General features: G+C 34.1%; 1 protein-coding gene across 2 annotated transcripts; it reads left to right on the top strand.

The window, feature by feature from the left end:
- Positions 1-18,910: 18,910 nt before the first annotated feature.
- Positions 18,911-65,352, top strand: LOC150104811 (uncharacterized). 2 transcript variants are annotated; one of them, XM_090396203.1, is made up of 3 exons: positions 18,911-19,334; positions 50,628-50,715; positions 65,054-65,352. In XM_090396203.1, the coding sequence occupies exons 2-3, from the start codon at positions 50,641-50,643 to the stop codon at positions 65,318-65,320; spliced, it is 342 nt and encodes a 113-aa protein (XP_090252329.1). In that variant the 5' UTR covers positions 18,911-19,334; positions 50,628-50,640; the 3' UTR covers positions 65,321-65,352. The 2 variants fall into 2 exon arrangements, 1 of the variants encoding a protein (XP_090252329.1); XR_016548596.1 differs by lacking the exon at positions 50,628-50,715.
- Positions 65,353-72,089: the final 6,737 nt, after the last annotated feature.

Here is a 72,089-nt window from a genome sequence, read left to right as displayed (position 1 = left end):
TGGTGAAGACGGAGAGAGTTGTAGAGTAGGTGCCCTTCCTCGATATGTCTTTGGACTACCTGGAGATGTTATGTAATAATAATATCGACAAGCTTTATATGTTCATTGTGCATCACATAGTTTGAGTTTGGCACTTGGATGTATCTGTGACAAATAAGAAATTGCATTGGCATGATTGTAAAGGTACACAATTTCTTCTATACCCCAAAAAGACAGGACGTCTTTGTTGTTTATAATATTAATATCTTTTAAGATTTATAATATCTTTATTTAGCTTGCAAAAAATATTTGCGTGCACCTTATAATTGTCTAAAATAAAGCAAAAATCTGACAATAACCTCTTAATTGCCCTAAATTTTGTTGATGATGATGTGGTTCAATTAAATACCGTTCGTGAAACACCAGATTCTTCATTTAAAGATATTTACGATGAAGCATGTATAAAAGCCAATAATTTTAATATTGACATTAACAAGCCAAGGACTTCATCAAAACAAACATTAAGGTCTAATGTTCTAGCCGATTCCGTAGAATATTTCAGGAGAACTATTTCATTCCATGTATTGACCAAATATTGACTCAACTTCATGAATGTTTCACTCGGCACCGCAACATTTTGAAATTTTTTTTTTTTCCTTTTCTACCAAATGGAAAAGATGCTCCAACAGCAAGTGCAATGGAAGATTTTCGTCAGTTGTGGGAATTTTATGCCGGTGATTTGCCTTATACAAATCCAGCAATTTTGAAGGCCGAATTCAGGTTGTGGTATAAGAAATTTGAAAAACCGTTTGCAATAGCTCCATGCAAAAATGCCGTTGATGCAGTTTCAAAGTGTGACAAAATGATATATTCTAACATCTATAACTTATTAAAAATATTTGCAACGCTTCCGGTAACAACATGCGTCAGTGAAAGGTCATTTTCTAATTTATGCCTTTTAAAAACCTATTTAAGATCTACCATGACACAATCACGATTGAACGGACTGGCTTTGCTGTATATATACACAGAGAGAGAGAGAGAGAGAGAGAGAGAGAGAGAGATTAATGTAACCACGACTGAAATAATTCAAGAGCTTTGTAAAAAGAAAAGAAAACTGGATTTTATTCTTTAAATACATTTTTATAATTACCTAATGAATTTTATTGAATGAATGAAATTTAACGAATTTTAGTTGAACGGATAAAAATATTTTTAATGCAAATTCATTGTATTAAAAATATTTTTATCCGTTCAACTCCCCCCCCCCCCCCAGAGATTAAATCCCGGTATTGCCTTTCAGCGCCACTGAAAGGCAATACCACGTGGTCCTCGCAAGTGTATCACGGAGCAGGCACGTCCTACAGAATTGAAAAAGTCCAGTTTAGATACGTGTTTATGACTAAAAAAGAAATTCCAAAAATGTGATTTGAAAAATTAAAAAAAAAAAAAAACATAGTCGGCTGACATTCATAAAAAAAAAAATTTTTTTTTTTTCAGTCGTTAGCACACGGAAAGGTCCTCCTCTTACAAAAATTCAGATTTTTGTCCTAGGGCAAGTAAATAAATATTTTCTCTGTAGGTACGCTCATGTATACGATTTCTTGCAATGTTATCTATATCAACTATCTTCTCATACCATTACTTCCATCATTTAGCATCTTTTCAAGTGTAATTATATCTATATCTTTGGTATTTATACTTGATTTATCTCTCTCTCTCCGTGATACGCTACCATTTATTTGCAGTTTTTTCGTAGTCGGTAAAATTTTTGCCACCTTCACAATATTTATCTTTTAGATTCTTTCTAAACTTTCTGCTTTTACGCAAAGCTTAACTTTCTCGTATGTTTCTCTGTATCCTCTGAGGACAAGCGCCGATTTGCTTGGAACTGTTTATACGATTTCTTCTTTATCGGACTACTTCTCTAGTTTCTTGAATCCGCCAAGGAGTTTCTTATTTTTTAGTTTCTTTGCCATTTTTACCTCACATTCTTCATTCGGAATCTATTAACAATTAACATTTTCTTTACACTGCTATTCTATCTTCACGGTTTACTCTACCCCCTCCCTCTTTAATTGAATGTTTGAGTCGGCAATTCCCACCTCAGAAGCATTTGAGTTGGTGTTTTTTTAATCAACATTTTCTTATTTCCTTTCTTTTCTATTTTTTCTTTTTTTCTTTTTTTTTTTTTTTTGGCATACTATTCCTCACTATTTTAAATCCATCGTAGTTTTATTCATCTGGATTAGTTTAAGAATATTATTAGAAACAATTGATGTCAATAGATTTCTGCACCTCACACACACAGCATTGATGCGCTATAATTCTTGTACCAAAATAGCACCTACTTCAGTATCACCAAAACTGTATTTGGTGATACTGAAGTTCTTGTACCTCTCGTGTATAGGATATAAATCAATAAAATAATTTCCCGTTCCAGAATTAATCACGTGACATGTGAGGCATTTCAGACAGTTCGCACCTCTTATTGTTTCTGATAGTGACGTTTACAAAATGCAGTAATAACATGTCATGATTAATAAAAAGCTTCTTGGCAATACCTATATACATATTTCTTGTTAGCCGTTAACAGTGTATATATATTTTCTAAATAATCGTTCTACGATGAAATTAAATTAGTCGAAAAGATGTAATAATTGTAATAATTTATAAATCATGCGGAGGTGCTTTTTAATTGTGACGTCTATCAAGGCAATCTGAGTCTGATACCTCCAAAGCTAGGCGTTTCAGACGATTGCTTGATCCTACAACAACAACAACAATGGTAAAAAGATGTCTGGTTGATTGTGTCGTTTCTCCACTAGTTTCCATCATAGGCGCACAAACGTGGCATTGCTTTATGTTCACATTGAAATTCCCGCTTATTTATTAAGATTACTTTCCTTTCATAGTTCCTCAATGACTGAGAAAATCATCTTATTGTTTCGAACGATCTCATCTGTTGTTTTCTTGACACCAGCCATGTCGCAGTTCCCTTGATGGCGGATTTAATGCATCGTTCGCACAGATGATGTTTCACTTTCAGTTCTAGTTGATATCGTTCCAGTACCTGATTTGTTGCATTCTTAGACGAAAGCAGAATTGGAGTTCGCCTTAAGGAAACTGAGCGAAGTCTCATCGAACCGAGTTTGGACTGTATTGTATTATTATTCGGTTTAACCCCAAATGAACATTCAGCTGCTGAGTTACTGGCCAAATCAGAAAGACTATCAGAAATAGAATCCGAAATACACCACTTGCAAACCCCATAGCCTACGACCACTTAATTTCGATATCATGTATAGTGAATTTGTGATGCAGCAATAAGCGTTTTTTTTTTATTATTTATTTTTATTCTTTTTACACGTAACACCAGTGTGCTTGAAATGCTTCGTTTGTGAAATAGTTTTTCATTTTATTAAAGTTATTATTTTTTAAAATTTTAATTAAATATAATAATTGGAAGAGTCATACAAATAATTTCCTTTTCAACAGGTACGGCCCATTGTAAAACAATACGTTATGGCAGAGCATACATTTCTCTTTTTTTAATTCTCTTTAAATTGTCATAATGAATTATTGTGTATGTGATAAATTCTTAACTGTGGCAAATTTAGATACATTGCTTATGAATTTTGTCTTTAAGGAATGTACAATTAAGTTTCTTCCTACGCTGTGTATTTATACACGGAACTTGTTTACAAAGCATCCACTTTTCCGTTCTCCGTAATGTCAAAATTTCTTTGAGTACATCCCTCTTGTCGTCCAAGTGCTGTGCGTCTTCTGTGCTCACAATTAGTACATCCGCGTATTAAAGAATAACGAATCATGGGAAAATGGAGCAGTGCAAACCAAAAGGATTTGCAACGTGTATGCAGAGAACTCTAATTTTGTGTTGATCTAGATCTATTTTTCATCTTTCGTGATGCTGGAATTTTATTGTACCAGTTTTCAATATCTGCAGAATTTGTAGTTTGAACTGTGACTGTTAGCACGGTTGTAACAAGCCTAGTTTCATTTTATTAATGACAAAAGTGTGCATATATTATTTGGATATATATTGTCAATTTGAGAACAGGCACATAATTTATATTTTTTTTTCTATTTTCACCAATAGTTAATATATATATTTATATATTCAAAACTGATTTAAATTGGCAATTTAATTCATTCCGTTATTTATCTATTATTATTTTTTTTTAAACATGCATCTTCAGATAGTTGATATCGACTTCCTCCTCCCTTTTTTTACTTTGAAGATGCAGCTTGCTGTAATTTTGCACCAGCGGTCGAATCTATCGCTGAAGCGACAATACACATTTCTAGAGCCGACGCTCTGTCTGCAGCCGGGTAACATTTTCTGAATACGCCCACACCGCAAAAAGGTTAAAACCCTGCAGTAAAGGCGTTATGAAATGGAAGCAAAGAATTGAAATCTTGTGAGCACTTAAATAAAATTCCTCCAAAGCATTCATTAATATATATATACCTATTTAGGCAAATTAATATTATTTCTGAGGCTTCCATGAAATCAGAAGACTCATTGCGAGAAATCTTTTTTTTTCTTTTTCTATTTTTTTTTTTTTTTGCGCAAATACAGCGGGAAAAAAATTAACATGCGCTGAGAGGCTCATATTAAGTACAGGGATTATTTACATAAACTCAGGATCAGCCTCCTTATATGCGGAAGTTCCTCATACAGTTTGAAATATACTGTTTTTATAAAACATTGATTCATAACTTTTGGAGGTTCAGTACATCCCCTAGAAGGCGGGGATGTACTGCGTCTGATACTATAAACCAGTAAAGTAGAGGCGAGGTAATTTTTGCGAAAATTTTCCGTTTTAAGGATGTGCACATAAATCATGTGTTAATTTTGTTATTGTCAGGCTTAACAGCGCAACATTTCAAACTTTAATCTTTTAATTTTGGTATTATGTAATCTGAATATTGAAACTACTAATGATGACATCGGGTCTTGACCTATCGCAGAAAATTGCACAGCAAGGAATTCTGAGATATATCATTAAATAGTGATTTATACAGACGATGCGATGGCATTAAAATATACTTGACAGGAAGATGGAGACAAGCCGTTAATTAAAATCAGTAAATGTAGTTAGTTAAAGACTAAAATATTCAGTACTATTCACCAAACTATCATACGAGCAGGTTGAGTCACGCCAGAAACATTGTTAGCTTGGCTTTAACCTTGTCTGTTGCACGTCAGTCTGGCTGTCTTGGTTCCGGGTTAGCTCATTTGCATCACACAACACATTCTTTAGTCATGGCCCGTAGCCAGAATTCGATGCACTTCTCCTTACAGCTTTAGCTATTAGAAACGGTTAGTGTTGTTTATCTATCAACACATGGTTCCAGTCTGCACTGAGGTACAAATATGCGGTCTGTGTTATAAAGTTGATTAACCCTAATGTTTGGACTATTAGGGTTAATCAACTACTGGCAACAAGGAACATTTCCACTTTTTTTTTAATCAGCCAAAGTCTGCTTATCCTGCTCATGGAATGAAATTGAGAACCCTACAAAAGTCAGAATTACAGATAGTTCTTAGATTTCATATTTAATGGGGGTGTGGAATGCATTCAAAATTAATGAAAGTATATGGAACCCAAAACAAATTCAGCACTACAATGTTCTTAACAATATACTGGATATTTTTGTCATCACTAAGTACTAACTTCATTTGAAGCTCATTTTTGAATTAAATACATGTGTAAAAAAAATCATTTATTTATAGTAAATTACATCTTTCAACACGTCAAGGTCTATTTATAGTGTGTATATAGGATTTGCTGCAACTGCGTCAAGCAGCCGTAGAGGTTACAAAAAAGTAAAATTAAAAAAAAAAAAAAAACATGGGAAGCTTAAGTCTGGCAACAGCTATCGCGCTGTCCGCAAATCCCCCTTATGTCTAAGTTCCCGTCCTTGTACTTTAATCTTTTCTGCCCTTTTTAATTTTGTTTTCTTGCTATCTTTCTTACTTTCTAACAGGTATTATCTTTACTGTAGCTCATTCACTTTAGAGACCATGGTATTATGGGTGATTTTTATCTCTATTGTTGTTACTACTATGGCAACCGAACGATGTTTTGTCTGCTGTCTAGCCAAGGGCTTCGTTCCAGTGCAGTACATATTGTTGCCTGTTATCAAACAAAGGAAGACGAAGACAATCACTCCCATATAACTGACACCGTTCATTTTAATTTCCCAGCGACGACTACAGAGAGCGTTTCCTCTAACAGTTTAATGATTACACAAGTGTTACGCGAATGCATCGTTAATAAGATTATCCCTGAAAGCAAACAATCACCTAGACTTTTTTTTCTTCTTCACCGATACAAACACGGGGATTAGAACAGTACTATATGGAGAATGCTTCATGGTCTAGTCAGCTACTTCCCTGTGTAGGTTAGAGTGCTATCTGTATTATGCAATAAATCTCATTTTAAAAAAGAAGTATGCACATGACGTCATACCAAAACATTACGCTTACCAATCGTATTAAGAAAAAAAATTAAAAAAAAGAAGAAAAAGTCAAATAATAATAATAATAAAACACAAGAAATAACGATAACATTACAAGTGACTTCATCTGTAATGTACATCATTGTCCAAAATCGGAGTCTCCCTGTTTTTAAGTTGGTGTCCTACTCCAGAGAACGTTTTCTTGCTTCTGATATGCTATGTCCCTTATTATGGCCTCATTACACAGAAGTTTACTCGGCCTTGACACAGAAATGTTTCCTGGTCGAGTGTGGGAGGAAGGGAAAGGACCCGATAGCTATAATGAAATTTGTATTGTTGTACTAGTCTCTGTAATGTACATACGTAATCAAAGCAAGATGGAAAAGACAGGTTTAAAGCTCTAAGAAATGTTCCCACGAGAAGGAGAGAGACACCAGACTAGACTTCTAATAAAACAAAATTATAACAAAGAGAAAACCAGTGCATAACTGGACACCTTGTCCTTTACCTAGATTATCACGAAGACTCGGTAAAGGTAATATTTTTTTTTATTTTTTATATCATATTCTGCAAATCCTTCAGCAAAAAAGTACACAGGCTGTTACGAAAATATTGTTTACTGCTTATTTCGTTCTCGACAACATAATAAAAAAAAAAAAAAAACTTCTTATATAAATAAAAATAAACGAAGCTATTGCATGTGGTGCTCCAGGAGAGATCAGTTAAATTCAAGGAGGGGAGGGGGTGGATAATTCATCGAGAGACTTTAAGCAAAAATCAGAAAGTATATCTAGATGCGTATAAAGATGGTAGTTGTAAAAAAAAAAAAAAGGAAGCATAAAATGCTTATTTTAGAAGTTACAAAATGTTTTCATATCAAAACTTACTCTTTTAAGTTGAAAAACCAATTATTTTCAAAAATAATTGTGTAGAGCAGGGTCCGGAAACCCTGCTCTACAGACTAAACATGACATTTTTCAAGCTACTTCAGGCATCCGATAAGTGAGGAGGTAGCTCACCCCCCAGACGATGAATTTAATCTCTCACCTAAAGACAATCACTAACATCCATGGTAGAGAACGAATACCCTAACCACTCCCATCCAGACCGGTATAATATCGTTGACTGTCATTTCAAATGTAACAGACGATATCTAAACTTCGATGACGTGCATGTGTATCATTAACTATCTGCTGGTAAAGTAACGTTTTCATATGACTCCACATGAAATAACAGGGTAAGGTCTATAGAGAAATCTTCCTTCCTTTCCCCTCCCCCGAAAAAAAAAAAACAAAAAAAAACGAGGTAACTCATTCTGGGGGAAAAAATGGTCTCTTTACCCACAATTACACATTAGTTGGTTTCCAAGTTTACACCACACAGTTACAAAAAAACTTTGGAAATTCGTTTCAAATATTGCATGGGGATTTTTCACCAGTCAATACTGTCAAGAAATACTGCCGCTCCTCGTTTAAAAACAACTGGCACCTTGTCAGTAAAAGCGCACAGTTTAACACAACTCAACAATACACAATGAAAAACTCTATAAATGCTGAGAATGTTCCCGGAAACTAAAGAATTAATTGTAGAATGGCTGAAAAAAACGTGTATAGTTGGGCAACGCTGAATCTACTAACGATTTTTATCTAAAATCAAATCATTCTCCCGTGCGAAATCGGGAAAGCGATCTGGTATCAACGTAATAATATAAATATGGATATGAAGTTTATTTTATTTTATTATTTTCATTATTTGCATAAATCGCTCAAATAATAAACCTCTGAAGCTTGGCAGATTCCACCTGGGACACTCCTACAAAATAAAAATAAAAAAAATATTTTTTTCCTAATCACTAACCAATTTATTAATAAATAAATCTACAGATTTATTTATTAATAAATAAATAAATATCCATACGTATGAGGTAGGTACTAATGTGTTGTGTTTATGTATCATTTGCAAACAAGGTCAGAGTAAATACGCCAGCCAGGCATAGACGGTTCTAAAATGAGATCCTTTCCTATGTGTCAAATTACTTTGCAAGATCAGCAACTGCAATCTGTTTTTTATTTTATTTTTTTTAATAGTCTAAGTATGAAACAGAGTGGCATGTTTGTTTACTTAACTATTGTTATCATTTTATTTTTAAATTTCGCTGTAGTCACCGTTTATAATCTTTGAACAACTATGTATCCATGTGGAGAAAAACTTAGATACTAATCTGCTAAAGTTCTACGGTGGTATATAGCCTCTGCGCTAATTTCTGTAAGCCATATCAAACTCGATATGTCCTACTGGTATTTTTATTATTGCTAATATATAATATTCATCGGTGAAATATCACCGCTTCAAGAATCATAGCAACGGACATGCCACATTGGAAATTGCTCTGTCATAAATATTGCAACCGAAAGAGACTTCCGTATTTCTTGGATCTCTAAGATATGATGTTGCGTTCTTCTTGTTTCTATCCATTTATTTATACTCCTTTTTATATTTGTTTGTTTCCATTCCTAATTTTAATATTAATATAGGTGAATGGCCAAGTAAATAATCGGCTTGTCATATGATCAATTCTTCATAAATTTCTTCAACAAACATAGCGAAAGCAGGCACTGCTATGTGATAATTTTCCCCTTCTTAAAAAATGAGGGATAAAAAAGATAGCAACTATATTCTATAAGACTTCGCCGAAGAATCATGTGACTCATCTTCTTATCCTTGTTGCCCGATTTGCGTCTGTCAGTGGACTTCAGGTTTCTAAAAATAGTGGGTTGGTTCCTCTTAGGTTCTCAAGGCGATCTTATGTCAGTTATCTATGGTCCTTATGAGATTTTATAGAGACAAAAATAAACTCATTTTGTAGTTCGGTGTAGGCAGCAGGGGTAAAAATGTTATAACTGGGCTTGCACTCTACCACCCCTGTTTTACCTCGCCTTTTCTTTTCCAGCCTTGACATAGAAATGTGTGTCCTCGTTCTTAATGGCGAGGTTAAGTTGGTAATAAATTTCTACACTACTTTCGCTGTCTTCATATCTCTCTCGGGAAAGCGCCGAACAACAACAAAAAATAGAGATGTCAACGATGACGTCACTGAATAGGAGGTACAGTAAAGGGAGATGGATATCTGGATAACGAAAGAAACAAAATAAAAGATGAAAGAAAGTAGCGGGCAGCGGAGACCAGAGGTTAAAAATACTGTAAGAAATGTCAATATTTATTTGCGATGTGATAAAAATGAATTTTAGGACAGTAATTAATTTTGATCGACTTTGTCAATAGCAAAGTCTGCAGTTTTTTCCTAGATAATTTTGTGTGCATGTATGAGTGAGCGCGTGTGCAGACACGCACGCTAGACAGAGAGGGAGAGTTTGGACGGCACACAGAGAAAGGCTAATCAAATGCAACCGATTAACTATATCTGTATTTCGTTATGACTGTTCATAGATACAGTACACAAGTTATCAATTGTGATCCTTTGCAGTCAATAATATCTGCAGGGACCACACTAATTTTCCTGGCGCCGGAGACTAGAATCAATGAAATGAAATAGTGGTTAATCAGTGTCATTTTTTTTAAAAATAATTTTCCTAGATAGTATCATTGTTATATTGGTAACTCAATGAAGTTTTAGTACATACTATGGAAAACTCCAGAAGCATCCATCAGACCCATTTTTGTCTGTTAATTGTGTATTTATTTTCAGAATTGCTTTTCATGCATTGTAGGTGGGGAAAATTCGAGCGTTTGAGAAGAAATTCCCTGTATGATACTGGCTAATTCCTCTTCAGGAAGGAAAAGCTCTTATAATATTAGTCACATCATGACGAGATTCAAATCAAGGTCTTTCCAACTACAAGATGCATGGCACACGTCCTTTACCATGAAAGTGGTAAAAGACATCGTCCTTTATCACCAATGCCGTTGTAAAAATAAATAAACTAGCACAGCACATTTAAAATAATTAGTTAATAAGTAAATTATGAGTCTAGTTAATGACGTAACCACGACTACAGTTTAGGGATTCTGCATAGCAAGCATTCCATGAGTACCTTGAGTTAATTTTGGACCTCTAAAAGCCTTCGTTTTCTCACCGAAAATTACTACTCCACACATTGTGAAGTTTCGCAATATGATTAACGTCTGTGAGAAAATTCATTCACCATCTTAAAAATTTAAAAATCAAAATTTGACGCCTCAGTAACAGAATTCAAAAAATACATGCCTTTTGAACATAAATTATGTTGGAGTTGAATAGTAGTTTATACTTGGCGAGAAAATATATTTTTATTTTCATCCATATGCTGCATTAGCATAAGCAAACAATAAAAACTTGTACGTGAAACATGATTTACATTATATTACATGGTACTTAGTTCTACTTGTGTTGGAGTTTACTCTTCAGGGTATACAAGAAAAGCAAGAGGTGAAGTACTTCACGTGCAAGTGTTATCCTAAAATATGGATGAAAACAAGAATATTTCTTGTCAAGTATAATTTTAAGAGGTTACGACTGAGGCTAGATAAATAACTGGGATGAGTACGACTGGAGAACAATCAACTGGAGCTTTTGAATTAATATTCAGTTTTCCCACATTAATGTGGTATAAGTAAGTAGTATAAGTAGATATCTCCTTACATGCTTAAGGAGATATCTACTTATACTAACTTATATCTACTTAAGGAACAAGAATTGTTTGACAATTTTGAAATTAATTGCCCATATTTGATCTTGTGGATTCTTACAATTTGCGTAGTTAATCCGAGATTTTTACTTTAAAACAAATAGAGAAAAATGATGACAATATAAAAAGGAACGCAATTTAAAGTTTTGTAAATCATTGATATATATATCATAAGGTGCCATCGATTTCCCCCTTGTGATTTATACTCTAAGTGCTGTTAACGGAATCTCGCACAGAGAAATACAAGTTGCAAATCATAACTTAGTTTGAAAGATGCGCAAGAGGATGGTTTGGTGAAAAATCAAATTTAAGGCATTAACGTATATGATTTTCATCACCTGGTGTGAGACTACCGCCCTGCTAAGTCGAATCTGAAGTGGCTTAAAAAAAGATTGTATCCAGATTAGGTTTCCAGCCTTTCGTGAGTGGAATTGACATAAAGTCACGATTGGGAAGCTTTCTTCTGTGTTTATTTATATTCATATATGCACAACGTTATTAGAGAAAGTAATATTAAACTTGATATCCCAATTGGAGATATTAATATCAGTTCTTTAGCTTTGCAGATGATTTTATCCTCTCATATGAATCTTTAATTAGTTTATAACTTCTTAACTAGAATATCTGCTGTAAGGAATCTGATATAAAATCAGCAATAAAAAAGAAAATCACGAAAGAATAAATAGGAAAACAAAATTGAAAAAAAAAAAAATTCAATGATTCTCGGTGATGAACCTAAGATTTATTTTATTTTTTTTTTTTGCGATCCTTCCAGTTTTGCAGTTCTTTCTCTTTCCTCCAAACGATTAATATTCGCAGTTATATATTTTGATATCTCTCTCGCTTAATAAATTATTTTCCATTTTATTTGTTTTTTGTTCCCTTATATACTTCTCTTTAATAGAAGTTTTATGACTTTTTAGACTGTTTTATGGAAAGTGAAATGGATTTTATTTTTTCTTCTGAATGCTTTCAATGATTCTGAAGATTAGATTTCGATATCAATAGTGGAACAATTTCCTCAAAGAAATAGAAATATCGAACTATGTCAAAGGCAAATATGAGTAACATTTCAATTATTCAATTTGAAATATGCTCTGCTGAGAAACTTATTTCATACAGAGAGTGTGAGAGGTGCGTTGGCTAGAATCATAGGCCCTGTCATAAAATGAATTTAAGACAAATCTGAGTAGCATGAACCACTGACACGGGGAAATACGTTAAACCCCCCCCCCCCAAAAAAAAAAACATTAACAAGTTTCTTCTCTTTTTCTAATTTGTCCCGCCCCCCATCCCCATGGCACTAATATGTTATTATGGTCTACAACCTTTTGCAGAAGGATTTATTTTTGATTCAACTTTATAGCCACAAGCTGTACATACCATCACTTTCTTCGAAGTACCCAGAGAGGTACGCACTTTTTTTTAAGTGACTAAATGCACAGGGAATATCAGTTGACTACCTCCCAGCTGTTTGTTCACACCATACTTTCAACGCTTTCACTTTAGATATCTGAAAAAAAGAAACAACTCTTTTTTTTCCTACATTCCAGAGCTTGTTATTTAACATTCCTGCCGAGCGTTAGGCGAAGGAAATAGCCTAATGGCTTCGTTCGAAAACAATAATAGCAACTATCCCGTGAATGTCCTTTTACCAACATCAGAGAGGTTTTTATATCGGCTGACTCATGCAACTGTCAACCACTTCAAATGGCTGTGTTATTTTATGGACAATAAAATTAATAACAACAGAAACTATTACGTACTGTAAGAGAATGGATTCTCACATTTCTTTAGGAAAAATTTCTATAAATGGATATCAGATGCCTAGTAGGATCCTAAGGTTAGGTTTGAAATAAGTATAAGAAACTAAAATTGGAATAATGCGTACGAGGGGGTGGTGGAAAGTTCTGATTAACACTTAGAACAAAAATGATATTGTTCTTATCATTTTTGTTCTAGGTGTTTATCAGAACTTTCCAACCCCCTCCCTCGTATAATGTTTCCATACGGAGATAGATCCATGACATTTCCGAGATCTGACGACCTTGATGCGCTTTATTATTATTATCTTTATATTTATAATTTTAACATTTACCATTATATTTATAAATATTATAATTATGATTATGACGTGCCCATAATACAAAATTTGTATAATCCAAATATAATATAATATTCTTCATAAGTTTACTATGAGGAACTAACCTGACATAGTTGATAAAAAAATGTCAATATTTACACTGAAAATGAACGCGAGAATAAAGTCATAATCTGATGCTTTAACTTCATCCTTTTAAAAATACAAGATTTTCGAAATCAAACTGTCAATACCGAAGGATCACGAAGTTGCGAACTGATTAGTGCAATTTTAAAACATTCAATTTACTCCTTTGTGACGTTGTCTGGGATTATAGGTAACAAGCGGTAAAATTGTTTCCGATGCACTGTACAGATTTCAAACTTTAAATGAGCTGCTCAGATCGAGAATGTTATATTTTGATTTAGTGGATTTTATATAAATAAAAATACTTCTCTAACGCCTTTTTATTCCCAAAGGATTGCCCTGTGAAAGCGGAAATCTTTCCTCTGGCAGCCATCACTGATGGCAAGTTCGAAGTTATCTATCGGTTCCACAGGGCTACAAAGACATTTATTTTCTATAAGACTATTAATTTGTAATACTCGAAATAACCATATTACTTCATATTTCATTAATATGGTTATGAAATTCTGAACAACTTTTTTTCAGTACACTTACTGTTTTAATCTTCATAATCCAGGATGCAGCAAAATAAGTTAGTGACCGCCGTAGGATGGTCGCCTTTTATTTTCACAAAACTGTCGAAAGTTTATCAACACAACTATCCCAGGTTAGTTCCTCATAGTAAACTTATACAAATTTTGTATTAGTACATATCTGTCATACGATAAAACCGAAAAATATTCTTTTTCGGTTTTATTTCAATGTAATGTAACTCCGATTTTGCATTTTGTTTTTAAGTGCGGCATTTAACTCTGTTTTCCATAAATTGAAAGTGAGTTTGGTAATCATTTTGGACAGATATTAATAATGAAGTTTCTGACCTTCATACGGATTAACACTTCCACTTTCTGGATTAATTTATACATGTTTACAATAGGGATTTCCTGTTAAACTACAGTCATTAAATGACACAACTAAGTAATATAATTTAAAATAAAATACTATAATTTACTGTCACGCGATTGGACAAATACATCTCGGAAAATTGATGCCATCAAATTATGTTTTTAACATAAACATCGTTTGGGTTGAGAAACAATGAATACGAAAAACACACAAAGTAACATATGGAAGATAAAAATCAGCTAGTCCTCATTGGGAGGGGGAAAAATATTGGACATGATTCAAACTTCTAGTATAATATACGTTTTAATCTCTCTCTCTCTCTCTCTCTCTGAACTACAAAAATAAAATTCACTAGTAGAATATCTTCAGAACCATCTATTGGTCACGTACAGAACTAACTGAATTATGTACGTTACTTTGAAAACTAAATTTACCGAATATATATCGATAGTGAATTTAAAAGCAAGCAGTAAATACTTTCACATACATACATACAGTCAACTGATACTCTCAATAGTGATTAATTCTTGTCAGCCTAATGATATTTTTCGTCTGCTTGCTGAGGAAGATCCAAATAATCCTAAATGGCAATCTAAGTAGCGAAAAATCCTAGAATATTTAATAGGAGACATCTTGCGGTGTGTTGCCTATGTAACAATGTCTTCTATTATAGTAATTTTATACTGCATCCTTCTGAACCATATGTTGCTGTAATCACTTGATCGAAACTTGAGGTTTTCCGCCCTTTACGCACAAGCTTGGAAATAAACTAATGACGGATATATATCAGCTAAAAATGCGTTCTTATATGGATAAGAAAATTATATGAGCAATGACAGAGAGGCTAGCGCTAGCATTAGCAAGGTTGTAACACTTCCTAATGAAAATAAAATTTTATATTTCCCGTCCCCGCCATGGCCAAGTAACTCGCATACATCTACTTTTGGTATAGCTACATTAATCTGAAAAGCAAACTCCGGAATGCAAAATCCTACTACCAAAGCATGAAACCGGTAGTTTACATTCAGCTGAAAAGGCTTCATAAATGCTTCTTGTTCTAGATGCGACTCAAATCCAGGTCTTTCCAGTCAAAAGGAATATTTGTTCCTCTAAATGAATTGGTACTAGTATACTATAGGCTAAAATCAGTTCATATTTTGGACCTGTTGACTGCGACTGATCGCAAATCAATGAGAGAAAACTGTTCTGGATTCGACGCTTCTTGGTGGTTCCATGTTCGGATATTATTATTACATACGTGGCACCTGCAAAGAGCCCAAGGGCTCATCGAAAGAGGGCATTCTACTCTACAACTCCATCTCCACTACTTAAACCACCATTACACAGAACTGCCGGCCTGGTTGGCTGAGTGGTTAGCGTATAATCCGTTCTCCAGCCGAGAGGCTGTGGATTCGAATCCCACCAAAGGCACGGATGTTTGGGATTGTCTTTCCAACTCTCTGTGGAAAGGGCATCTGCGACCCCCAACACATCCTCTAGCAGCTGCAGTTGGTCCCCTACCGAGAGGCCGTAAAACTAGGCAAGAAACCAATGGACAAGTAGTCCAGTGACACGCACAGCAGTGTACTGGTTAAGAGGGAGACAGCTCCATTCAGACACCAGCTAAAGGATTAAAAAAAAAAAAAAATTACACAGACCGCTAGCTACTACCATCTACTGCCCACCACACTACCACTAATCCATCCATCCGTGGCTCTAACAAGCACTTAAGCACCACGGTCTTCTATAGATTTCCTAACCGTAATACGAGGATAAGGAGTTACCCCTATGCCTCTAAGTATTCTTGTCTGTAAATTACGTGTGTTCTACTGGCCGGTTTGCCTGTTTTGAGGGAGGAAAAACCTGAGTTTCCAGAGGAAAAAACCCTCTACCTCAGTATGAGACCGCTAACTCACTTTTAATAGAAAGAGATCAGATAAAGGTTCCTCGCGTCATGGACGGGAATCGATTCCAGGTCTTTCCGACCAAAGGGATTCGTCTATACCGACTGAGCTGGGAGGCTCATACCACTAATGATTTTTGTCTGTAAATTGCTTGTCTTCTCACGGCTGATTTGCCTGTACGAGGAATGAAAAACCAATGTCCGGGAGAAAAAACCCTGTTACCCCCGTATGGGATCGGTAATTCACCTTCAATTGAAACAACCCATATAAAGATTCCTCTCGACGAGAATCGAATTTAGGCCTTTTTTCAATCGAAGAGCGCAACGAATTGTCGTTCTTCCAACTGTGCAACAAAGGTCGTTAAATATGATAACAAAATTGTTTTTAAGAACCTTGCGACTGCTTAATTTCTCTGATACGTGGTCGCTTTATTCTCTGTCCCGATTGAATTTAAGGGACATTCAACATTCATTTTCATATCTCAACTTTCCCTTATCCATAATTAGGGAACTTCTTTATGTAAGTTAATCATAGTTGATTAATTTCTCTGTTCCCGCTTTGATGACTTTTCAATATTCTCCAAGCCAACCTCTGTCCATAACAGAATTTCCTAATGTTGCTCTCTGCAAATGCTAGTTGTCCTGGTTTCCTATTTCTTTTCCAGATTCAATTATCAGTGCTCCTTAATGTCAATGTCTTTGACAAGATCGACAGAAGAAAGAACGTTAAATCATCAGTTCTAGTCGCAGACTAGAAGAACTTTTTAGGCCGTCCTTCATCAGGCGGTTGTCTTTCTCTTGGAAACTGGTAATGGAATTTTAACTGCGCAACTCAGAAAAATTTACAGCAAAACTCATGCTCTTTCAGACAATAATAGAAGGTATGCTTAGGCACATGAAGTGGCAGAGAAATCTACCATATTCTCATCACTCGTGATCTCCAAATCATCGGAAGATATAAACTCACTTACCCGATGACTAAAGGGCGTTCGACTGCCTACCGGTTTCCAAAAGTTAGGGCTAAAAGAGTTTTCCACATTTTCCATTTGGGAAATGAAAAGGATGTAGTTATTTTTATTCGCTATTTTGTGTTTCTCTTCACAAAACATTCTCGTCACTTCCAAATAGTTTAATTTTCTAATGTAGGCAATTCTGTAACATGTAATTGCTCTGTTTCCTCAGCAATTCCTAAGTAGTCGACATATTCAATCAGTGGCAAACCGAAGTTCTAATCTGTAATAGCATCTTTTATGACACGCAACTATTTAATTTCTTCCACAATAACAACTGAGGACATCCGAAAACGAGGATCGTCAATTCTGTTATTTACAGACGCTTTTTTTTTTTTTTTTTTTTTTAAATATCAGATTTCATGTCGCTGTTATAATCAAGTGCGTCAAATTTTAATTAATTTCTTCGTATATTTTATCATTTTGATTTTCAATTTTTATTTTATTTTAATTCTGTTAACTTCGATTCAATTTTTGGGCTAAATTTGGAACTTGAGCTAAGATATAATACTAAGAACACCAACAGCTAAAATTAAACTCACGAAACATGACAGCGCCAGGCACGTGGAGCGAACCTTAAATGGAGTTTTCTGTTTGAGGTATTCCTGCTGCAGTTCTGATTTTTATGCAAACCCATGAACATGTACATTTATTAATTGGAAGTTGAGGAAACAAAATTAAAAGAATCAAAATATGAAGGAAACTATTAAAGAAATTTTATTGATGATAACTATAAGGAAGCATTTATTTGCGAAGCCATCATAAGGAGGAAAAAATAAGAACAAATTCGTCTGTAGAAGGATTAAATACGTACGAAGAAGGAAGATAAGAGTGACCTTGTTGTGTTTGCAAAAATACAATTGCCAGAATAGTAACTTCCTGTCAGAGCATAAGACTGAGGCCAGCTACCCAAACAACTGCATAAAAACTATAAAATCAGAATGGTTTCTTCTTGTGATACTTATATAGGCTTGTTTTCTCATTTCCTGTACAATTTTACCCAACGTCGCCATCAAAAAGTTTACTCTTCGTTGAATTTCACGCTTCAATAACTTCTGGTTAAAAGTAATCCGATTAGTGTTAAGTAACTGAGACGTTCTTGATCTCAGTCGTGAAACAAAAATAAAAATAAAAATAAAAAAAAAAACTATCGCCCTGAAATCTGCCTGCTGGACAGTCTTCAGTATCTGACGAAGGCACCAGCTTCACATCACTGCTGAGTCAGCCAAAGGTAATCGTGCTTCCTACTGATATACAGCAGCGAAAGTTAATAACAAAAAAGAAGAAAACCTGCATCGCGCTATAGTGAAGAGGTGATAAGAAACGATTAAAGAGAGAGAGAGAGAGAGAAAGCGATTGAAATGAATAATGGAAATGGTTAAATGAATTGGCTGAATCTCCCGAAAGAATTGTACTCAGCCGTATGCTCATGTTAAAACATATTTATTTTATGCAAGCATATCGAGTTACAGACAAACGTTTTATATCCGGAAATGAAGTATGCTTGGGTTATCCTTAAGTCGATACCACTACGGAAGATACAGATCGAATAACACAACTGGGTTTATCACTCCGCGTCAGATACTCTCAACCTCAGCGATTTCAAAGTTTAATAAAATTTGAGACGGGCTGGAATTTAAACAAGTAAAACTGAATGATCGTAGAGTCGTAGACCATCGTAAAAAGGTGTGTTTGAGAGACCATTCCTTATTAGAACAAATGAACATAGATCCCTCTTTTTTTAAAATTTTATTTTATTGCAATATGTACTGCAAATAAAACAATTTTGTCACTTATTAATAATAGTCCGATTTAAAGTCAGTTGACCCGATAAATTTTAATAGAGATCCAAATACCAAATTTCAAGACAGTCTGTCTATGCGTGTGGACGAACAAAATTAATCCAACAGATGATTATTTTGAGAAATGCGCCTACATGTGAGTGTTATTTAGCAGTCTATCGATAGCCCGTTCAAATTAGCAGTCTACCGAAAACCCGTTCAAATATCTTAAAAATAACAAGAGCAACCATTTGAGATTCTGCAAACTTTTCCAACGAATTTATCCCAAAGTGGGTGACATAAGCTAGAATATCCCGTTAATCGGCGGTGGGAAATCTCATTTCTTAGATGAGAGACTTCGAGGTAGCGTAGAAGGTGAGTATTGATCTTCTTCATTATTTTAGAAAGAACCGAAGTGAAATTAGATGTGTAATTAGATAGCAAAGATTTGTTGTTCTTCTTCTTCTTAGGAATGTATTGAATATTGGCTAATTGTCAGGATGTAGAATAGATACCAGTGGAAAAGAAGAGAATAAAACTGCGACATAGAACAGGAGTTCAATTCTGAAACACAAACCTTGAAAACAGGTGGAGAAAATGCATCAGGATCAGGAGCCCCTCCCCTCCTTTTTTTTTTCTTTGGTATTCAGTTGAGACATGATTCTTCTAATCTTTTTCTGGCAAAAAATTAAAGGGGGAGTCACTGCATGTTGTGTGTTAGGAATGGTAGAAGGACATTTACCAGTATCGTCTGTGCAAGAATTAGAGTAAACTACGAGTAAGAAGCTGGAAGATTAGCTTTTTCAATGGGAGTGGGAAACGATTTAATAGAACAACCCAAATAAAACAGGTGGAAGCACAGTTGCGCCAAATACTTTCACAAGAGAACAGAAAACATAATCCATTTGGACACGATGCAAGCATCCTGTATTTAGTAATTTCACAATCAATTTTCGATGTAGTGATAGCTTGCTTTCAGCTATTTTGGGCTTTGTTATAAACGAAAGATGCAGATTTCAATGAAGCCATTGCGATATGCCTAATTCTTCTCTTGTACAATTTTTGTACACTTCTTGGAAAACCAAGCAATAATGGACGCTAATTTAAAGAGGAATGAAGAATAAATATTTCCATACCAATAAGAATTCCTTCAGGGATACGTTCAGTACAGATGTTTGGATCAGAAGACTGAACCCAATAATCCAACCAACCAAGTGAATGGGGCACAGAATTCATGAAGATCATCCATTCCACTTGGCATATTATACTATCAGGCAACATGTGGATGAGAATGGTTGCTCACATTGGTAAGAAGAAATCAACACTAGATTGTACTCTGAAGAGTCTATGGGACAATCAACATTGTATAATTAGAAGGTCACTCTGGAGGAAGATATCTAGGGTTTTGGAGAAGCAGTTAAGTTTACCTGGTGTTCTGGTAGGCATGTGAACAATTTGTGCAAGATATCATTAGTTATAGCAAATCTCAGTATTTCCACCTGCTTAATCTGTGCACTTGTACCTGCCTGCCGAAAGACCGACAATTAAACTTGTAATTAAACTTGTAAAACCGAAAGACAATAAAAATAACAATTTGAAATAATCACTTGATTACTGAGATTGTAAATATTACGAATGTCTTTGGAAGTTTTTCCACTTAGTTATACTATAAATTAAAGATACCAAGAAATTATATACTTGGTTTAATCCTTTATCCAAGTGTAAGCAAACAAGTTTGCGCCTGATCTATTTTCAGGAGTGGGGCAACTCGTATAAAGAAGTTAATGACTTCACATCACTTGCCTTAGTATCCCATAATGCAAAACACATCTCATTGCGGACATGCATTATGGGAAGGGTCACTACCCAGACCGGTTCCGACCTTTATTGAGGTCTCATTAGTGCGAGCCAGACTCAGAGGTGATACTAACGTTGAAGTAATGCATTTTTATCTTTAATTTACGAATGTCTTCTTAGTCAATTATGTCTGAATATATATAGACTACATATAATGTATAAAAGTCGGATTTAAATTAAACAAATATTTTTAATGAAACAAATAAAACAAAGAAACTAACCGCTTTGTAGAACATCAGTCTTTTATTTTATTTTATTTTTAAATGAATGCTCCTCAGACTATTATTACTCATACCTATGCTAAAAATGTCTTAATAATTCCCCCAGCATTATCTAAATATGCCAGGAATACGACATATAAATAAAACTCCAAATGATAGGAGTTTTTGTGAGCAGATGGATTGGGAAATCCCCCATCAGCTGTTCAGCAGAAGCACTTCTCGTCACCTTTGCCCCTTATCTATTGGCTGAACGTCTCTGAAGCAGCAATATTTGGAAGCCACAGCTGGTCTTTGAAAGGTAATTACAGCGACAGGTGATGTTGGCAGAAGGCTACATATACACTGTCAGGATAACATGGATACCTATTTGACGACCATATGTTTTATTATGCCACATTGGATTCTTAAATGGTTCCGGTTCTAAACCAAATGCTTTGGTAGTTGCTAGCAGTACCATACGAATATTTTGAAGAAAAATTATTTGTAGAACATTAGGCAACAATATAATAATGGAAGCCAAAGAGTTTCCATTATTATTTCCCCATTTTTCACATGCATATTCACTCAGCAGTCCATGAGAACACAAAATCAGCAGTAACCGTCAAAACGTATTGGTAAGTAAAAGTTTTACGAAATTGTCAAAAGCATTAAAAAGAAAAATATTAAAACACTTGCTTATTTACAAGTTTAATTAGTAATTATCTATGTCGTATTTCTTTTTTCGTTTTTGCCTTAATCACACATTCAATTTTAAATCATATTACATCATGCTTTAATCAATTTAGGTCTATTATGATCTGATCTTGTCTCATAAGCTTTAATAGTCGTTCTTTAAGGATAGTCTGGCCTTTTTTCTCTCTTCCTGACTGGTTTATGTTGAAGGACGCAATCTTTATGTTTGCATTCTTTTAATATATTTCATCTGAATATGTTTATATTTCTTTATTTTTTTTTCATTACTGGTTCTTGGTTTAATTCATTCACTATTTTTCCTTAATGATCAAATTAGGGTAGATTTGTTTGGTTGTTTTTCTCCTGTAGTTTTTTTTTTTTTTTTGTCCGGAAATAAGTAAAGGAAATAAGAAATGTATTGCAAACTATCTGGTCAGTCTTTGCACTAGGTTAGGTTTAAAGCACAGAATTTATCACTGCTATTGTTTTTTTTTTTTTTTTTTTGATTATTTAATAATTTCTTATTCATATCCTTCTCATCTTCATTTGAGTTTTCGTCTTTAAAAGCCACTGTTTTCTATTTTCCTGTTGAAATTATCATTCCCAATCTTCGGCTGTTTATCTCTTGATCTATATATGTATAAATGACATCAGGCATACTGATGTCATTTTCATTCTTTACCAATAAATGATTTCATTCTCTGAGAAATAATAATGTAACTCATATTTTACTTATAAACTATAATTCAATACTGTATTTTCAATGTTTTCTCTCCCTTTATTTTATGTGGATCTCATTCACGAAACGTGTAAACCCTACATGGTACATTATTAATAACACCGTGGATAAGATACGAGATTATATAATCAAATGCGGAACACTTTTTGTTGTTACTTCAGCCTTTCGATTAGTAGGGCAGTGGTGTTTTACATACTGAGAGATAAAATTCATCTCCTACCTAAAGACATTCACAGGTATCCATTCCTACGGTGTTCGAATCCATGACCTGTTGGAGAAAGATGCTATCCACTCGGCCAATCAGGCTGGCAAGATACTTACTAAAATTTTAAAAACATAGCATATACACCCTTAAATGTTCTATATCATAATAAATTCAAATAAATTACGACAAAGTGCTACCGATAAGCTTTTAAATCTAACCAAAATTTGAATTTTAGAATATCCAAAACATGATAGAAACAGAACTGGTAGTAGCAGCAAACCTACAAAAAAAAACTTTCTCGCAAGTGCATGTAGCCCAATTTAAAATCGTATCGTTGTACATTTATATGCGCTGTTGACATTTTTATCAAATGAAATGATTCGTGAAACCCATTTCAGAGGCAACTTCTGATATGTGTTCGCTGTTAACTTTTAATACCGTATAATAATGATAAACAATAATATATTATTATTATTATTATTATTATTATTATTATTATTATTATTATTGAGACCTGTGAGAAAAGACCCTTTGGGCTCATAGCCCGGTACCCCCTATGTGCCATGTTCCACTGAATCAGTAACAAAAACTGAACGTTGTACTGTCATATTAAAAATGAAAGGTTCATATTAGTTCTAGAATCCAAGTCTTGAGTTTATTGTGCAACAAAAGCACTGTTGGACTATGGCATAACTCATTAAATAATTATATGCCTTCAACTATTGCTAGCAGTAGTAAGGTTTCGGATAATGGTGTTTAATGTTTACGTGTGTAATTTAAACTAAACTTGAATCGAAGTAATACATTTGAGTAAAGATTAAATACTAAATTTCATGAGTAGCACACACGTTTTTCGAAGACAAAAACCTGAGTTCGAATATCGTCAAGGGAAATCTTGTTATTATTTTATTTATTTACTATTTTACTAAGCTCTTATCGGTTTAATACAGGTTAAAGAACAAAATGTAGACCAAAATGGCCCGAGTTCACACGCAGTTGAGACCAAACACACTGATATCTCAGTGTGTTTGGTCTGTTGTTCTGCATATTAATCCAACTACGATGTCTCAGTAAACAGAATAAGTAGGGCTTCTTCGAGGTCTCAATACCCAAATATTCTTATAACTCTTTCTGTAATTTCTTTCTATCAGACTGTGATAGAAGATTGCTACCAATTCTGATGTATTTTCATTACAATGGATTACAAGGTATGTGAGCCTTGTAATTCATTACTGATTATTATGAATATGAACAATTTCAGTATTTTTAAAGGTAATATAGTTTTATTCTGGTAACATCGTCTTAAACAAAAAAGCATAGGAAATACTAGTGTACAAAGGAGATGCGTGCTTTACCTGTTTGGTATTAATTTTCTTGTTAAACAGTAATTGCGGTTGCAAAAACGTTACCATTAACATTTTTATATAAAATATTATTGTTTTAATAATATGAATAATGACATTATTAAGAGAGAGAAAAAAAAAAGATGAAGGTAATGCAAGATCGTCCGAGATTTCATCAGAAATGTTGACAAACAGTAGAAATTTAAGAACCAGAGGCATTACAGCTATCCCGGGAGAACTGAAGCAGCTTCACGATAGCGATTTTTCTGGGCAGCTTTACTGGCTTGTGCGTGGAAAATTGTTATAAAGCGAGCTGCGCACAATTTTCTCCTTCTCATAGAGATGTTCGTAGCATTGGAGGTTGTCGAGATATTTACCTAACAGTGCAAAGCATCAGTTTTTCTATTACAGGAATTTCCATTTACAATTTTCACATCGTTATAAATTCAGAAGTGGCATGGCCATTTCGCATCTTATTTTTGACGAACTATATGCCATGATTCGTTTCTAAAAGAAAACCGATAATACGACTAATGAACTCTCCTCTAAACATAAATGACTGGTTTAACCTTGTTATAGATTTTTTCCATCTTTTCTCCCTTTTTCCCCTCTTATCCCTGGATTTGATTCTTGTCTAGCATACGAGGAATATTTCGAACAGACAGCGATGAGTCAGGTTAGATAATCCGGAAAGTTGCTTTAGAGACAACACATGAAATTTTATTTTATTTTATTATTATTATGTTTTTTTTCGAGGAGCAACTTCAGGTATCTGATAAGCAAGGTAATAGTCTCACACCAAGCGATGAATTCTTCTACTACCTAAACGGCATTTACAAATATCTGTGCCCACAGTGAGATTTGAACCGCAACCTGTTGGTTGAAGTTGCATACGCTATCCACTCGATTAAGACTGGCATCCAATTTCGCAACTGTGCGGCAAGCTCCATCTTATGTTGCTCTGTGATCTTGTGATGTTTCAGGTCATCCTTCTAAGAGCACTGCGAGCCCATTTTTAATACATTTTTATATTTGTTTATGGATATTTTAGCACTATACTAAGAATATTAAGAGTTTATTGATAAATTACAAAACATTATTTTTCGGATTAGGCTTTCTCTTACTCTACTTTGTCAGAAATAACCAAATTCCATCTAATAATAATAATAATAATAATAATAATAATAATAATAATTATTATTATTATTATTATTATTATTATTATTAAATAAAATAGCAAACAGATATCCCTAAATCAGTAACAACTTTGATATAAAAAAACCCGAGAAAATATAGAATAATGCCTTTTAATATTTTGACTTTATAATTCTTATAAATTAATAGTCTTTATTTTAATAACTTTAGTTAATATACGTTATTAATCTGTCCATAACATTTAAACACTCATATAATAAATTTAATAAACTGGAAAGGCAGTATTAGGCCTATCAGATAGCTCTTCAAGAACTGCGAGTTCATCCTGATTGATACTATTCTGCATCATTTTCCTCGTGAACAATAACTGCTATTTTTTTATCTCTTCTTGCAGCGATACGTAAAACGATTCGTTTTTTAACAGTTCTGGGATTGATTTTAGGAAAACAGGAAATTTCACGAAGCATATTTTGCATGTTTCATATAGTTTAGTGCTAACTGGATACAGTTAACACTTGAATTTTTTTTTTTTTTTTTTTTTTTTAAACAGTGCCAACCGTAATGCAGTCAGGTATTTATTTCTTTTTCCAAACGCACGCATCGAACCTACACACGAAAGGTTGCAAAATATACAATGCATCATGGTCGTGTGTGGGCAAGGGGCTAAGGAGACTTGTTTCTTGAACAGTTGATGGTCGCAGACTGGGAGGAAGGAAGGTTGTTCCTTCCTTCACAGAAAAAAAAAAAAGTTTACTAGGAGACACTACTAGTTTCATCTTAGTAACATATGACTTCTTCTGGTACAAGAGAAGACAATCACCAGCCAAACAGTAAAGGAATATTAAGATGGCAATAATTATATAATTATGTAGGATTATGGTTTTAAATCCTTTATTATCTTTATTATTGTGCATGTTCACATTTACTTGTTTGGCTACTATAGCTAGGAGACAGTCCGAATAAAACACACACACACACACACACACACACACACACACACACACACACACACACACACACACACACACACACACACACACACACTTATTATTCTCTGTAGCAACCTTATGACGACTATCACAAATTCAATGCAGCCTTTAAATAATTTATCAAGTCGAACTCTTATTTATAGGCACGTGCATTAATTCCTAGTGCATCTTGTCTGTAACGAATGAGTCTGAATGGAAGAGATATTATGTTGCAGTATAATGTCAGTTTGTATATGCATTGTATATTTGTTTAAGTCTGCACGCATCTATTATATTAAAAATCTTAAAGGTAATTTGCTGCCTAGGGTGGAGAACGAAAAATGTGTGTGTGGATGTGTCACATCCTGATGGATCCTTTAAGATAATAATTTTAAAATTATAGATTGTAATTAAGTTTTTATCTTAAAATATAAAATTTTAAGATAAAAGCATTTTATCTTATCGCTTAGTTTGTAGTTTAAAATGTATATGACAGCATGCATGGTATTGTTACATTACAAAATACAGTATATAAACAAAATTTGTTTTTATTAGAAAATAACAATGCACCCTATGTATAAAATATTAAAATAACGCACCCCTTTCAAATAGTTGAAACTATTTTCCAGCAGTCTAAAAATATACCATATATCTTTACACGTTGAAATCATAATACATATTACATAACTATAATAATACATATTACATAACTATAATAATACATATTACATAACTATAATAATACATATTACATAACTATAATAATATTACAATTAAATTATGCAGAGGGCTCGAAATATTATTATCATCAGCATCATATGGGAACCTCCATAGTGTCTGTAGACTCATACCGGGAGGTGCACTAACATCAATGCTTACCATCAATACCTGCCATATTTTGCTTTAACTCATTCACCGACAACGTGTTCACAAAAAAAAAAAGAAAGAAAGAAAGAAAAAAAAAAGAAACATTCTGACAGCCATTCCACTCATTCACCATTCTCTAAGGGAAAAAACTCTAGTCCTCACACACCCTTGCTAACTACGTTCTTACTTAATTTCCAGGGATGACCTTAGTTTTCCCAACACTAGGCATGTACTGAAAATAAAATAAAATAAAAAATTCAGTAAAAATCCCACCCCAATATATTGCAATATGACCTCTGACCTTCAGCTTAGAGTCCACTATCATCCCTAAATCCTTAACCTCATTAATTTTTGGAGCCCAGTTTCATCAATGTAGTACACAGATTGTAATCGTTTAAAATCTGTAATATTCTTTCTAAAATGTTATAATAATAATCCTTACGCTTTGATACATTAAACTAGTAGCCATTTTTCTTTGTCCAATACTGTTTCTGCCTCATCCTTATTAACTATTACGCTACCCAATTTTATCTCATCAGCAAACAACTGAACATTTCCCCTTATCGTTTCCTATATCATTAATGTACAACTTAAATAGCAATGGCCCAAGTAGAGAATCCGGCACCACATCACGACACGCCTCCTGGACTCTACTCCTCTATAAACTACTCTCGATGTGTATCCGATAACCACCTGCTTATCCACGTCACTAGTTTCATATTATATTATGTATCTTTATATTTGTATATCATAATCTATCTATCTATCTGTGTGTGAAAGTTTTATTTTGTTTTATTTTATGTAAATTCTAAATTCTATGGTTTTATGTTATACGCAACATGTATTAATACGCATTTTAAAGTGTAAACATATTGTTCGTTTCGAGCTAATAAAAAATGTGTATTTTAACCAAGGTTAAATATATATATGTATGTATTTAATATCTTCCTTTTCCTCTAAGTAGAATTTGCAACACCAGTCGTGATTTTTCCTCCCTAATGTTTTCTCAGGCTCATTACTGTTATATATACCACATTAATAATGTGGCTGAAGTTCGAAAAGTGCTTTTCGACTTTGTGGCTGCAAGTGAACCGCCACAGCCAATACGCAAATCTGTGTGGTCAATTACCTTTGATATTTATCCATTATCAATGCACATGGTGTTTTCTTCTTTTTCCCATTGTATTACAAATGGCGGAGTGTTGTAGTTGAAGCCTATTAATGCATTTATCAGGGTGTTTCTTCAAGTGGGAGCGTTTCTGTTTATTCTCTAAGTTTAAGATATGTTTAGCAAGGGTGGGGGAAAGCGATAACATTTTATATATAGGTCAATGTTTATCTGTAACATTTTTATCGCTTGCTTATCGGTAAAGACAAGGATGTGTGTGTGTGTGTGTGTGTGTGTGTGTGTGTGTGTGTGTGTGTGTGTGTGTGTGTGTGTGTGTGTGTGTGTGTGTGTGTGTGTGTGTGTGTGTGTGTGTGTGTGTGTGTGTGTCGGACGACGTCGGGGGCCTTATTTGTTTATCATAGATTCTCTTTTCCTTTGGGAACTTGCGTTTCCAAAGTGGGAGTGTTGTATAGTACCAAAGGAGGATTTCTCCCATGTCATCAGTCTTAAATGCTTATCTGAGTAATAAAACAAGTTCGGATGGGGGATTTCGCCTCACCTTTGAACTAGACTAGTATCAATACTTCGCATCGCGATTTATTAAAGACAGAATCTTGTAAATAATCGCTCAGATGTGTTTATCATTAACGATGTGACAACAAATGATTAATGAAAGGGATATGCAGTATGTCTTTCGCTGTCAAATTACTTATTTTGCCCACCCAGAAGATGAAAAAATAAAAAATAAAATAAAAAAATCTGCTTTTAAAATCCGTTAGCAGTAAAACAAGGCCTAGAAAGGAAAAGTTCTGTGTGTTTACGTGTAGCCCATCTATTTCATGCGAATTGTTTTTAAGACAACCGTAGGCGTAACGAAAAAAATATCCATACTAAATCTGTTACCAAAAGGAGAGATAACATCCGGATGCACTAGAAGTTCGTTATAACGAGAATTGAAAACAGTTGGTTGATACTAGTCTAGTCAATGTTTAAGGAAAAATTCCCCAGAATCAAGCAGCAAACACAGTAATTAAGTTTCTTTGATATTACCAGTTATATCGCAATAAGTATAATTAAAATAAACAGCTTAGTTATCTTACTGACAATTCGCAATCGAATCACAAAAGAAAGAAGTTTAATAACCGAAGATATTCATCCTGCAGATGTTAGTGAAAAGAGAATGCAAGTGATATTCCATATAATTAATTTATATTATTTTGACACTTTTGATATGTGTAAATAAAATTTGTTTCACAAAGGACATTACATTAAGAAAACAATAGAAAATCAATAATCCTTTCGGAGAATAATTGGCGCACGTGAATTCGATGCTGCAGAATGAATCAACGCAAAATGAATAAATAAAAATAAACAGTTTAAAATAAGCACTTTTAACCCTAATTTGGTCGCGAATATGATTAAGGGGAAGTTCCGGATCGAACAGTTATTTCATGTTACTTCAGTTATGCTGTAGTTCACGACGAATGATTAGGCCACATTGGCAGATGTCATTTATGTAAATACGGAAAACAGACAAAGGTGCTTGTTTTCACTATAACAAATAGTCAACCCTATTCCACCTACCATTGCATACAAAAACGCTCGCAACCACTGACATCATTATATGTAGTACTCATTACAACAGCTTTAACTGTATGCTGATATGTTAATATCGATCATAATAACAGAACTCAAGTTTCCAGTAGAAATTGAAAATAATCAACAGTTACCATTTCTAGACACCTGTTATCAATGGAAACAGGTGTGATAATTGACTTGGCTTTCAGGAAAGTGACACACGTTACCAATCGATACCTGCAAAATGGTCTCGATTGTTACACGTCTGTACCATAATCCTCAAATAGGAGGTGTCATCAAGGCCTTAGCAATCAGAGATAAGGGTGATCATTAAGGAAAGAAAGTGCCTAAAACAACACGAAACAAACCAACAATAAAAAAATGTTCAACGGATGTGATCGAAAATGTTATAAAATGCTTATCAACAACAGCGGTAGCTCCTACGCACAATGAAACAGAATATAAAGACTCTTAACACTAATATTTAATACTGATATCTCCATAAAAATTGCCAGCCCATCAAACACTACAAAGTATACGTTTTTATGCTTTTGAAAGCAACTACGAGAATATGAATGAACTGAAAGATAACTGCAACCTCACAAGAAAAAACTAGGACTTCATGAACTAAAATTTATCCGGGTTCAATTTTTTGATCAAGCAGGCAGAATGAGAGTGATGATATGAAAATTTTAATAAAAATTCGACGAAAGAGTTAACTCCTGCCTACAGGTATGAGGTTTAACTGAACCTGCTATCCAATTAGGCCAGTAGGCTGATTGTCTTTCTAAGAGGTACCTAAACGATGTATCGCACTGGAAGTTGAAACTCGTAGAATCTCTGAAAGCATCTTCTGTATTTACTTATTGACTGACCGACTCGTGTGACCTCCCGCTCCTCCTTTTTTAAAAGAAATTTACTAAAGAAGTTCTGAGAAAATAATAATATGATTTCAAATGATTTTCGGTTTTGTACTAACATTATTACAATATGATTGTAATAATTGTAATCTGTTGTAATTGTAATGCAGTTAATACCTTTAATGGAATTTACTTGAATGGTTCTAATAGTAGCATATGACGGTGGGAGGCGTAGTATTAGTACAATGAACAGCTTACATACCGCTAAATGTAAGTTTAATCCGTATAAAATGTTAAAATAAACAGCCTATTTTGAACCAAAATAAGATAAGATCGCCTATACTAAAATTACTAGTATACTACTAAAATTCATCAAACGTTTTGTTCAAGTTATATTAATAAACTAATTTTGTTTTCCTTCTTATTTTTGGCATTTAAATTAAATAAAGTTGCTTTTAAAGATCCAAATTTAGATTTCTCCCCCTCCCCTAGGGAAGATATTTGCAACTGATCCCTTGTTACCATAAAGAACATTCAGCGTCAAATAACTCTCACGGTTCCCCACTGTCGAACAAGAATTAAAAACGAACTACATCAGGCATGTCCTACTTTAAAGAGCTCTTACAGATGGGATCTCTTGTTGAATTAATTACCAGCCTGACTTTCGAGCTAATTGGAGCGTTAAAAAAGGAGACAGAGGTTTGAGTTCATTACAGTGAGGTTAAACCTCTCGACTTATAGAGGTCACATATTCCGTAAATTTATAATAATAATCTCCAGCTGGGAAACCATTCGTTGTGTAATAACCTTTAAAGTAGTCCAAAACACTTTGTCAATACACTTCTCTCACTAGCATCCATTATCAATAATCCGGCTTAAGTTTTACATAAAGTCAGGAAGCACGGAATCGGATTACAATTTCATTACAAAAAAATGTAGCTCAGCTGTTTACTGAATGATATTTAAACTGAAGTATACGCAAATGAATCACTATTCTCTTTTCATATGCGATAATTAAGACGACATAATATCTGGACTATAAGGATAGCTTGTTTTTTGATGATGAAGGAGTGTATTAAATGACCGTTCTGAAGTGGATTTTTCACCATATCGTTTATCTAGTGAAGAAAGAAAGAAAAATAATTTGAAGAAAGTAAGAGTACTGCATTCGTAGTTAGTTCTTTTAAACAGATTTTCTTTGTTTCGTTTTTTTTTTCATTTCTTTTAAACTGCATGCTATTTTCGCATCCTTCTATGATGTAACCAATGAACTCAACGTCCCTCCCCCCTGAAAACCTTTAGTCATCTAGAAACATATCCCTATAGTTTGTTCATACGTATAAGAATCGCTCGCGAAGACAAAGTCATAACACCTGTTTTCCGGTTCTCTTTTTTTTATTTCATCGATCCTTTTTATATTGCTGTAGTCTCAGCTGGTCATAAAAAAATTGTTTTTGAAATTTCAGATTTCCTGTTCGCATTTCTTTACACCCTTTGTTGTTAATTCCTGCATCACTCAGTACTTCTTACTTAAGCCTCGTCTATGCTTTAATTCTTCTAATTTAAAATCGAATTCTATAATTCTAATATATCAAATATTAATGTTAGAAAAATATAATAAAGAAGATTCTTGTTGAAAATTTATTTTTCACTTGGTTAGACTATAATAAATTTAGTTTAATCCTTTATCCAAGTGTGAGCAAACAAAGTTTGCGCCTGAAGTATCTTCAGGACTGGGTTAAGGTAGTACAACACCGGGAAACTCGTTGCAAAGGTGGAGCAAGCTAACATCACTCCTATCTCAGTATCTCCCATAATGCAAAACACATCTCCTTGCGGATATGTATAATGTTATGCATTAAGGGAAGGGCCACTACCCAGACTAGTTGTACCATCTTACCCCACTCCTGAAGATACTTTCAGGCGCAAACTTTGTTTGCTCACACTTGGATAAAGGATTAAACTAAATTTATTATAGTCTAAGCTAGTGAAAAATAAACCTTCAACATCTTTCTCTAAATCCAGAGTAATTTAATAAAAAGATGGCACACTTTTTGGCAACTCCTATAGGTAAAAATGACCTCGCGATTGCTTCTGCCTGGTATCTCCTTCTGGGCCTGGCTCACACTGAAGAGACCTCAATAAAGGTCGAAACTAGTCTGGGTAGTGGCCTTTCCCTTAATGCATAACATTATACATATCTGCAAGAAGATGTGTTTTGCATTATGGGAGATACTGAGATAGGAGTGATATTAGCTTGGTCTACCTTTGCAACGAGTTTCCCGGTGTTGTACCACCTTACCCCAGTCCTGAAGATACTTTAAGGCGCAAACTTTGTTTGCTCACACTTGGATAAAGGATTAAACTAAAAGAAGATTCTTGTTGTTTTGTACCAGTCTGCATTAATTTATAATTTCTAACTGAGATTTTTTTTTCTATCCATTCCAGTTTTTCCTTTTACCTTTTTTTTTTTTTTTTAAGCATGTACCCCAAGGAAATACTCGTTCTTCACCTGAGTAAATATCTTTAATTTGCTTTTACAACTTATTATAAAGGATGGATTTAGTTCCCTTACTTAACTGATTTTATAATAAATGGTAATAATAATTATCTTAGTAACTTACTACAGCTACAAACTATTATACTTTAATATTTTGTAGCAAAGCATAATATTAAACTGTCAGAGCATCTAGCCAGGGCCAGATGCTCTGGCTAGACAGATTTTGATGATTTTTTTAAACTGAAATCTCGATAATTTTAATTCTGGATTTTAATAATAAATTTGCATTTTAATGATGCACAAAAAAAGAATGAAAGAAATTATAAACTACGATAATGTATCAGTGAAAGCGAAAAATTATCACGTGAGTGAAGGATATTTATTATCGCAGATAATTACAGTAAGTTTATCAGGTATCCATACGGGCACACTAGAAAACAACAATTGTTATCATTGATACCCAATATTTTGAGAAATTAATAATAAGAGTGAGTGCCGTTTTCACTATTATTCAATACCATAATTAAGTACTAAGACCTTAAAGCCAAAACCATAAGAATTTGTGAAAAAAGACCAGAAAGAGAATCAGACTAGTGATAAACTTTCTTTTTATAATTCTCTGTGATTATTTTCATCTCCCCCCCACATCAAGAAAAGAGCCGGCTTCGTTGTCCGAGTGGTTACCGCTCTCCAGCCAAGGGTTCGAAACCCGCCAAGGACATGAATGTTTGTGATTATCCTACTAACTCTGTGTGTGTGGAAAGGAATTCTGCGATCCTACCACTTCTTATAGCAAGGCTTCACTCCTAAACCTCAGTGGGGTGCGGGGTGACCATATGTCGTCAAACTGATGTCAAGTGTGTATAACTAACTAACTTTAAGCTTTATTATTTGCTTTTTTTCTTCTCTCTCTCTCTCTCTCTCTCTCTCCAATCCAAATCTTTTGGTTAGACAGTGCACTCGGAATACTCCAAAATATAGGACAAAACCTTAATCTAAGAAAAGGAAGTATCCGCAGCTTATCCCTTGATTAATATATATATATATATATATATATATATATATATATATATATATATATATATATATATATATATATATATATATATATATATATATATATATATATATATATATATATATATATATATAAATCTTCAAAAGGTTTCAAATAGAAGATGATAGGATTCTTCTTCCCGAAAACGAGTTTTTCATCTCGCAAAACAGCTAAACTGGCCAGAAGAATAATAGAACACGATACACGGTCTCACAGTCTTAGTCGGCTAATTCAAATAACCCAAACCTTCAAAAGATGCATAAGACGGAGGAAGAGGAGTAGAAGAAGAGGTGTTACAAGTCTTGTGAATCCTGAGTCGTTTAACTGTAAGAAGAACAAGTGCGAATAGCTCCCAATCAACTAACACTTCTGTTGCTTAGTCGTAAAGAATTATATCTATTCTTTAGTAGAAAAGAGGTTCAAATCAGCTTTGTACACGAGGAGAATTTTTAAGAACTTTCTCCTCTCGACAACTTGATTTCTTTTTCCTTAACAATATGGATAAATTAGTTGGAGGACATACACTTTACAAATAGCCTATCCTTAACTGATTTAATGTAATTCTCACCAGCTAACCCCACGGATCATTATTTTATTTTTTAAAATATTTCTTCAAAAGGTCAACATTGAAACTTTGACTTCTTTTCCATCCCTAGGAAAGCAGATATTTAATTCTAAGTTTCAAGTATTTCTGAACCACAGGAAATTTCCTAGGCAGTTCGTACTATAGCAAGTAAAGAAATGATAAAAGACTGTCAGCCAGTCATAAAAAAGTTACATTTCGTAATCGTAAGCTTATATCATGACACCATTCATTATCAAAACAACTGATACTAGAGAAATTTTTGCATAAGTATCATAGATATGTAATATTGCTTTGTTTATTTTTTCTACTAAAAACGGTCCGATCTAAATCACAATTGAAGTGGATCCACAATTCTTAATAGAAGTCCTAAGCACCAAATGTCATTAATTTGGTGCCTCCAGAATTATTACCAAACAGTCGAATCAATCATTCTGCCAAACGTTGTCAAAAAAAAAAAAAAAATTATGCCAAAGGGTTTATTATTATTACTTTATTCACATAACTGATACACAGTCAAAGCAAGATATAATTCAAACAGCAATCTGACTGGTGATACAGAGCCATTCAGATCCTGCTCAAGAATTTAAGAATACTCTGTCAGGTAGCGTCGTAAAATATGGGCTGTTCCAAGCAATGTTGTTTTTTGTAGGTCATATGAGGTCACTTCGTTGATGTTTAATTGCTGTAAATAGTTCGATAGCTTCTTTGATATGGCGCCAAGTGCGCCGATAACTATTGGGATGACTTTGGTGTGTTGAAGCCACAGCCTGCCAAATTCGATTGCCAGATCTCGATATTTAGTAAATTTTTTCCAGTTCTTTGTTGTTATCACTGGGTACTGCGATATCAATAATCCAAACCTATCGATGTTCGATAATTGTGATGTCAGGTCTAATGTGTTCCAAATGCCGATCAGTTTATATTCTAAAGTCCCATAGAATTTTTTCTGTTTCGTTTTCAAATGCAGATTATGCGATCAAAAAGATGAGATCTAATTTGAGCTATATTGAACATCTTCCATATACATGTAGCTCAAACTGATTATTATTATAAATCCTTTGTCATTTTGCTAAATGCAATAAAAATGAAAATGGAAAAAATAAAATAAAATAAAATTACAAAATGTCTAGTTTTGCTTCTTCAGCACCCAGATCATAATCAGTCTTTAAGAAGGAAACTGCAGAATTATGAGGCACAAGTGGGAAACGTCAGTCGTGTTAAAGTTTATTAGTATGGTTGGAGAAATTGGGGCATTGCGATAAATAAAAATTTGCTCGATTGATTTTTTGTTTGTTTGCTTCAGCACAACATCGTATAATATTCTACTGTATACAAAGACTTATGAGGTCGTCTCTCTCCGACCTTCATCACCTGTCCAAGTCCAAATGAATTTACCCACAAAATCCAGCTGCATTTGTGATCAATTTCTAATGCACGCAAAAACAATTTTTTCCGAACGACTTTTGTTTCAGTTTCTTTCATCGTAACACTTAAAAATAAATTTACACAAATGGGACTCATCTTTAGTGTCTGTGTGTGTGTGTGTCCGTCCGCGCGAGCGCAATGCAAACCAACCACCTGGACATTGGACGCCATCTGGCTACAGTATGCTACTTAATTGCTAACAGGGGAACAGATCATCAATCAAAATACGTCAGTCTGGGTCACCCGTAAAACGCAACCGTATTGTAAACTTGTTCGCCCTCGAACAAATCCCGCTATATTTTATAACAGTCGTATATCGCTACTACATGCTCTCAGCTTGATTAATATGAGTTCTTGTTTACTACGTTTAAGATTGTGACCATCGTTGCAAAGTCACGTCTAGACATATTTCTCTCGGAGAGTCTGATAGTATGGGAAGGCACTTCTCGTTTTTTGTTGAGTCAGAAGCTTTGTTAACAATGCAACACCTAACAATAGGTGTCGCCAATAAACGTGGAGAAATGTACGTTAAGTTTGGATAGAAGGAACAGAAATATAGAAACGACATCCCTCCAAAAAATAAAGTTTTTGTTTATATATATATAAACTCTTCTGTTCTTGGACCACTACTGTTTAATTTGTTCATTAACGATATAGGAAAGGATCTGAGAGGAACTGTGCATCTGTTTGCGGATGATGCAAAGTTGGGTAGAGCCAGTGCCGGATTTACGTATAAGCTAAAAAAGCTACAGCTTAGGGCCTCGCAATCTGCCGGGGCCTCAAATAATAATAAAAAAAAAAAGATCAGCTGGTGTAATTTAAAACAGTAGGGGGCTTCTGGGTTTTGTATAGCTTAGGGTCTCAGCAAGTCTAAATCCGGCCCTGGGTAGAGCAATAGTGAATGCTCAGGATGTCAAAATTTTGCAGGATGATTTGGATAGTTTGGAGGACTGGGCTAAGGAGAATGGATGTCAATTTAATGTGGAAAAATGTAAAGTTTTGCATTTTGGGGTGAAAAGATTAGCAGCAGTATATCACATTGGTGGAACTGTACTTCAGGAGATTGACGAGGCCAGGGATTTGGGAGTGTTGGTGGATAGGGAGTTGAAGTTTAGGGGACACATCGCAAAAGTGGCAAAATCAGCTCATCAAATCACTTGGTTGCTGAAAAACACTTTAACGAGCAGAGACAAACAGGTTATTGTTCCTATGTATCGAGCCTTGATAAGACCCCCATCTAGACTACTGTGCCCAGATATGGGCGCCAGGGTTTCTTCTTGATAGGGAAAAGGTGGAGAGGATCCAGAGACGAGTGACCAAGATAATAGCAGGACTATGGAATGAACCTTATGAGAACAGATTGAAGATTTGTGGGCTGCAGAAATTGGTTGATAGGCGAAAAAGGGGTGATATGATTGAGACATTCAAATTACTGAAGGGTTTCTATAAGATTAATTCAGAAGATATTTTTGAGAATAGGACTGGTAGTGGGAGGACTAGGGGACATCCATGGAAGCTGGGCAAGAGTGTGGTTAGCAAGGGTGTTAGAGCTAGGCTTTTTACTCGGAGAGTGGCAAATGAGTGGAATAAGCTGCCAGAGTCTATTGTGGGTGCCATGACCGTAAATGAGTTCAAGGTGAAGTATGATAGATACTGTGTGAATGTTGAATAGTTGTTCTTGACATGATGTTGGGCCTCTCTCGATGAGTCTAAGGACTCCTTGGAGCTGCACGTAATAATAATAATAATAATATATACATCACGCTTTCAAGGTACGATATGGAATTTTTAGAATTCTATGATTTTTTTTAGAATTCCAGAAAATAATTTAAAAAAATTTAAATATTTCTTTATAAGTTATAAATAAAATATGAATTATATTATTTCAGAGAAAAATACAAGAAATTACAATGTTATTATATAAAAAAAAAATAAAAATGATATTAGCACTTCCGTTTTTAACATGCTTCCCCCAATAAATACAAAAAAAAAAAAAAAAAAAGGAACGTCGCGAAAATACTGTGAGGCATCTCATCGCCGATAAGCGACAACCACTCTTCATTTTTGGAAATCTGATTGGCTTGAAATAATTCCGTGTTTGGTCTCTAGAGCGAGGTTCCCAGAGGATTATCTAATCGGTAATCTGCCTATGGTGCTATATGTACTACAGGTTAAACCTTTTGTGGTGGGACTGCCATCAAAAATTCTACCATGAGAATAAATACTGATGATTAATTTCCAGGTTTTCTTTTATTATCAGATGCCACCAGATATTAGGCAGTTTAATTATTATGCATTGTTAATTCAATACACTGCATCCAATACGGCGGAGATTTTTTTTTTTTTTTTTTTGAGAAGCATATGTTCATTTTGCATTGCTGAAGTAATTTCGGCTTCAGTACTCTATGATTATCGAGAAGAAAAGGAATGACATAATTCATGTTACTCTAATGAAAGAATTACAGTGTTTTATATTGATAAGAAACTGTAATAAAGACAACGAATTTGCTTAGTAGTGTATCTCGACTGAGTAGCCAAAGCATTCCACGATCTTCTTTAAAGTGAGCCGACATGTCGCGACTTCTTACGGAAGCAGTGTATTAAGCAAATTCTTCGCGGCTTATGTAAACCTGTGGTGTTTGCGTAAGTATTCAAATAAAGAGGTTATAGCTGTTAAAACCCACCATTTACATTCCGCCTTCGATCGCGAACAAGTCTCGTGTGTGCGTAAGTACCCTCTTCAATTGAGTATGGCATCTCGGCACAGCGATTGTGACCTCCAGTAAGTATGAAATCTGAGGCGCACGTGCATCAAGTTAGACAGATTCCCACCACGTGCCAGAGCAGGTCGATGTCAATGTTTTTATCGTACCTTCCGCTCTCCCCGCTTTGCGTATATTACGAAATTGTTGCTGTGTCCATGCGTTACCTGTTCCGTGTTATTTAAGAGTCTCCTCCATGAACGTGGCTAGAAACCAGAATCTGTCGGAGATGAAGACAAGATGCACTCTGTTAGGCGGCTTTTTTCTCTCTCTCTCGTTCCCTCCCCCCCAATCGGAACATCTACCGGGTTTTTTTTTATCATTATTATCCCGCGGGAGTGTAGATGGAGTTCAAGGGCACTCCACATTAATTCTCGTCCTGTACCTACTGCTTCCTGGAAACCGGATACATTCGCTTCCGAATGCAACTGAATGCTCCAATAAATTAATTCCACTCCTCCCCCCACACACACACCATCATTTTATGCCCTATTTATCTATTACAAAACTAAAACCTCTTCCTATTAGATATTAAGTTAATTAATTGTATTTTGAATTTTTAACAATCACATAATTTAAATAATTAGCGATTAATTTAAGGGGGGGGGGGGAGAGCATTTGCCAGGAGGCGAACGCTTCACCAAAAGGAGAAATTCGAGTGTTGGTGATAGAGGTACACCATTTTAGTCCTGGCTCTGATTAAGTCAGATCAAATGACTTTGGCCTGAAACTAAACTTTGGTATAGTTTCCATTATATTGTACGTACGTCAATGGATTTTTCACTTTTATTAGATATGTATTGCTTTTCACTACTTCTGCGCCCTACTTAGAAAATCATTTAAATTGTTGTTCCTTAGTGCATAAAAATGCCGTTGCCTGAGCTAATGTGAAATTGTAATGGTGTGTAGATAGTGCTTCCCCCCCCCTTTATGACACCTAAATTGATTATAGATAAAATATTGAATATATTATGGTGTTATTAATTACGAAAACTTTTTCAAAGTGAAAGATATCTAATTAGAACTTTACAATGTTTGTCTGAGAAGGCGTTTGGAAACAACGTTTGCATAAATTTATTAAACCCGACGCTTCAACAATCCCGAAGGACCATCTTTTGTAGCCATATAACTTGGCGAGATGTTATTCTCTATCAAAATGCCATTGTAATGAACTATAACTGTTAATTATTCTGATAATTATCATTATCAGAAATCGATCAAGTGATCTGGGTTGGGTCCCCCAAAAAGACAATGTCATGGGGAGGGAGGACATCTGTCGTACCAGGATTTGATATCTCTCAGTACCATCTGTCGTACAAATACCAGGCCTTAAACCCATTCATTCATTAATTTCTGCAAGGGGAGGGTGCACCCACATAACACCCACCAAATTAAAAAAAATAAAAAAAAACACTCATCGTCCTCCCCGCCTATTTTTATGAATAATCCTTTTTGTAGAAATTTGGTAAAATTCGATCATAAACTGACACTTCTCCACTGCACATCAACTGATCTGCAGTTTATTTATTTATGCTTCTGGCTACATGAAACTGGTAAGTGAAGAGTACAATCACAATTTCCAGCAACAAATGATGAAAATCTTAACATATAAAAGTTCATTACATAAAAGGCACAACCAGCTTTCCTTTTTTTTTTTTTTAAATAAAGCAAAAGTAACTTGTCATAATCAAGCCAGGGGCAATTATCGTAACAGGTAACAGGTGTGACAAGGCTGCATGTTCTCACAACACTTCACAACATAAAGGTAGCTGTATCCTGGTGCTTCAGACAAAAGAAGCCCCAGAGATGAATCACAGGCAACACGAAGCTAATGTCTCAAACAAGGTGTTCAAAGGTTTCCAAGCCTCCTGGACAACTCACAGTTATGATGATCTGCAAGAGGAAGAACTTGTTCCTTTTTAATTCTTATATTATTATACTCGCAGTAATCCACTATACTATTCCTACAACTTGCGTGTCCCCTGAATCCTAGTTTGGAATCCGTCATCACCCCTGGATCCTTCAATCTCCTACAGCACATCTCAACCAACAGAGAATGAGGAGCTCTACCTCTGCTCTACCTAAGTGCAGAGCAGAACTAAAATTCTGTTCTTCTGTCCATCCACACTGCCAGTCCACTTAGATCCTCCCAAACAGACATGACCCCAACATATCAAAAAAAAAAAAAAAAAAAAAAGAAGAAGAAGAAGAAGAAAATTAGGAACATCATTTTATGATTTTATATATAAAACGGCCCTGATTTGCAATTGTTTCTGAGGATCAGATTAACTGCTCTAAAAATAATGAGATAATGGCAATCTCATATTATTAACACTGCTTAGTACTGTCAATTATTAATAAGCAAAAAGTTATTCACTTTTATTACTCTCGGTTATTTAGTGACCTGCTGTTAAATGCAATGATCGTGACTTCGAAGGACATTTCTCACAAGTTATCTTAAGATGCTTTCTCAAATGAAAACAATATGACGTTTAAAGTTTTAAAGTAAATTCAATAACTCTGGTTTTAAATACATGGAATTCAATACAACTGGTTTAAAGTAAATTAAGTACAATCGATTCAGATATTTTGATGCTTGTATATGCGCTATTTTTTAAGTAAAAAAAAAAGAGAAAATTTATCCTCTTTTTATCAGAAAAAAAGTAAGATCAGTCGTATATTTTAATTTAAATGCATCCGGACAGCAAATCAAATGAACTGAATTAACAATTAATTAAATTTGAATTTCAACAATTGTAAATTTGATTGTAATTTTCGACTGCAAATCAGAAGAAAGATGACGCAGAAGATACCTAGATACCTACTGTGATCAAAAAATGATAAACGTACAGGAAGTTCTTGGTGTATTATTTTTTAAAAAAATATCATCAAAAATAGTTAAGTTGAAGATATTGATTCCTGTGGTCATATTTGAAAAGTATTTTGGCAATAATTTAGTATTAAGAGCGATGGAATTAGACTATTATTTTTCAAAACATTTCAAATAAATCACGTCTAATGATTCGATTTGTTGGATAAATCTATTCGAAATTTAGTTTTTATAAAAATTGGTACAGTTTTATTTGTAGATATCAGATTATCTCCTTATCCAATATTTAAAATGATAAATACGGGACGGTGGCTATTACCGCAATAAAGTACATTTTAGTGAGAGAAATATATTAATGAAACCTGCTATAACTGTTGATTGAACTTAGTCTCATTTTCACTCTCTCTCTCTCTCTCTCTCTCCTAATAGACAAAGTGATCGGAGAATATACGCAATTAACAGACAGAAATACATGTAAGTTGTGCATTGTTTGAGTGTAAATATAGTGTGCTTAAGGTCCAGAAACATCACAGAAGCGTCAAGTATTATAATATAATAATATTTCTTATTATAGAAACATCGACTAGACTTCATCTCTTCGGTATTTGTCTTCTCACTATAATGTGGAACTTAACATTTTCAACACTACTAACATTAACATTTGATCATCTGCTCACCCCACTATTGCGCGAAATAGTATGAACAGTTTGGTTAGAAGGTAACCGACTGAAAATAAGCTAAAACTCTTCAGCATGTTTTTTCCTTTTCAATTCGTCTCGCTTTCAAAATTAGTCTTTAAATTTAAAACCAGTTTTGGAAATAAAATCTTATATTAATGATTATAACTTTGACAACATAAATGAAGTCAGTATAAAATTCCCAGGCAGGTTGAAACATATTGTTAAGTATATTTCAACCTAAGTATATGACTTGTTACCCATCTTACTTTACTCGTCAGTACTGTTCTTGTAAGTGTCTCGTCATAGACCAGTACGATTCTCTTCTCACTGTTAGTATACAATACAACTGTTTATGTCAAAGTTCATATGAAAATTGCCAAGTCATGCTCACTGACGATTTAGGCATACAGCTGTCATATTGTTTCAGCATAACGACACTCTACCACACAGAACATCATTTATGCCATTCTACCTAAACAAACACGGTTACAAGTTTGCGTCATCCTTCGTTCTCACTAAAAGTTTCCCCATCTTTCTTTTCCTTCTTTACGAAAAGAAAAAAACACCGTTTCGAATTTCTTCTTTTCTTTTACTTCTTTCTGAAAGCTCTGGGTTTCGATATCAACTAAAAAATTATTTAAAAAAAAATTAAGATAAGTATCATCAGATTCATATGTATGTACAGTTTTTTTTTTTTCTTTCATCAACTAAGGATTTTTATTCAGCGAAGGAAAACGACCTTAGAAATACATGCAATCGGCAGAAAAAATACACTCAGCTTTAGTTGCTATGGCGTAATATGACTAAACAGCCAACTAGTTTTGTTTGGGAAAGAGACTGGTGTTCAAATACCATTTGTGATGGAGGCAACTTTACTTTGTTCAGACGGATTTAAGTTGTTCATTCTTTAATGGCGGGGGCTAGTTTTTCTCCAAACAACGTCTAATTTTTCTTCCCTCAGAGAGGAAAAACTGGAAAGCGAGAACACGCACATATCTTATAGATTGAGGCGTACGACTTCATCACCTTATTCTGTTCAGATAAGGTCAAATATCAACAAATTCCTCGACAACTGATCGCTACTAAGAAGATTAAGACATCTAATCAGTTCGTGTACGGTCCACTGTGCTACACTGAAACTTCATGACAGAGGACGCCAAACATGAGCACTTCGTTTAGAATGCAAGTAGTAGTAGAGTAGGCATTTCAGACAAGATCAAGATAAGATAAGGAATCGTGACGTGATTGGTTGTTGAGATTATGACGTCATTGTTTGTGTGACGTCATGACTTTGGAATGTTTGGTATTTTTCTGGGGACCATCTGTGTGTGGGACGTCACGTTGTTTGTTTTGTTTGCGTATGGAATTATGGGTGATGATTAGAGATAAGGATTCGTGCCGTGATTGGTGGTGCACTTCTGAAAAGATCAAGATAAGATAAGGAATCGTGACGTGGGTGAGTGTTGTTATCAAATGAAGATAAGTGACGTAATTTGTTAGTTGTAAATAAGTGACGTTATTGTTTTGAATGGAAAAGGGAGATATATTAGTGTATAAGGATTCGTGTCGTGATTGGTGGTGCACTTCTGACAAGATCAAGATAAGATAAGGAAACATGACAAGAGTGTGTGTTGTTATCAGATGAAGATAAGTGACGTCATTTGTTAGTTGTAAATAAGTGACGCAATTGTTAGTTGTAAATAAGTGACGTTATTGTTTTAAATGGAAAAGGGAGATATATTAGTGGATAAGCATTCGTGTCGTGATTGGTGGGATACTATGAACCAAATAGGGGTAGGGCGAAAGGGGAAGCGATGTCAGTGTCCTGGATGTGTGTTGTTATGAGTTGTAGATAAGTAAATGGTTTGCATAATGGTATTAAGGATGATGGATAGTGATAAGATAAAGTTTGGAAATGTTTGGAATTTCACTGGGGGCCCTTACTGTCAGGGACATCAGGTGGTGTGTTTGGTTCCCTTTTAGCATTGTGTGTGATATTTAGAGATAAGGGATCGTGACGTTTTGTGTTTAGAAATTTCTGGGAAACATGTCTCTCTGTGATAATATCACATGGTGTTTCGGTTTGCCTATGGAATTGTGGGCGATGTTTTTGAGATAAGATATCTTGGAATTTTCCCAAGGTGACACACACATCCGTCGTTGTTATCATATTTTGACTTTGGTTATCTATAGATGGCTGTACTAATTTTCCAATACAGTTTGGGGTATTTCTTTGCTGTTAAAGGGTGGGAATTCTTAGAGTAGATTCATGATGGTAGTAGTGATTAGGCTTTTTCTGAATAATTTAATTATATGCTGGTGTCCCTCAAACACACTTTTTTTCCATAGCTCATACATATTATATTCTATATTCATATTCTAAAGACTATGGGAATTCTTTCTAGAAATTCTAATAATAATTTAAATTACATACAGTCTTTCGAGAATGGCTCTTCTAAATGCGAATATTCCAAAAAAGATATTCCAAAATAGTTGAATTTTATATCCACAGCACAACACAAACGCTCACACAAAACAATATTTCTGTAAATAATCAGAAAATATAGTTGACTACATCGTTTAGATTTCCACCCATTTGGTTCCTTCATTTTCTTGGAGATGACTCATTAATTTCAGTCTTTGACCTCTATCACACTATGGAACTGTTTGTATTAATCACATCCTGTAATATATGAGTTGTGGTATTGTTCAAAAGATATCATTTTCCCTCGGTTGGATGTTTTTCAAATACTTACATAGGACTAAGTGATTAGCATTCACATGATTGTGATGACACATATCCTAAAATTATTCATTCCTGATTAAGGATATTATACACTTATTGTTTTCAAGTAGATGTTTGTTTACATTTTGTGTAGCTAGGAAACTGGAATTTATTTCAAACGAATATTAGCTCTGCAATATATATGCTTTGTTAATTTCTATGGTACCTTTTATTTGACTGTAATATTATTAAGAAATTGTATTTACTGAATCTAACATACAGAAATTAAATAAAGTGAAAAAGACAGTATTTATTTTTATTATTCTTCTGATTTCACATTTGCACCGATGTTCATAGTGTATATTTCCCACTGGTGCTTACGTTGTAAACATATGGTGGGTTTAATCCTGTCGCGGCTGTGCCATTGTAAACAGGGGGGGGGCTATCTATTATCTTTATTATTTATTATCCTACTTATTTGCTTTATTATATATCTGTATCTTATCTCTTTATATCTCTGTATTTATATATGTTTTAATGCAACTTTTGTTATGTACTTCTAACTATTCTTCCTTATCACTCTTAGGTATATCTTTAATATCTCCTTACACTAAATTGCATTCTGCACTTGCCTTCTTATTCTTCGAACACCAGAAAATTTATTTGTTTAAAAGCTGCACCACTGATGTTCGTTTTCTATTAACAAGAAGTGTAACATACATCCAGTAGTTTTCTATTTACCCTCTGAATATCTCTAATTTAATTAGTATCTGCAGTCGTGGTCTACTAACTATTCTTTACTATCCTTTCTCTTAAGTTCCCGCTAATAGGCTCTAATATTTTTTCGGAACAGTGCATCAAATAATTAAGAATCAGGTATCACTTATTTAATATTTAAACAACAAAATTTAATTCACATAAGACAAATTTACACTGCATTTTCACTAATAGAAAAAAAACATCTCAATTCAAATCTGCATATAGAAATTAGTTAAGTTCCTGCATTTTACTCACACAAATCATATCACATATTTAACCAATTTTCTTAATATATCATAAATCATTTATACTGAGCAATGGTACTTATTACTTAACTCTTATTCATCGAACACATAGACAATATCTTTTACACACAATTGCTCCTTCCTTTCTATGCTGGGAATATTCTACAGGTAAATTTCAGCAAACAGTTACACTATGACTTCTTTCAACTACAAATTCCTGACAATTAATTACTTAATAATCTTCAACTGTCAAATATGCCTACTTAGATCAGCCTCTGCTTTACAGTCCACTAATAAAAGTTCTCTTAAAAGCTCAAGAAAATTGAACAAATGGGTCAACTCACTTTATAGCTGCTACCAACGGTTCACTTGGCTTCGAACTGGACTTCTGTTCCCTTTTTCTTCCGTGTCAGGTTTTTCTCTCCCTCTTTATGCCGGTGATAGATTTACTGATGCTTCTGGGAAGCTGTACTCGGTGTACTTTGGATGAAGGTTATCGGTTTGTGGAATGCTTGCATGCGTGTTGGACTAACGGAGCAATTTCTTCCCTCTGGTTAACAGCTCCCAGTGAAGACTCGTCAATTCGTCATCAGATATCTGCTTTGCCTGGCAGAGTGGCTCCTCGTCATTTTTCTTTTAGATCACTGGCATGATTTTCTCCTGAAGTCGTGTTCCCAATGACGTGCATCTGACAGATAACTGCCGACGACTTCTTGACGACTGACCGATGACCTCTGGATCACTGACGAAAATTTCTGGAATCGATGTTGCGATCTTTTCGCCAACGCCTTTTATTCAGTCACTTGTGAATCCTTGCACAGAGATATGTGACCCCCGAACATTTCGGTAAAATCCCTTGATCCTTTTCTCAGACTGACCCTTCCTTTGTTTTTCTCCAACACTTCCTAAATCCTATTTGTTCTGGTAGTAGACATTCATTTGAACCTTTTGCCACTCCACCTAGCACTGACCTTGATCGTTTCCATGTAGAACACACAAAATTTGACGTCTTTACAAAGAGCTAAAAATATACTGTTTACTAGTGGCTAGGTATTGCCTTAATACTACACCTTCTAGAATATTCCCTTATTGGGCAGAGAGCATATACAATTCCAATTGGGATTATTTACATTTAAACAAATATCTATGTACAAGTTACAATTCTTATTGGGCTTGACCTTGGTAAAATTTACGTAAAAATATTTAGACTTTTTGGAGCTACATAAATATTTTTATAACGTATAATTCACGTGATTTTTCTCCATGTGACATTTCAAAACAAGTTGAACTATAGGTTTTACATAGTTCAGTTATGTTCAAACATAGTTCAGAAAAAAACGCATTTTTTTCCCCTCCAAAGTTATCAGTATCAGTTGGAGGTGACATCACTAAAAGATATCTGCAAATGATGAGCTCGCTCATCTCCACTAGCCTGAACAGACATCTTCTGGAGGAGAGGGGGAGAATAGGGGGATGATGGAGTTAGGGAGTGGGGTGGGGGAGTATTGCAGGGAAGACCTCTGTCACCCTCTTGACTACCTTTTTACTTCCACCACCTAATGCTATTTTTTCCCCATCTGAAATTTAACAATTTCAGACATATGAGTAAGAGAACTAGTCACATGGTCTAACATCAAAAACACTTTTTGAGGATAAAACAGTTAACATAATAAGGACAAATAATATACAATACCCTTCGAGCCACAGAGATAAGATTTGCCCTATGATGTCTCAAAGTGAGATAATCTCACATCAACATCATGTAGAAACATATCCGTGAATCATCTGCATGAAAATTTCATTTTGGAAGGAACGGTCAGGGTTAAGGGTCAGGTAAACAGTACTATAAGGTAAAACAAATGAGTCAAGTGTCTTTGCAGTTATGGCAATTCATTCATCCAGTGCAGCTACTGTATTGTGTTGTGGTGTTTTGTGTCCAGGAAAGTAAAGCAAAATAATGGGTGAACCACAAAAGTCATTGAAATTTTCTTTCTTCAGGAAAATAGCACGAGACAAAACTCTTCACATAGCTCTAAAAGGATGGAAACCGATTATTATTTTAGAAGACACGTACATTGTGATGTATTTATCCAAGACCACCTGGGAAACGTTACACAGGAAGTGGTCTGATATCCTCGGCTACTAGCAAAGAAGAGTTGACTATGAAATGGACCTTGGTGAGTGTTATATTCTGAAATGCCAAGATTGGGAGCTAATACTTGAAGATACAGGAGCTGATGGATGTAAAGTTTTTTCTATTTGTTGTGAAGAAACTGAGAGATTTTCACAAAAAATGTACAACATTGATAATCATTTACTATTTTTGGAAACTAAGTAACCAGCTATTCATATCATGGGGAAATTATTGCTAATTATTTAAATTCATCAATGGTAAAATTAGACTTTCAAGATTTTATCCAATTCAATAAAGATTCTTTATTTTGGGACATTTACGAGCATTTTACAAAAACTGTTTGTGTATATTTGCTGACAAAAGAATACACAGAATGTTTAGGGAGGCATGGTGTCATTTCCAGACTGACACAATATCAAATGTATGGAGCTGTGCTTACCATGGTATCTGTTTTAAAAACTCTTTTGTGTGACCAGCTATTTTGATGTAATGTAACCAAGAAACAATGAGTAACAAAAATTTTATTCATTGAACGCTTTGGAAAATGTTAAGAGCGTAAACTAAATATTGTGAAATATTTTTAACTAACTACATGTTTCGAATTTTTCTCTGTGAATATACTTGTAAGTAATATTTCAGCAAAATAAAATATGCATATGTAAACTTAAATGAACAAAGATGTGTGCTTTTGTTGTTGTGTTTTTCCACAGTGAAAATTTTTACTGTTATTCTGATTAGAAATTGATATTTAAATCCACAACTTTATACCTTAATGCAATTCTGTTTAATTATTTTAAAAAAATCACAACTGTGAAATTAATGCCAGGACGGGAAAAAAAGTGTTGAAAACTAATATCCGTGTCTTGATTATTTTAGAAATTGTCTAATGCTACCTATTGACATTGTTTGAGTTATCTGAAAACAATTCGTTCACATAATTGAAAAGCTGAACTGTTAGAATTTGGTTGTTTTACAGAGATATAGCAGATAATTAACCCAAAAAATGTGACTTAAACTCTTAAAGTTTGGTATAGAAAAAACTCCAGATAACACATATACAAATTTTACCTTTCCCCACACAAAGTAAGATAAAAACACACCAACAGTATATCCAGCAGCATGTGAAAACATGTCGTTGAGTCATCTGCACAAAAGGTTCATTTTTGAAGGAACGGTCAGGGTAGGGTATAGTAAGGGTAAACAGTACTATAAGAAAAAACCATAGAGTCAAGTGACTTTGGACTTAAGGTAATCGTTCATCCACTGCAGCCGCTGTATTGTGTTGTGGTGTTTTGTGTTTGGTAATGTAAAAATAATGGGTGAGCCACAAAATTCTTTGAAAGTTTCTTTGTGAAAAGTTCTAATTGTTCAAAATTTTGTAACAGAAAGTTAACATAAAATATAAGACCAGAGCTAATAATCAGTGAAATAATAATAATTATAATAAATAACTATTTATTTGTGGTACCAAATGAAGTAATGTAAGAAGAAGAATGAAGGAAAACGAATATGCAATATCTACAGTGGGTGAAAAATACGAATTTTCGGTTATCATTGCTATAATTGATGTACAATTTCTTTTGAATAAGACTTCAAATTTATTTCCTAAAAAATTTGTACTTCTGATGGAATTATTGTAAGATATGCATTGACAAAATCACATTGTAGTTGGAAAGAATTATCTAAAAGTTAAAAAACAGAATTCTTGGTTAATAAAATATAACCATCAGCTGAAGTGGGAAATTGGTTCACTATCTCTGGAGAAACTAAGAAATTGGATGATAGAATCAACATGCAAATATCAAATATTACTCACCCAAGGAAGAGAAAAATCAAAAACTTTGAGGTTAATAGGGAGGCCTGTTCTTGATTTAAATGAAATTGGATGCCCAAAACGTGAAAACATAACATGTACTTTTAAATGCTTTTGGAAACATAACGAAAGATTCTGTGATTTTAATAATGCTCAGAAATATATGTGTTGGTTTCAAAAAAATAAATATGCAACCCTTAATTTTACTACAGTAATAAATTCCCAACAATCACCAAATGAAAATTAACTTTCAGATGAGAGTCACATTGTCAAAAACCACATGATGGCAATTCCACAAGCATGGAAAGAACCTTTGAACAACAGTGCAAATTTAACAATAAGAAGATTAAGGAACAAAAAAAATAGATTGTATTTTTCACTTTATTTATTTTCTATATGTTAGATTCAGTAAATACTATTTGTAAATAATATTTCACTGAAATAAAATGTGTAAATTTAAATGAACAAATTGGGTGTCGTTGATGTGTTATACAAATTTAAGTAAGACCATAAAATTTTTTTTCCTTGTGAAATTTCATGCCACAAACTAACCAGACTTTTTTCTTTTTTTTGACTCAGTGAATTAAAAGTCATGAAATATTTGTTCATGAAAGCCCACAAATATTTAAAGAAACTGTCAACTCTAGGAAGCAAAAGAAATAATCAGGTATTGAATTAATAGCCAGAATTTTAGTGGAGAAGATTTCACCTGAAAAGTCACAATACTGTTAGAATTTGATTATTTTACAGAGAGACATTAGATAATTTAAAACAATACATTACTAAAATTCTTAAAAAGATTGCTGTAGAAGAAAGGTATCGTAGTGTGCAGATAAAATCAAGTGAATCAACATGCATATATCAAATAATACTCATCATTGGAAGAGAAAATAAAAAAAACATTAACGAAATTAATAGCCAGACCTGTTCTTCATTTAAATGATACCAAATGATGAAAACAATATTTGCATTAATTTCAAAACTTTGAAATGAATTTCTTGTTTGCTGTGATCATAAATATTTATTTGAGGGTAAACATTTTTTTCTTTCTTTCTTTCTTTCTGAGCTAATTTTCATTTGAAATAAGAATAAATAATTATTTATTTGTATTGGAAAGAATATCTAATATAATAATTGTGTTAAAATATATATATAAATATCCCTACTATGAAATAAATGTCGGGCTGAGAGGACAACAGTCAATTGGAACTAACGAAAATGAGTTTTACATAATTGAACTATGTAAAAACCATACTTCAACTTGTTTTGAAATGTCATATGGAGAAAAATCATGTGAATTATACATAAGCACCAGTGGGAAATCATACACTATGAACATCAGTGCAAATGTGAAATCAGAAGAATAATAAAAAAAAATACTGTCTTTTTCACTTTATTTAATTTCTGTATGTTAGATTCAGTAAATACAATTTCTTAATAATATTACAGTCAAATAAAAGGTAACATAGAAATTAACAAAGTATATATATTGCAGAGCTAATATTCATTTGAAATAAATTCCAGTTTCCTAGCTACACAAAATGTAAACAAACAAACAGCTACTTGAAAACAATAAGTGTATAATATCCTTAATCAGGAATGAATAATTTTAGGATATGTGTCATCACAATCATGTGAATGCTAATCACTTAGTCCCATGTAAGTATTTGAAAAACATCCAACCGAGGGAAAATGATATCTTTTGAACAATACCACAACTCATACATTAAAGGATGTGATTAATACAAACAGTTCCATAGTGTGATAGAGGTCAAAGACTGAAATTAATGAGTCATCTCCAAGAAAATGAAGGAACCAAATGGGTGGAAATCTAAACGATGTAGTCAACTATATTTTCTGATTATTTACAGAAATATTGTTTTGTGTGAGCGTTTGTGTTGTGCTGTGGATATAAAATTCAACTATTTTGGAATATCTTTTTTGAATATCTAATCACTTAGTCCTATGTAAGTATTTGAAAAACATCCAACCGAGGGAAAATGATATCTTTTGAACAATACCACAACTCATATATTAAAGGATGTGATTAATACAAACAAAGTATATATATATACTGTGCCCAGATTTGGTCACCTCGGTTCCTTCTTGATGGGGAGGAGGTTGAGAGGATCCAGAGGCGAGTGACTAAGATGATAGCAGGTCTATGGAATGAACCATATGAGAACGGGTTGAAGATTTGTGGGTTGCAGAAACTAGTTGATAGGCGGAAAAGGGGAGATATGATTGAGACATTCAAATTGCTAAAAGGATTCTATAGGATTAATTCAGATGATATTTTTGAGATCAGGACTGGTGGTGGGAGAACTAGGGGACACCCATGGAAGCTGGGCAAGAGCGTGGTTAGCAGGGGTGTTAGAGCTGGGTTCTTTACTTTTAGAGTGGTAAATGAGTGGAATAAGCTGCCAGAGTCTGTTGTGGGTGCTATGACAGTGAGCGAGTTCAAGGCAAGGTATGATAGATACTGTGAGAATGTTGAACAGCTGTGTGAACATGATGTTTAGGGCCTCCCTCGATGAGTCTAAGGACTCCTGGAGTAGCCCGTGGTAATAATAATAATAATAATAATAATAATAATAATAATAATATTCGCATTTAGAAGAGCCATTCTGGAAAGACTGTAAGTAATTTAAATTATCATTAGAATTTCTAGAAAGAATTCCCACAGTCTTTAGAATATGAATATAGAATATAATATGTATGAGCTATGGAAAAAAAAGTGTGTTTGAGGGACACCAGCATATAATTAAATTATTCAGAAAAAGCCTAATCACTGCCGCCATCACGACTCTACTCTAAGAATTCCCACCCTTTAATAGGAAAGAAATACCCCAAACTGTATTGGAAAATTAGTACAGCCATCTATAGACAACCAAAGTCAAAACATGATGACAATGACGGATGTGTGTGTGTGCCACCTTGGGAAAATTCCAAGATATCTTATCTCAAAAACATCGCCTACAATTCCATAGGCAAACCGAAACACCATGTGATATCACAGAGAGATATATGTTTCCCAGAAATTTCCAAACACAAAACGTCACGATCCCTTATCTCTAAATATCACACACAATGCTAAAAGGGAACCAAACACACCACCTGATGTCCCTGACAGTGAGGGCCCCCAGTGAAATTCCAAACATTTCCAAACTTTATCTTATCACTATCCATCACCCATAATACCATTACGCAAACTATTTACTTATCTACAACTCATAACAACACACATCCAGGACACTGACATCGCTTCCCCTTTCACCCTACCCCTATTTGGTTCATAGTATCCCACCAATCACGACACGAATGCTTATCCACTAATATATCTCCCTTTTCCATTCAAAACAATAACGTCACTTATTTACAACTAATGCAGTCTTGAAAGTTATTTAACGTGTAGTCGCCTTTGGCCAAATCACATGGAGATTAACGAAAATATTCACAGGTCCCAGATTAGGAAGAGTCGTTGTTGTGCGGACAGGCCATAAACTTTTTCTGTTTGTTATCGTTTGATTTAAAGAAGCCATTATACCATCTAGCATTCGACTGACATCTACCAAAATCGGTAATGACACAACTTAAGAATCATTGCGAATCACGGGTAGGTTCAGTGGGAAAATTCTTGGTAAGGTGGATTCGAAAGAGAAGTGCGAGTTTGGGATTAGAGCATGATGATAAAGCAGTGGTTCAGTTCAGCAAGAAAAAGGCGTAGGGGAAAAACAAATGTTTAAAAAATTTTGACGAAGTTGAAAGGAGAGTTCCGGAGAATCTTTTAGAGCACTAATTTTCAAGTTGTGCAAATCAACAAATCCCATATCTCGGGTTTATTGAAACCTATTTCATTATTTAAGAAGTTAAGGATACATTATCAACTGATTTACCACTTCAAGTTATTCTTATTTCGTAATTATTAGATAAAAATTACATTTTAGAAATATGATTAGAAATTTAAGTATATTTCACAAATTATTTCGGTTATTTTTTCGAAATTTTAGAAAAAGCATTGTAGATGCCAGTTAGAAAAAAACTTAGTTCAATATAAAAGGAAATATAACATTTAAAAATGAAATATAAAATAATAATAAGAAAAAATGCAATTCATAATATCATCATCATCATTATACATAATTATTTTCACCATCATCATCATTATTATTATATCATATTATTTATACCTAAAATGTTTCCATAATCATATGTATTTTGTTGGTTAGAGCATCATTAAGTACAGTGATATTCCAGTTGTGATCAAGAAGGATAAATGTTTCTCGTTTAAAATATCTCGAGTGGATTCTCCTTCAAAGGAGACAACGATTATTTTGCGCTTTTCAGATGGAGATGATTTGGCTATCTCAAAGGAATGGCTGGTTATTATTATTTTTTTTTTTTTTCCTTCTAAGAACTTGAGTGTTTCTTTTCTCTCTCTCTCTCTCTCTCTCTTTTATCTGTCAATTTTTTTCTCTCTAAAAGTACGTTTGCGTAAGTAATAATCTTATGTGTATATAGTCTAATGTGTACTGCACTGAATAACTGAATTCACGCAACTTCTGTACGTTTTGGTTATGGAACCTTCTCGAGACAGTGCGCGCCTGTAAAACCGATTAGCATGCAGTGATGGGATTGTGTTACTGTATGTACAAAGAGAATTTGTATCGATTCTCAATAATATTTTTTTTTTTTACATTGCTAATTTAGAAGTATCAAACAATTACGCATAATATTTGTATAATATAATAATAGAAGCAAAATATATACTGTCCATAGAATAGAATATTTTGCTTATATTATAGGCCAGATGAAGCAGACTTTCTTAAAAAGAAATGGAGATAAGGAGGAGCTAAAGATAAATAAAACTTTAATAAAAGAGGGTGCAAGTTTTATTTATTTATTTTTTTATCCCAAGCGCAAAATTACTTTAGTTCATCACTGTTCGGCTAATCCAGTCCACTACAACGTTTCGGTCACGTTATGAAGTCTTCACAGTTGTTGTTGTTAAGTGAAAATAAAAACTTTTAACACTTTTGCATTTTCTAACCTTCCTAAAATATGCAAGGACCGCATAGGCTTTAGCAAATGTTAAGATAGATTCAAACTTACCTTATTTTTTTTGTCTTCTCTGCCTTCTGCTGTACTGACCTTCTTCCTCCTTTTATTAAGAGGACTGCAATGAGGATCCTTATTCCAATGTTCTTTGTCTCTTTCATTGAGGCAGTTCAAGAATGTGTCCTAAAAACAAGTCAATAAATAATAATAAATTTTGTGTATAATATTGCATTAAGTGAATCAGTTAAGTAATGAAATAAATGAATCACATTAAGCTGTTAAAGGCAGAGACAAGATTTAGTAGGTACACAGTGATAGTGACTAGTATCTTTTCCCATCTTCTCCCTGGCATCTGCAAGAATACTTGTGTCCTTTCCTTTCCTCTCTTGATACGATCTTTTACTGCATGTCTCAGAGCAATTCTTTATTCTTCCTAAACAGCGTTTAACTTTTTTACAAACCAAAAATTACTTTTGTTGTTTTCACTTGTTGGGTTTCTTTTATACCCCCCTTTAAAAATCGTCTACATTTGCCGTTACTCCCTCCCTTTTTTTTTTCCTTTATTTTTTTTCTTAAGGCACAGAATTACAAAATGCAAGCTCCAGTAGCAAATAGTTCGGCATCTTGCCAAAACGATTCGTGAAGCTTGCAATGAATGCAAAGTTGGTGATATTTTCTGCGTTAGTATGCTTCTAGATACTGCCAGCAATCACTTGCTTTCGACAAATCTTTATAGGCTATTTCAAATGCTTGCCAAGTTGGAACCAGTGGCTTCTGATTCATTCTTTCGACATTTATTTTTAAAAAAGAAGGATTCTGAAAAGTCCAGATGAACAAAAAATATTGTGCAGTAATCTAACATATCCTCCGCCTCACCCTATCCCCACATGCTTATCCATTTAAGGAAACCTGAAAGGATTTAAACTGGAAAAAGTTATTCATAATACTAGATCACTGTTGCTCAAACCTTTATTGTCTTAGTTACATATAAATTTACCACAATGTAATTTATTGCATCTGTATATATGTATGTACGTACTATAACTTTATTAAAATAATAAATTTTACATTTTAACCGTAGCGTAGTCGTAAGAACAAAAAGTGCTCTGACATTGAAGGGCTTTTAAACTGAAGATTAAGTAATCGGAAGAGTTTTTTTTTCCCCCCTCCCGAGACATACGCACAATTAACAGACACGTTTGTCATCCTGATTCACCGAGTGGGACAATATTCTTGCTTTGCAATCAATCGGTTGTAGGTTGTAATCCTACTGATGGCGAGGATATTTGTGCATATCTTTAGGTGGGAAGTTAATTTCATCGTCCAGTATTAGACTACCATCCTGCTTACTAGAGACCTGAATTGGCTTGACAAAGTTCCATGTTTAATCTTTGGAGAGAAGGGTTTCGGAGTATCTGATTCTTCCTACACATAGTACTAATTTTAATGAAATTCTAAAGGAATTCTGAATTATTTCCTTTTTCCTAGATTCTATCTTAGTCCTAGGTAACGTTTGTCTCTCAGTACTATCCCGGATGGATGTGGCAGTCCGTTCGTCGTTACGTCTTCCTGATGATGTGCCACTAGCACTTCAGAATTCGTATAATACATTAGAATTAGTACTGTGTATAGGAAGAATCAGATACTCTGGAAACCTTCTCTCCAACAACTAAACATGAAACTTTTTCAAACCAATTCAGGTCTCTAGTAAGCAGGATGGTAGTCTAATACTGGACGATGAAATTCAACTCCCACCTAAAGACCTGCACAAATATTCTCGCCAGCAGTGGATTCCAACCATTGCAACCCATGGAGAGCTTGTAATTCCCTCGTTGCGATGGTTAGTTCCTAGATTACGTCTATCCAGGTTGTAGAAAAATTCTATCACAACTTTAGAAGTATGTCTTGCTGCCTCTTGGACTTCATGTATTAATGAGGATAATCACGGATGATTATCGACGTACCTCTGGATGGGTGGTTGATGGAAGGACGCCGATTACGACTTCCTCGGCTGAACAAAGGAGATGAGCTTTAATGTGTGCCATTCAGTCGATGGAGCTGCATTATACAAGAATATAAGCAATTTGCCTCTCAGCATCAATGGATCAAAGATGGAACTGGCTTCCTTTCTGCCTGGTTTTGAATGTATAGATTTAATTAGGACAAGAATAAATCAATGCTCTGCCGACTCTAGCTCGTCCAACTCGGGAAAAAGTCATGACAAGAACTGCAGAGCAGCATGTCAGAGTATACAAACTTTAGCTCATATTGGTCAAGGTTGTTATCGCACATATTGAGTACGTGTCAAAAGACACGATGCAATAGTGAGGGCTATAGAGAATAGGTTGAAGAATAAAGATTGGATAACAGCAGTAGAATCTCAGTATAGGACTAACATTAGATCAAGGAAGTCTGAACTTGTAGTAAAGAGAGGAGATGAGTTAGTTGTTATTGACGCACAATTTGTAGGTGCTGGGTGACCACTCACTACCCTCCATCATGAGGAAGCTACCTACTATGCTACAAACCAAGACTTGCTACGGTCACTTCAGGAAGAACACCATATCGTATCAAAATTTACCTCTGTAACTGTATCTTTTAAAGGTGTATGGTGTCAGCAGTTATATGGACTTACTAAGCTTTGAACTCTCTCGAGCTGATTTCAAGATACACTCTTTGCATACCTTGCAGGGCACACTGGCAACATGGACGACTTACTAGCGAATGACTTCTCAAATCTCCAGTTGGGAGTTGGATTAAACAGAATAGCGTTGGGGTTTAGCTCTCCTATAGTCCTACATGTGGGACCATAGTATGTAGCACTGTTTCAGTGCGAAGTTAGAAACTAAAATAAAATAAAATTTACCTTTCGTGGGTGGAATTATATAAAAAAAAGCAGTTCAAAAGCAACCGAAGTGCAGTTTCTACACTTCAGTTGCTTCTATAGTCCAATGATTGTTGTTTTTGTGCAATCCAAAACAACAATCATTGGACTGTTTTCTGTCATTTGTGGGCAAGAGAGTAAAAAGAAAGAAAAGAATGGTTCTTTTGACATCGAATAGGTGAAGGTTTAATTTTTTTTAGGATACTAGCAGTTACTAATGTTATCAAAATTTTGGAAGAAAGTGAAGAAATGATGATCACCAATTGATCAGAATACTCTGCGTGAAAATACCTATAAAAGAGGCATACGGAAGAATCGAAACTTCTATAACAGAGTGATTTGAGTGAATCGATGATAGAGGATCGTCAGTTAATTGGATTGCCTTCTTATGAACAACATCATGCAATCTTGGAGAGGGTTTTTCAGGTGTAACATCCCAAATATGTGAAGATTATTCCATGATTGTGCATATTTTGGATTTATATTCATGTATCTTGGGCGAAAATGTGCACGAAGTTTTTTTTTTTTTTTAAGTGATTGAAGAAGCTATGGCAGATATGGTTGTGCCAGGAGAGACTAGAAGTGTAATTCATCCAAAGAAAGGATACACATCTTGTTTGGAGATCTGTGCTATCAAAAGAAAAAGGGACTGTATACAGAAGAGAGCAATTCGCTTAATTGATTACTTCCTCTCACTGACTCCCACCTGTCTCTTTCCCATGGATGCTCTGTTGCATTGTCTTTTCTATAGGTATTTCCATGAACGCCGCTCCACTGCACTGCCCGCTACCATCCCTCCACGAGTAGTTGCCTGTCATATAGAATTCAGTTCAGTTCAAATTTTTCGAGAGGAATTTTACAAATAACCAAAGAGATGTAATGGTTGCCAGTTATACATGTTAAAATCAAAAACGTGACCACATGCTGTTCGTGAAGATAATTTAACGTTCGACATTAAAAAGACTCTTTAATCTACCTTCTTTTATTTATTTTTTTTTAATTATAATTTTTTTAAATTATTTCTCTCTGATTTTTATACTACAGTGGTGAACAATCAAAGAAATGAACATGAACACACACACACACACATATATATATATTTAGCGGTCAGCCTATCCGCTCTCCAGGCAAAAGGATGCGGGTTTGAATGTTTGTGATTGTCTGTGAAAATACTAGTGGTGGTGGTAGTGGGCGGTAGATGGCGTTGGAGTAGATGATGGTAGTCGTGGTTCGTTGTAGTTGATGGATTGAGTGGTCGAGACAGAGCTGTAGAGTAGGTGCCCTCCCTCGATGAGTCTTGGATTCCCTGGAAGGATCACATAATAATAATAATAAATATATCTATCCTACACAGGAAAGATTATAAACCTATAGTGCGTAGTGCGTTAGTCCCGTTGGCGGACTAAGGTGTTTTCATCTTTTTTTTTTTTTGTTTATTTTTTTACGTACTCCGGAAGCTCTGCTCTAGAGACCATACATGGAACTTTCTAAAAATCTAATTCGCAGGCGGAATGCAAACATTTAATTAACCAAATCAATTTTTTTTGGGGGGGGGGGAAATATTGCCAGAAAAGAGCCTAATTTTTTATTAATTAATTCTTAAATATTCTCTGTGTAGTTATTAGCAATAATTAATAAAATAAAATGCGGATCACGATCAAAAATAATCGATAAACTTTGAAGCAAAAAAAAAAAAAAATGCTCCAATATATCCAGCACAAAATAATTAATAAAATAAAATGCGGATCACGATCAAAAATAATCGATAAACTTTGAAGCAAAAAAAAAAAAATGCTCCAATATATCCAGCACAAAACTGAATTTACACTTCGAAACGCTTCAGTTATAATACATGCTAGTTATAAAGATAAGTGAGAAAAAAGTTCAGGAAACATCTTGGGGCGGGGAATAAATCCAATTCCTTCCCAAATGTGTGTGTGTGTGTGCGCGCGCGCGCCAGCAAAAAAGATGGACGAAACTGCCTTCTCGATTTTGCTTTAAATCGGACTATGGAATACATTAATTATCGAATGATATGAAATTATATGCTATAATATTTGCTAAAATATCGAAAACAATTAATCTAATCGAAAGCGTGAAACTGCTGAATTTTCCTGAATGAATGACGTCATTCTCTCAGGATGACGTCATGCGTTCATTGAATAGGTCATCTCATTTCCTGTCAGGAGTGCAGCTATGGGCAAGGTGGTAAAGCTTTACAATGCTTTCGTCAAGACGCACTCGTGTAAACAGAAAACAGACAGACAACATAAACTAGTATTATTATGACATGGACGCCTGAGCAGTGCTCGTGTCTTTTAAGTAGTGAAAGCTAAGGCAACTCCGATGACGAGGATTGTATTCTCACAGGCTCTCTGGTCGAAATTTCGAAACTTCCGAAGTTTCTATATACATTTGGCTTTGAAATAATGTTGGATCTTTAATATCCACTATTTCTATATAATTCACAGCATTATTGGAAATCTATGTTGTGAATATGCAATTTATTTATTTATTTTAGCAGCATATGAATTCTCTGTACCAATAAATTAGAAAAAAATGCTTAAAAGAGAGGTAAAAAGGAGTTAATTAAGATTTATCATAAATTATTGATAATGGTCATTGAAAAAATGAAACAAACATTTTTTTCCCAATTACTACCCAAATCGTACCAGTTTTGTCAATTCCCGCCATCTTAAAAAAAAAAAAAGAAAAGAAAAATCCAGACTTTCACCACCACTAGGAGAAGAAACGGTATCGATTTCGAACGGTAACTGCGGGGTTTTTCTTCAGGTAATTTGAGACATTCCTTTATACGAACAGGCAAAAATTGTGGATACGAGTGACAAATAAAATCGAAGCCATATCATATCGTCACCCTGGAAATTATCTCGTGCATTATTATTCTGTTAACTAAATGGTAATTTCTTCCATATAGAAGAACTAACAAAAATGTTTATACAAAAAAAAAAAAAAAAACTAGAAAAAAAATTAAATCGTGAGTTAGTTGTTTTCAATTAACGAAGTGACAACTAAATTCACAGAGAGAATGTGTCAATCGTGTGATGCCTACTGACGAGATTATCTATTTTGAAATAAAGAAAGTTAAGTTGTCGATAGAAAAAAAAAAATCCTCACCGCTTCAGTGTGAGATCGAAATTAGCCCCACTTAGCTGAAAATGTCCATAAAATTTTCTTTGTATACTTGTAAAATTTTCCTTGTATGTGTGAAATCGAGATAGTGAGGAGGGGGGGGGGATAACAAAAATAAAAATTAGAAAGAAAGAAAAACCTGTCCACGATACATAACAACTAAAATCGGTACACAAAGTATGTTGTGTGGTAATTAGTTAGTTGGCCTTAATTACCAATGTTTCCAAAAACCACATTTTTCATTCTCCCTGACTTTTGGCACTTGAAGAGTGATGGCCGTTTCTTAATTGCTGACTGCCCTAGTTTGGACTTTCTTCTTTTTTTATGCTAATTTTTTTTATTAGGCTGCGACATTATTTTGATCAGTACACATGTGGTGCCATATATATATATATATATATATGTATATATATATATGTATATATATGTATATATATATATGTATATATATGTATATATATATGTATATATATATATGTATATATATATATATGTATATATATATATATGTATATATATATATGTATATATATATGTATATATATATATGTATATATATATATATGTATATGTATATATATATATATATATATGTATATATATATATATATATATATATGTATATATATATATATATATATATATGTATATATATATATATATATATATATATATATATATACATATATATATATATATATATATATACATACATATATATACATACAACGTCAGTATCAGTAAGACAAGTAATCTTGCGAATCAAGTAATAAAACCATGGATCCACACCACCACATTGGCCTGTAATCTACTTTTTCTCTCTGTTTATCTTTTCAGCTACACATCTTTGTACATATGTCAAGATAAATACAAAATAGCGTCTGTAGATGAAAAGATTAAATTTCAACGACGAGCTTCTTCAGTCCAAAATAAACCGCTTGCATCACTAAGTTCTAACCAAAGGAAGTATAGTACTTTTTATCATCTTATTCAAAATTCATAACTTAAAACAATACCCCCCCCCACACACACACATTTCTAAAATTATCAACTATTTTTGATATTTTATTTGTGATCATGATCATAAATTTGTGTCACTGAATAATGAAAATAATACTGCAAATGATAAATGAAAATGTTTAAGGAAGTAGCTACCAACTGCTGTTTGCTAATTAAACATTATCACTCTAGAAACAAATCAAAATGAATAACAATAGAATTAATGAACCATATAAGGAAAGTGACTTGGACCAGTTATAAACTTCTGGGGAGATTCGCATATTAAAATAATTTAAAGGCCTTCATAATAAGATCACTAAATTTATAAAATCTATTAAAGCAGAGTATAAGAAGGCATTAGTTAGGAGTGTCAAGAAAGAGAAATGGCATATTTTTATATTTAACATAAAAAAATAAAAGTATAAATTGATTTATGATCCTTTAAATGGCTTACAAAGTTTTGTTTGATCTCTAGACCAGAGTTCTCGATTATATAAATATATATCAATCCGCCCACGGTACTAATTATGCTAGAGGTTAAAAACCTATCATGGGCAGGATTAACAAAAAATTGCTCTACATAGGTAGCGGACTTAAGACATCTGAATGACTTGAGAATAGACTTAACAAAAAACTTCGCTTGTATGAAACTTAATTGGGCTCTGTGTAATAGTCGAGATATATATATCTCAGCATGCTACTATAATGCAAGCAAGGAGAGAGAGAGGGGGGGGGGGAGTCAAACAGTTAGTTTCAATAATGAAGGCATGATTAGATTAGGGAAGTTCCAGTTAATTGGAGAAGTGCAAACGTTACCCCGAATTCAGACGGGAGAAATGAAAAATGAAACAGAAAATTTGAGGTCCATAAGTCTGATATCCGTGGCGATTAAAATAATGAAGTCTGTTCTTAAGAAAAGCCTACAGAGATATATAGCTATAATCAAAATTATAAGGAATAAAAAAATATATAAAAATAATGAATCTGCTAACGCCTTTTATTCCCCAAAGGCAGTAGGCGAAGCCAATAGCAACATGATTTTGTTAAAACGAAGCTTGTTTATCAAGTTTAATTAATATGACGCTGTTACAAAGAAATTAGCTTTGACATCCTATATTGCATTTCGAGTTTAGTGAAGCATTCGATACGGTAGCTGGCTATTGCCTTATTTACAAATTCGAGAAATTTGGCATTTAAGATACCGAAATGGATATAAGAATGATTAAGGGTGAAAAGGAAGAACGTAGTTGAATGTCCATTCTTCCGAATGGATCCCTGTGATTAGAGGGATTCTATGAAAAGCAGTACTACGAGATCCATTGTTGGTTTCAATTGTCTTTAATCGGTGACATTAATCATGGAATTAAAAGTTTAATGTTTAAATTTTTCAGATGATATTAATCTTCACCTTTGTAGATTATCAATTTAAAATGCAGCTGAAAACAATTGTCCTGTGTAGCAAACAGAACAAAACACTTGGAACAGTTTTTATTGAAAAGCTCAAAATCGGACTTATCCTGAATATGTATGAAACACTAATCAGCTGCATTTTTTTCCAAATCCATATTTTTTTTTTCAAACATTTGTAATTTATTTATTTATTATACATAATACTGTGATCACACTATATTATTTAACGTAAATATAAATACATATAGTGTAGTAACCAAACTATGTTGATGAAGCCAAAGAGATGGTAATGAAACTACTGTTCTATTCATATCCATCCCCATTTACTACCGAATAAGTAACTTTCGCCACTTCCCGAATGATGTATAATCTGACAAAGTTCATGCTTTTCAGACATACCAAACCAATTAGGAATGCATAGTACGAGAAACACATTCATAGTCATTGATATCAGCTGTAACGTCGACCTCGTGCACTACAAGATGACCTCAGAGGCACGGAAGTTCTCACACATGACACTGTGGAATTTGTGACTCCCTGCACGTAAGCAGCAATTACGCAACTGAGAAACGTGTGTGGGGGTGGACCAAAATAATATATTTTTTTTTTCAATTTTAAAGTATATTTAGAAATATATAATGAACGTCACGTTCACAATTAATACACATTAACGGCTATTACAGTTCGTCGTACCTTGGCTGCTAACATATGACTGAAAGAAGAAGAAGGGAAAAAAAAGTCTGCTGGAACGACAACCCATCACAGCGAAGGTGAAATGACGTAATCATAGTAGTCGACTAGTGCGTAGGTGACTGCACAAGACATTAATCGTCCAATGGGTTATATAATGGCGATGAGTGGCACCACAGCAACTACATTATTGAGTAACAAAGAACGCCTTGGTTTCCAGGTCGTCAAACAAGTGACTTTATCATAAATCATATTTTCCTTTTATGTATGCGCATTCGAAGAATGTGTATTAACGTCATTTTTTACACCGCGACAAATAAATGCAATAATGTGATATTTTAATTTATGATATTCTAATCTTGGAATAAATATTTCTCTCTCTAACTAAATATAGGATTTTGATATTATTATTAGTATTAAGAAATATAATAGTTTTGCAAATATTACTTACTTTTTTTTTATACAAATACATTCAGATTCAAGGATTTTATACAGTATTTCACTTTTGCATATCGCGCTACAAGAGCTAAAAATATTTCTATTTACAGTACTACTGCTGTTTTTTACGTCATATCGTCTGCTTATAATGATCACGTGAAAGTCATCGAGCGCCTTGCTACGTCTTCCTAGAGTACAATTATATTCTCGTTTAATTATTAATATTTCTACATGTAAATTATTTTCGAAATTGGAAATAGCTAACTTTTTGTTAAACATTTATATAGAGATGTTTATAAAGCATATCATTTCCTGTTTAATAGAAAGAAATTCAATAAAGTTTCTGAATAGAATATAATTGTAACTTTTGCAGCTCCGACACATTTCCGAGGCTTTGATAGTATCCGAGAAAGTCAGTGTCTGGAAGTCACCAGAAAGAAGAGATCATTTCAGGGAAGATGTCGTGTCGCTGATTGTGCTGTTGGCAGTCGTTAGAGCAATTCATCATTTTCGGAAGGATGGAAAGAAGCAGTGGAGATTAGTTATCAGCATACTCTTTTGTGTGCGATCTGCCATTAATCTAGTATTTTTCTCTAGCTATTTTGTCAAAAAAGGGAGTGGGGAAATTATTGTCAGTTAAGGAAATGATGAAATAATAAAATAGCATATGGATATAAATATATGTCATACAACTCAAAATTTTTTTATACTTCTTCACTTAGGAAGCAGTCGAAATACTCAATGTTATATATATGTATGAGAAAATTTTGGAGCAATTTTAATTTTAATTAAAATGGTCATTAATAACTACCATTTTATGGAACCAAAATACATTTTACTGTGCCAGTTGACGCGAATAGCTTCTCTCTATGAATGATCCAGGCAAATATAAACGATAGCAAATGTAAACAAAGCAAAACTAAATCAGAACATGGAATTTCAAGTAATGATTTAAATATTACGCTCTCTGGGTACAAATAATTTTAAAACAACAAAACAAAACCTGGTTACCTTCGACTGTAACTAGTAAAAATATTTGAACAGTTACTTGAAATTCCGTGTTATTCAAATTCACTTTGTTTACCTTTGTTTATCATCGAAAACGCTTCAGTGATAGTAGTAGTTAATGATAATAGTAGTAAGAAAAAATATTGGAATAAATTTTGGATTTTTTAAAACTATGCCGTTAATAAGCTGTCAGAATCTTTTATTAATTAAATAAGCCAGACGTATTTTTAGACTTTCTTCGTAACGATAAAATTACTATGGAAATCAGTATGCGTTATAATTTATGGATATAATTCTTGCTGTAATTGCAGTAATCACGCTGTCAACTTATTGTCAGCATCAACCATTCCAAAACAATATAGTACATTTGATTTATAGGTAAAGTTCGTCAAGGCACGCACAAGTAGTTACTATCCTGCACAGGAGCATCACCTGTTTGCGAGCCAAAAGAGGTTTTTCTCTAGATTAATTCTGTGTGTGTGTGTGTGTGTGTGTGTGTAAAGAGGAAACCCTGTCAAATTTATCTGCATTATAAATATTAGAGTTTTTTTTTTTTTCCTTCAAAATTTCCCCCCCTTCTGTCTTCATTTTTATCATATATAAGAAAATACTATAAGGTCATGTCCTGGAAGACTACCCTGACTACAAATATTCCTTAAATCATTAAATTAAAGTTTATGTTAAGTAATAAATTTATATACTTTTGTTGTTTTAAAATATCTAAGTCCACTGGACAATAAAATGATCAAAACTCAATATCAGCAGAATTGAAGACAGCACCAGGAGAAGTCGAGCTGGCAAAGCTAGAGAAGTCCATTTCGACAAAATTGGTGTTACCAAAACAAAGAAGACAAAAACAGGTGATATTCTGCTAAATAATAAATATAAGTATAAATATAAAAGTCGAAGGAGTAGCTACAGCATTCAACACTAAACACGGAGATAAAATTATGAATCGATAGACACTTGCATTTAGAGCGATGCGATCATATTTCAAAAAGTTGGACAATGAAATCTTATTTGTGCGTATGGTCCTACTGAAGATTCTTCTACTAAGAAAGAAGTGGAGGAATTTTTGAGTCATTAGGCTGTTGACATAAAGGGGTGGAAGGGAAAAAACGTCTCCTTGTTGGAGAGCTAAACAGCAGAGCAGGAAATGAATATCAGACATACCGAAATGCTTCGGGAAAATTTGGAGAAAATAGCAAACAAAGTTAGAAATAATGGTAAGCAGATGATATATTCTGTTCTGTACAGGAGATCTCTTGTATGATCCCTTTCAAATCTGTTGTATACAAGTTCAGGAGATTTGAAATAGAAATTGATCATCATTTATTTTTCAGTAGAATAAATAATAATTATATTAAAAAGAAAATATAACAAATGTTTTAAAACAAATATCAAAGTTGAGCATCTTTCTGAGGTGAAAAATGGTAGATTAAGATATACAAATAGTACTGGAGAAAAACGAACGAGTTTACAAACAAAAATAATCATGAAGTCTCAGTGGCAAACTCTGAAGTTCTTTACAAGAATAGAAAAATCAGAACTTCATGGTGGACTCAACAAGTTAAAGAGGCAGTCCAGCAAAAAAAAGAAGAAGAAAGGATGTCAAAAGGTCCTAGCAGGTAAGTCAGCATGTGCTCTGAGAGAATACAGTGAAATGTAAGAAAGATAAAAGAGCATAGAGGATAAATATTAGGAAGGAGGCAAAATGTTCTGGAAGTTGATGAAGAAACTTAGAAATAACTAAAGAAGACTGCTGTGGAAGGAATGTGAGATGATAAAGGATGTAATGATATACAGTATAATCTGATATAATAACTGAAGATAAAGATATTCTGAATGTCTACAAAAATTATTATTATTATTTTATGTATGCTCCTGCAGGTGGTTTAAGGACTCACTGAGGAAGCATCGGTATCAATATCCCATCCAGTATTTGAATCAAGATTCCTCTATTCTTTCGTCCAGTTCCTCGCTGTCATCCAGAGAGCTAATGGAGCTGCTTGGAATATATGATATAACTTATTTAAGGAGGGGCCTCCGTAGCTCAGTCAGTATAAACGAAGCCCTTTGGTCGGAAAGACCAAAGTTTCGTTTTTTTTTACTTTCCGACCAAAGGGCTTTCCGATTACCGTCAGTGACGTGAGGACCCTTTATCTGGTCTCTTTCGACTAAAGGTGAGTTAGCCGGTCTTATACGGAGGTAGGAGTTTTTTCCACCCGGAAACTCGGGTTTTTTCGTCCCCAAGAACTGCCAAACCGGCCCGAGAATACACGCATCTACAGACAAAGAACTCACCGGGAGGCATAGGGCTAACCACCTTATCCTCGATACGGTAGCGGTTAAGTGAATAGAAAATCCTCGACACCACAAGGTAAAAGAGGAAGGAAGGAATAATAATAAGAACTTATTTAAGAGAACACTTAGCAACTCAGCCATTTCTTACGTATCTCACATTTTTCTACCATCCTGGTTCACTGATTTTTTTTACTTGATAAATTTGGTCTGTTCGGCTAACTCCTTGTCCTAATCCGATTTTGTCTCCCTCAACGCCATCATTCTCCTGGCTTGCTCTTTGCATTACTCCTGAGTCTTATCACGATACTGGATTCCTTTCTCTTTTTATGTAGCTCCTGCTTCAAAGTGTTATTCATATTTTTAACTCCCATATGGTTAATTCTCCTAGCGCTGTGGATACAACATATAAACCTCCTTTAGGCACCCTTTCACTAATTCTAATGCTCATTCCTCTACCATGCAGTTATTCTATACCAAGGGACTGCATCAAGTTGCTTTTTTAGTTTATTATAATCAACTGTTTATAATAAACATATGTGAAAAACATACGAGGATATAAGGAAACATATGTGGAAAACATATGAGGATATGTGAAACTGCCTTACAGTTTCACATATCCTCCCTCCCCTCCTTTTCTGTCAGTCAGATCCCTTACATTGTCACTTCCCAAGAAGAAACTGCATGATCACTTAGCAGTATAATAGTCAATTTATTTATAGACATTATCAAACACTATTACTAGATCCAGTGTCATATGACGCTTAGTGTAGTTAATCATGACTAATTCTATAAATGCATTTCCCCTCTTCTTGCATGCTTTCTCACCCCTCCAGTCTATATGCCCATAGTTGAAATGACCTTTAATGATAACCTTCGTTGTATGCATAAGATTTATCTGTTTATGCAGTTCGATGTCTCCCTTCAGATGATCCTCGTCTGCAATAGAACCGAACAGTGTATTCTTTCCTGTTAATCGCTATCTCACGCGAAACAGTCACAAGCTCATTTCCTGTATTACTCTTCTACCACCAGCATTGGAGATTACTACTCTTGTTGGATTTAATTCCTCTGCAATCATCAGTAGTACTTTCCTGCTCTTCTTATCTGGTCTACCCTCTCTAAATAAACTGAGCCCATCAAATTCCATGTGACAATATCCTTCTCTGTCAGCTGCAATTACTGTGAAACATTGTTAAAATGAAAGAAGCGGTGACTTAACAGTGGCAGGAAATATTCAAGGGGGATGCAGTCAAAATTGCATATCAGTACCTGAAATGGAGGGGAGAGGAATCAGACATCTGCAATATTTGATCTGAAAGGTCTGAAAAAAGGCTGGAACTCGGATTCCTGATGGAATAAAGCTCTTATAGCGCTTATCTATGAAAGAAAATAAAGTGACTTGAGAATTGAGGAGGAATTTCCCTTGTTGAATGTTCTAGGTAGGATTTACGCAAGCATATGTGAAAAGCAGCTAAGAGAAATTGTGAAGAGTTCCAGTCACACAGAGGTTGTGAGGCTCAGATTTTCATTTTAAGACAGATAGTTGAGAAATCATGCGAATATAAAAAGATCTGTACTTAAGTTTGTCAGTCTTGAAAAGGCATATGATAAAGTGTTAAGTGAAAAGCAATACGTAGGCTATATTTAAGGTGTAAGTTAGCAGTTAAATTAAAGAAGGTACAGGAAAATGGGCGCTACTTCTACCTTCATTCATTCATCATCTATACGGATCACATTATGAGGGAAAGTGGTACCAGGCTTAATATCAAAACTGAAAATATTCAACTCATCTCGTTACTTTATCCAGATAATGTCATACACCTTAATAATTCGGTATCAGTCATTGGGACTCTTTACTAAATTAAATAAACATTCTAACAACTTTGGTAAGAAAATTGGAATAAAAAGACGAAAATATGAACATAGACAGGAACATTGACATCAACTACATTTCTTAACGGTGAGCCTATATAACAAGTCAAATATTTCAGTTATTTAGATACAACTTTCGGTAAAGATGGTAAATTAAATTTAGAATTTATAATAGAATAAACAATGCTGATGTATGATATGGGGAGCTACTTCAATGAATTTGTATGGAATAAGACAGAAGTTAGCCAAACCGCTAACTATGAAATGAGGAGATTCAAGGATCACGTCCTTCTTACTGGACGAACTTTTTTTAATATAATAAAATAATAACATTTTGATCTGAATTATCCGAAGAATTAAACAAATATCTATATTTGTCCAAAGAATTAGATAAATATCAGCATTTGCCCAAAGAATTGAACGAATATCAATACAGTATATGTCAATAACATAGTAATGTTATTGGCATATATTAATTTGTTGGTTTGGTTTGGCCGAGTGGACAGTGTCTCCTTTTCCAACCCACAGATTAATATTCACAAATATCCATCCGCATCGTTGAATAAATATTTACGAATGATGTCAAGTGGTGTGGTGGAGGAGGAGGATTTTTATTTCCTGAGACCAGTACTCCACTAATTATGGCCCTAAAATAGTTTAAAAAAGAACTATGGTCTCTAAGGGGGGGGGGGGGTATATAACTTACCTCACTCACACTGCTATAGTAAATCTCTCCCATGAACGATTTACGTGTGTTGAATTCACATGCATAAATATGTGCATGTGAATTCAAACACTGTAAATTTATTTTCCTCGACAAAGACAGGAAGTTAACGAATTATCCAAATCTCAAACCACATTCATAATATACGTTTTCCTTCTCCTCCGTGTTCGCAATACACTTTTTTAAAAAAAAAAAAAAAAACATTATTTTTTAAACTTTATTTTTATTTTTATGTGTCACATAAACACATAACATCAATACTGACGTGTTCAATAGTGCTAAAGCCGATAATCATTGTGCATTAAATTTTAATAAATCTGTCTTCCAGCCATTTGAAGTATTTGATTCCTTCTTAGAGCGACATAAATTTCAAAAAAAAAAAAAGAAAGTATCTAAAGCAAAAACAGAATATGATTATATACTTAAACTTTTATATTTCTGAAAATTATATTAAAATCATGTTAAAATTAGACAGAGAAAGTAGAGCTCCGTCACCATAAAATAGTTTTGCTTACTCTATGTACTTTTATATATTATTTTTTGCAATATAATGTCCTCTCTCTCTCTCTCTCTCTCTCTCTCTCTCTCTCTCTTTCTGTCTGTACATATTATTCGGTAGTAATTTATTTTTACTTTTCATCATTATGCTTATTCTTTACATGAATATGTACATATATGTTAAGAGTATATTCATAATTAAATTAATTTTTAAAAAACATTTAAATAATAATATAACACTAATCAAAAGTAACTACATTACGGCACAAGCACTGACCACACAAATATAAAGACCAATGAAATTCTTACGATATCACTATATATAATAAATTATCCCCAAGTTTCAATTTTATGTATGGCAGCTGTTATGACCGGGATTTCATTCATCCATTTATTTATTCCCTTTCCGAAGGTGGATTAAATTCTACTGGTGCTATTTATTCATTTGGTTTTCAATAAAAAAAATTTTCATAAATGAAATTAAAATGTATAACCCGTAAGTTTAGGATGCGGTGGTAAGTCTTATACTTAAATATATAAATTTTGTGTTCTTCTGGACGGCTGCCTGATTGCGGTATGTAAACCTCGAGTTTCTGGAAGGTTCTTCCCGTCTATGAAGTTATGGATTTGAACCTAGGTCTTTCCAACCCAAGGACTTCGAAACCGACTGAGCTACTGAAGCTCGCTGATAAATTATATTATCTTTTCCGATTTTATAAATATTTGCATACATAATCCTCCCTTCTCTCACTCTGTCACACACACACACACACACACACACACACACACACACACACACACACACACACACACACACACACACACACACACACACACACACACACACACACACACACACACACACACACACACACACACACACACACACACAAATTTTCAGTGGCTTGTATTTAAGTTCAGGCCATGCACATGCAGCATGTTGTTGATATCTACTTCCTTGTATCTGTTACAGCCCTTGTAGGTTAACAATACATTCATACAG

This window comes from Typopeltis vanoorti, chromosome 7, assembly GCF_054136105.1.
Source record: "Typopeltis vanoorti isolate ZY-2024b chromosome 7, IOZ_Tvanoo_1.0, whole genome shotgun sequence".
Lineage (NCBI taxonomy): Eukaryota > Metazoa > Arthropoda > Arachnida > Uropygi > Thelyphonidae > Typopeltis > Typopeltis vanoorti.
This window is presented reverse-complemented; position numbering and strand designations above follow the sequence as displayed.

What these genes read in the sequence shown, in the direction of transcription:
- LOC150104811 (XM_090396203.1), top strand. Translation starts at nt 50,641, where the DNA reads ATGAAATATTTGTTCATGAAAGCCCACAAATATTTAAAGAAACTGTCA. An exon ending in GAAGCAAAAGAAATAATCAG is followed by an intron (nt 50,716 to 65,053) that starts GTATTGAATTAA and finishes TAACTTTTGCAG; the next exon opens with CTCCGACACATTTCCGAGGC.